General features: G+C 46.3%; 1 protein-coding gene across 1 annotated transcript; it reads right to left on the reverse strand.

Annotated features, from left to right (window-relative positions):
* Positions 1 to 1,876: 1,876 nt before the first annotated feature.
* LOC142579994 (uncharacterized) lies at positions 1,877 to 56,791 on the reverse strand. Its single transcript, XM_075690706.1, has 10 exons — positions 56,500 to 56,791; positions 56,047 to 56,109; positions 55,854 to 55,908; positions 51,048 to 51,112; positions 40,423 to 40,485; positions 34,934 to 35,015; positions 25,381 to 25,482; positions 14,237 to 14,327; positions 11,718 to 11,870; positions 1,877 to 2,655 (listed from the first exon to the last, which is right to left on the reverse strand). Exons 1-10 carry the CDS (start codon positions 56,641 to 56,643, stop codon positions 2,082 to 2,084), a joined length of 1,392 nt encoding a protein of 463 aa, XP_075546821.1. The 5' UTR covers positions 56,644 to 56,791; the 3' UTR covers positions 1,877 to 2,081.
* Between the last annotated feature and the right edge of the window lie 15,298 nt (positions 56,792 to 72,089).

A 72,089-nucleotide genomic window follows, 5' to 3' on the forward strand; every position in this document is an offset into this window, starting at 1 on the left:
CGCACGGGCAAATATCGGAGGCCACGGTTGAAACAATGCAACGAATAGTGAAACGAAGCGCACCCTGAACTCAATAATACAACACTGTTTCATATTATTTCCTGCCACCAACACTTGGAATAGAAAGAATGACCCAATACAGCTGTGCTTCTTTTTTTTTTTTGCCAACCGATATGTTGCCGTTGGGTGCTAGTTGGAATCTGTTGGTGCAGGACAGGGGTAATTGGAGATCGTGGGTGGAGGCCTTCACCCTGCAGTGGACATAAAATATGCTTATGATGACCATGCTGCCGAAAAAACACGACCTTTTGGCACCAGCGTTTAGTACATCACCAAACTGTGATCATATGATATGTCTTATGGCCGCTAGATCGCCTGTCAACTAGAAAAGGTGCAAGGCATGCACAATGAAGAAGAGTGGCAGCCCGGAGCAGCAGCTTTCCTGCAGTACTAGGCCACCCACGTCACCTGAACACACCATTGTGCACTCGGTTCCCTATTCTGGTACTAGCTTATCGCCTCACGGGTTGTCGAAAGCTGCATTTACAGCTGTAACCATCAACCCTATTGCAGTAAGCATCTTCACCTGCATGCATTGCGCAATTGGAAGCGTACTGCAGGCTTTTAATAGGCGATAACCCAAATGCGCCACCATTCCCAGCAGTAGGTGGTGTGACTTTAAAGTCATGTTTCTCTCTGGCAGCATCATATGCTGGTGAAGTTAACCGGCTTGATTTTATTTAGAAAAAAAAAAAAAAGAAAAAGCACACACATAAAAGCGCTTGTACACCAACATTTGCGGAGCCCTTCGCCTTGTAGATGCCAGCTACAGTTGAATCTATGAAAATTGTGTGCAACTTTAGATTTATGTCACGGATGTTAGTGTTCTTTAGTTTTTTTAATTGTAAGCACAATGTTTTACTGGTTACTCTAGAGTACTACTGGGTATATTATAGCTTCTACTGGTTATCGGTTGAGGGTGGGGTCCGTAGTCTGTGGCTGCAGTGGCCATGGTAAACACTGTTCTTGTCTGTACCGCTGTTCACACCATCACACGTGCAAGCTGCGTCGATTCAGCGTCTTTTCCGAGCAACCAAAAGCACTGTCAAATGCTGCCGGACTAGTTGCCGCATTTCAATATTTTTTGCATTCTTTCTTCTTTGTTTTTGTTTGTTGTTGGGGAGCATGCCGAATGGGACGGCTGGAGCAAAACACTCGAGCGCATGCAATCTCGGAGGCCGCGGTTCAACAGAGTAGCACCTGCACTGCACCATTCTGCCCATGCAGAGTCGTAGCCCTTCCACTGGCACTGTAAGCTTTGTAGACTTTGCTTTAGTGATGAAGAGCACTGCTGCAAAATATTTGGCACTCACAATTGCAGGAAGCAAAGTCGTAGGGCCACACACGACTGGCATAAACTTTTATTTACAACACAAAGAAAACTTCAGGAAAAATAAAGACAACACAGCTTGGAAGACGTATTGTCAATTTATTTGGGCTTCTCAATTACCAGTCACATCACCATGGTGTGCAAGAAACCACAGCCCAGCATGCTCCCTCAAGAATAAATTCAGTTCTACGAGCTCAGCTCGCAAATCTCCTGCAACGACACTTACCTCCAGAGAGGCTTCCTACTTACCAACGCGTCTTGCGAGATGACTATGACGAATGTGATTTGGAATCTACCCCTTTTTATCCAACAGCTCGCTTTCTCCTTAAACAAATACTGAACAGCATTAGTGATGCAGCATATTTCATCGTAAGTGGTCAGCTAGTCTGTTCAATGTGAAAATGTGCTGGTGCAAACAGCTCTTGTGAAATGCACTTGGGCAGCAGGAAGCCACATTGCAAAAAGAAAAATAATACAAAAGCATGCTTGCAATGATGGATGATAGCTGTAAAATGATGTCTGTCAAGGAAGGGAACAGAGTTCATGGTATACAAAGAAAAGGAAATCTTGAAAAGGAGCAAGCAGGCAGGCAACACACACGCTCCCTTCCAGAAGCCCATCTCCGCCGGAGACCTTGGTAATGTATCCCAAGACAAGACAAAACCTGTCCGTGCCACTGGCAGGCCGCAGCCTAGTTGTACTCTTCGGTCCTTTCCATCTTGAATGATGACTGGCTCTCGCTGTTGTAGCCACTCCCTCCGTCGGGGCCGCTGTTGTAGCCCTCGGCGTTGGTGGACTCGTAGTTGCCTCCTGGTCCACCAGCCGACCTGCTGTCTTCTGCAAAGCCGTCCTGCTGCTGCTGATCGCCGCCACCAGACGGTTCCTGCTTGATGCCGTCAATGCCTCGATCGGCGCCATTGCGCTCCCGCCGGCGTCTGTGCTCACGGCTGCGACTGCGGCTCCGCTTGCGTTTTCGCTCCCGGCTTCTGCTCCGGCGACGCTTCTCGCGCTCCCCAGGCACGTCGCCACCACCGCCGTCATCGGCACGGTCGGCACGGTCGCCACGATCCCGGCGGTCGCGGTCCCGGTCGCCCCGATCTCGCTCTGAACGGTCCCGCTCCGGCCTCTCTGGCCGCTCTCGATCAGGTCGTTCTCGATCAGGACGCTCTCTATCAGGCCGTTCCCGATCGGGCCGCTCTCGATCAGGCCGTTCCCGGTCAGGCCTATCTCGCCGCCGCTCGCGACGTTGTTCACGATCATCCTTGCTGCACAGAAAACGAGAAGCAATGCAAAATGTCACTAATGATGCCAAAAGCGAGAAGTGGCAAAGTCTGCTTCGAATGGAATGCAACCTAATTTGTCTTCCATGGAAGCAAATGGCCATTTAAGTCCCATCCTTTAGCACAGCTCACCTTAATTGCAGACAACACAACATACACACTCAGGGACAACTTTCAGTTTCTAAACTACAATTCACTGGCATTCTGTACTGAAAATAATAAGAGGGAATTTCTGGCACTAGTGCCTGCTGTGTGAAGCTAGTACAGCACTTCATCCAGCGTGGACCAACGATTTGCCTCAACCGCACCTTTCTAAATTTTTTTTAGTAGCTTAACCTAATCTGTCAAGCAATTCATTGCGAAGCAACTATTAGTCCCATTTAACATATACAGTTAAACCACGATATAATGAAGTGGGTAAAATCATCAATTTGATTTGTTATATTGAAATTTCATTGTATTGGAATTTGATCTCTTATGCAGGTACAGCTGCACATAAATTTTTCTTACGCAAAAAACTTTCCGTGCAATTGCAGAAAGCTAATTTGAATGAGAAAAAATATCGTTCTGTTGAATGTGAGAGCCGGCGACAAAACGTACGGTTTCATGTTGTGTTCGCGATTTTCAGATTGGTGGTACAAATCGAAGCCAGCTCACTGTTGCGTCCACTACGCCACAGCAGCTAATAGCTTTATAAGAGCGTTTACAAACAAATGTAAATGCGTCACATAGGTAAAGAAATAGTGTTGTCCTCACTGCACATGCTCAGAATCTTATTTGGTTTCTGTGGTCCACGTACGCTATGTTTAACATACTTTATTTGGCAAGTTTAACATATGTAATCTTTACGCACATTAAGAAACAGCGTTTTCAAACATGGTGGCACCTATGGCTTCCTATTCAGCGTGAATCCGGCCAGTGCTACTCCGACTCAGCCAAGCGGCCCGGCGAGTTTTATCATTGCCGATCTTCAATGTATGAGTGAAGTGCTCGGCATTCTCAAATGCTAATATTATGGCGGTGGCAACATCAGCATATACAAAAGTGAGAAAGAGTACAGCCTTGCCGTGAAACTGTGTGTAAGCTGTGCGAACAGCGGGGACATCGCGGAAGCATGGAGCACTCCGCGGGTGGATGGTGATCAAAAAGTGAATCTGTTTGCCGTGAACATCCTTGCCGCTCGAGCCATGTAGTCTATTGGAAATCGTCAGACGGCTCTGAACGAAAATTTTTCGACTATGAACATATCCCATCGCGTCCTCCACAAGAAAACGTGGCAAGGATATGTGAAATTAAAGTTGGCTCCTGCAGCAACTTGCACAACAAGAAAGGTACCAGCGAGTGCGCGAGGTCGATTTGGGAAACAGTGCTGACAACATTGCTGTTTCATTTGATGGCTTGCGGATGAAGTGCGGGCACTCGTCCCAGATAGGCGCGGGCGTGGTGATAGAACTCTTCATGGGCTTCAATGGGCAATGTGATGTTGAGCAATTCTGTCCCGTGTGTGAACGAGGGCGAAAGCAAAACGATCCTGCATATCAAACTTGGTGCGACAGCCACACGTGCCAGAAAAACACTACAAAGAAAGCTGGCAAAATTGAGGTGGAAGCAGTCGTGCCCCTTTTTAGCAAGTCTCTGAGAAAAAATGGCCTCAGATACATGACCATTCTTTTAGATAGTGACAGCCACACCTTCCTTGCTTTGCAAGAAGCAGATGTAGATGGCTTCATCAAAATCCAAGCGAGCATCATGTCAACCATGTACAGAAACGCATGAGCACTGCATTATGCAATCTGACTGCAAGGCACAAGGAAGGTGGCTCTGAAACCCTCGGAAGAAGGGGAAGGCTTACTGGCGACTTCATGCAACGTCAAATGACAATGTGTCAAATCATGCCTGTGCCCAGCAGGCTCAGCTTGGTGCCGCAAAATGCAGCAGCAGCGAAGGAGCACATGAGCACATGTAGGAAAGAAGGCTTCTAGAAAGGCACCAACAAGGTAAAACTTTAAACAGTAATGAAAGCCTTCATTCATTTATTTGGGTGTACTTCACTGTTTACAGTTGAAGCTGCCGTTGCCGACGCAGTTAAACTGTGGCAGTTTGAGAACCTCGTCGGATATCCTGGAGGAGCTCAATCTGAACCCCAGCCTCCTAACCATCAGGCGGATGACTGAGAAAGACAGGCACGAAGCGGCAGGGTCTATTCGCAAGTGTGCTTCAACCGACCTTGTCCAGCAGGCACTAAAGAAGCGCCACTACAATGCTAAGCAGCAGTCAGATTATATTCCTGGGGGATATTAGCACCTGCATTGCAAGATATGCACTATCTATTTGTCATTTTTAAAATAAAATGTGTGCTATCTCTTTTTCTTGCACTTTTCTCAAAAAGTAAATTTATGACTGTTCAATTCTGAGGCCTGGATATGTCAGCACCTAGGGCAGCTACAACAATAATTCATTTTGCAATGGAGATCTAAATGTGTCGAGAATCCAATTATGGGAGCAGATTGAGCACAAGCCTTTGTAATTAATAGTTAAAATTATAACTGCATGGCAGGTGCTTTTCGAAGTGTTGAGTTCGTTTTGCTGTAATATGACTAAGAATGGCCAAATAAAGAAAGTGCTTCCAATATTTCAACCTTTAGTTAATTTAGTTACTTTAAGGGTCTATTTACCATATCTTAAATAGCACTTTTAATAAAACACTTCGGTACAGGAGTTGCGATTACATATTTTTAGTTAGCAGAAAGCATTAAAATTAATGGATAAATCAAAAAACAAAATGTAAAAAATGAGTCTCCCCCCATGATAAAATGGCTTTCCCTGCATGTATATCCCACTATAAGGTTGTTTCTTTGATTCACACTTGCAACAGGTATGCGCATTCAGTGGGCTTTTAACGAGGAAAACTAGGGCTGTGCAACTATTCCGAAATTTCGAATACTATTGTTGCATTTTGAATATTTGCATTTGATTCAAAAACTGGGTATTTGAAAATTTTTGAATATTAGATTGGATTATAAACAAATATATTTCTGGCTGTGCAGGAGCACACACGGTTCTTAGGGTTTGTTTTTTTCTATCGAAGAATATGAGTTGGCTTTTAGTCTACTAGGTCACCCACTACGACACACACAACTAAACCGAAGTTAGAGAGACGATGTCTCAAGGTTCGTACGGAGGATCTGACTGAAAATTCAAGGATTTCGAGGGTCTGAAGGCCAAAAGTTGAAGGGGAAATAAATCTTAGTCATACACATACACTGAAAGACAGAAAAATCTCCTTAGCTGGACTATCTTTAGGGCTAAAGAAAATGGAGCCATGATGGGCTGCGGTATGAAACAACCAGCAAGACAACCTAGTGGTGGCACGGCTTGGTCCCTTGATCTGGCTTTGTCTAGCTCCACGGTGGCACTGGTGATTTTAATAGGCATGTTGTTCGCGGCTGCCGACACACCACATTGCAATCATTTAGTGATGCTCTCAAAAGAAAATACCTAGGATTGTTTCCCAATGAACAGTGTTCATGGCATAGCCTCCACACGGAGTTTGTTACATTGAATGTTGAAAAGTCGCCTTCAAAGTCACTTTTTAAGTAATTCAGGGAGCACATATATTTCGAAAAAAATTTATGGGTCCCTGAAACTTTTTTTTTTCAAATTCGAGGGTTTTCATGAAGTTATACAAACCCTTGTCCACAGGTTCCTTTTAATGTGCATGATTACTCTTGCATAACTTTGCCATGAAACATGTGAAAGATGATTAAATTATAAAATTACAATCATGGAATCTGCTTTTCCAATCGTGCAAGGTTGCAGAGAAAGTCCCCACTCATAATGTATTGCTCACCCCTGCCTAAACTCTGGCATTCAGACTGGTAGCATTTCGTTAAATAAGATAAATAAATAATAAGACAGCAGTTGAGCGTATGTTTTACAAGATAGTTTCTAACTCTTCCGGCATCGCATCTTTTTGGAGTCGAATTTTAAAAATTTTTACAGATTTGGATTCCCTAGAGTGCCTCATTTTGAGAAAGAACAAGCAAATAATTTTTCAGGTGAAATAAAGTTCCAATTAAAAAAAATTTGCTACTTTATATGTGGTTAATTGTTCAATACATGGATAAAATAGCATAAGCATATATATGTTTACAAATTCTATAATAAAACTCACTCAATTAATTTTCATGCCTTAAGGGGGGACCCTGCGCCTGAAAACTTGCAGAGTTTATGTATTTCAATGTGCTAGCTTTAGATATATATCCAGTTTTCATGTAGGGTAAATAACTTTCCAGAAATTGAAGAAATTCAGCTTTATTGCACAATTTGCTTGGAGGTGAGCTATCTACCAAACTACACATGGCATAATAAATATCGACATACGAAAATGATGTGAAACTAACAAAGAGTGCAAATAAGCAAGTATGGTGTTCTAAACCAATTTTATATCAAATGAGAACATTGCAAACTTCAGTGAAAGAAATCCATCGAACTGCTAAAAAAAAAAGAAAAAATATTTTCGAAGAAGCACAATGACGTTATTTCGTATATTTGCACTCTACACAGCTTTGTCCTTCTGGAAAAAAGAAAAGAATTACAGTGATAGCACAAGTAGAAGCAGAGATAATGCACCTACGATTCGGCATCATCATTAAAATTGTGGTTTTGAAAAAAAAAAAAAAAAAAACATGTCACAACTGATATGCTGAAAGAAAGTTTGACAAACCAGCACCAAAGGCCATCATTAGGCACTAGGCATAGAGTCGCTGATTCATTTTTCGGACTCCAAAAATTCGGACATGCTCGATTATTCGGTCTGCTTCGCGGCACCGCCCCCCATTGTCCCCATAGACCATAATGTATAACTGCCGAAAGTTCGGACACCTCGCACCCTCTCGTCTGATTTTTTGGACACTCCTTGAGCCAACTCGATCGAGAGCATCATGCACAGACTCTGACCGGTGCATGGTTCGACTTGCTGAACGCCATTTTTGTTTTGAACGGAGCCTCCTTGCTGCCTCATGAAGTGGCGCTACTGCAAATCCTGCTCATCATCATTGTTTCTGCCTGGTTCGATAGAGTGGCTACAGCAGTTCCGGTCTCAGCTTAGTAAGCCATGTCAAGACAATCCAGCAGCTTATTTGTTTCTTTCTTCATGCACGAAGCTGCGAGTAGGCCACGTGTGCAACTGGTGACGGCGTGGTGGTTGCTTTGTGTGCTGTGTCGAGGTTGCGGTGATCCAATGCGGCATATGGAACCATCGTATCAAGTGTCTAATGGCGCCGACAGTGCCCGCACAGACTGCGCTGGGGAATGCCCTCAAGCGGGTGCCGGAAAGCCTAGCATTGGTCGCCTTCCGATGTGCTCCTTACTGACGCTGAAAAGGTTTTGCCGAGACCTGTGCAGCTGTTGCATTGCGATTCCGGACACCGTCTCATTTGAACGTTTCACAGGTGCTGACACTGCTGTACTGACATGCGCAGAACTCGACAACGGCGAGATCATTCGACAGGTTTCTGCTGCACCGCTGGACGATGAATCCGAGTCGGAAGATGACGCACCATGTCGTACGCTGCCGTCGTATGCGGAGTGTATACAAGCATTGACTGTGCTTTCAGCTGCCTATAGTGACCGCACGACCCTCTCAGAGATTCAGGCTTATCTGACTGTGCGTACATGTAACAGCATGCAACGGCGCATTCACAATTTCTTCAAGCCTACTGCCGAGCCCAAATAAGTGCGTGGAAATAAAGGATTTCTTTCTCTTTTCTTCTCTTAATCTGCTTTTTCGGACACCTGTTTATTCGGACACTTCCGCAGTCCCCGTGAGGTCCGAATAAACGGTCGGCGACTGTACAGCCTTTTACTTCAAAATGTATATTTTGAATTTTTTTTATGTTGTCTTGGTGCAAAGCAGCACCAACGTCTTTAAGGAGCTTTCTTGTTTTTGTTACAAATTCTTTTATGAAGTAATTTTTTTCAAAGAATCGTTAATAAATGTTAGCTTGCAAATAATACCATTAGAAAGCACATTCCTTCTTCAACGAATTGATACTATATATTTTAACATCAAGCATTTGGTGTAGCAGCAAAAAAATTGTTTACTAGACCACTCGAAAACTGCTTATTTTCCCGCAGACAGGAAAGTGCTAAGTCTATCCTTCCATTTCAAGATTTTCTCTAGGTTAAAAAAAAAAAAAAGAAAAAGTCAACCACAGCCTCATCAACCTTTATAGGTAGGCATGAAGCTCCTTTTTGGGCGGCCAAGTTGGTGAGATGGCACGGGCAACCAACCCCTATCAAACCTGGTTGAGCCTCTCTCAATACAGTAGAAACAGTTTTTCTTGCCGATCATGATATTGGCATTGTCAAAACATATAGCCAACAGGTTTCTAACAGGTAAATTCCGAGACTTCATCTCGTCCAGAACCAGATTTGCAATCTTGTGACCCGTCGCTTCCTCTTGGATTGTACAGAAGCAAAGAAGGCGGCTTTTGTCTCTACTTGTTTCTTTAACGAAATATGTCACAACACTAGGGCAGAGCTGCGTATCCCTATTGTTACTGCCATCCAGCAAAGGAATCGCCACCTTGGCAGCCATTTCCCGAACAATTGAAGCCATCATTGTTTGTCCACAGGCATAGCGCTTCGTTTCTTCGCACTTGGGGAACAACTTACGGAAAAGCGGTCCGGTATGATCGCTGACACTCAGCGGGATGTTGTGTTCCAACTAATAACGCTGTAAAGAGGCATTCTGCACGAATCACACCGAGCTCGTTGTTGTTGCGTACAAAACTTGCAGGGCTTGGCTGGCTGTCCGCGGCTCGCACGTATCCCCGATGCTTTTTCGAAGAGAGGTGGACCTTGATGTCAGACTTGCCGCCATGCGACATGTTCACATCACAGGCGCGCGCACGTGGCACAGAATCCGAACTTCTCCTCTTGCTTCGACAGGACGAAGCACGGAAACTCTGCCATGTACGACTTCAAAAACACTTGGCAGTACTGTCGGGGCTTCGAGCCTGCCATTGCACTGTGAAGCCGCTACAGGCCAGAGTCACACTGCGTCCGACGCGGCAGCTAGTCACCCAAAAGGCGAGGCCAACACTGCAGTGACTGAAGCTGACTGAAGTCGAAACCCACGTGCAAACAAAGGCAACAGCATGGTAACAAGCTTGTGGAGGCGCCAGAGAAGAAATCGGCACTATGGAGCTTTGGATATGGATTTGTGACCCCACTAGTAGACGACAGAAGTCACTACAACCTTGCAGCTGCTGATGATGATACCATGCATACGTATTGACCTCTCGTGGCAGCGCAAGGTACCAGGGTGTAGTTTTACTACATTTTCATGTTTTTTCTTTCACAAATAAAATGTTTTCCGGAAAATTTCAAGCATGATTCGTAAAATCATACGACTGCTCGAGATTCAAACATTTTACGGAAAATTCGGAAGAGTTCGGAGGTATGATGCATGCAAAAATGTAGCTGGCTACGCTTAATTCGTACTGCCGAGAAGATACCGTCGATGTACGTTGCATGAAACTGTATCATTCGTCGCTGACTCCAAAACTTACCAAAATGAATTGTTTTTCAATTCAAATTTGCTTTCTTCGACTGCCCGGTAATTTGCAAAATTCCATGGCCCTTTTCCATGTAAAGAAAATCGATCGGCAACTGTATTTATTTGCATAAAAGTTCAAATTTCAGCAGAATGAAATTTCAATGTAACGAAGCAAATTGCCAATTCTACCGACCTCACTATATTTAGGTTTAACTCTATAAGCACCTGACAGACAAAAACATTGTTGCACGAATGCTTCCAAAGCTGTTCGAAAACACTTTAGCCATGCAGTCCCCCACAGGAACATCAGACAGACCTTCGCAACATTTCAACCTTTTTTCAGACTTCTTTTGGGTCTCATTATTTATCATAGGTGAGTTGCGAACCACAGTATAGACAAAGCTTGCGTTCTCAGCCTGCTCTTGTTATTCTGACATTGTGCCCACATATTCCCCCCGCCATGTTCCGCCAACTGCGGTGCCAGTCTTTTCAGCGTTGACTGTCCAATGACGTTTTCAGCGTTGACTGTCCAAACGTTGACGTTTGCGTCCAATGCAATTTCGTAATGACGAGATTTGATTGGATGCGCAGCATTTGTGCATCGCTAGCACAGCCAGAAATGGCACGAACACCAAAACAGCTGAGTGCACAGCTGCCATGATGAAACACGCGGAAAGACGGTCTGCGTAGATGGAATGTTGGAAGCCATGTGGCAGCAGACGCCGCATTCTGAAGAAATGGAGCTGGTTTCCCGTAGATTGTCACAAAAACAACCACACGCGCACACTGGGTAGATGTCAACGTGTGCACTCTGCTACTGTGCTCTGGAACAAAGTTCACGAATGCTGCTTTGCGTTGCCCGTGCTCTAATGCAGGCTCCTCCGGAAGAACCGGAATTGTTTTCGACCACTTTGAAGAAAGAGAAAAAGCAAATGTCTTAGTGCATGTTTCATTGTGCATGGTCTGCCAACCGCATTCGAGTGATGGACACGTTTGGTCCTACCCGCCATTTTTTTGGTGCTCACAAAGTCGTCATTGCAGCACAGCTCCTCGCAGACTGTGAGCAACGCATTCTACTGGTGCTCAGGCTAAAGATGAAACAAGTGAAAATGACTGATTTCTGGAAATAATCTGCAGAATGGGTGCAGGCATTCTTGTCCGTTCTCCTAATTTAATGACCAGCTGGTTATTTAACTGCACACCTTAGCGCGACTACTCGATGTTATAAAATAGGCGTTGGATTGTTTACTATTATATGTCAAAACGCCCTACTGTAAGGCCACAGATGCATTAGAAGGTATCAGTTATTGTGTTCGTGCGCCGTGAGGTAGCTGCTTTTTTCCTGCCCCCTTTTGCTGAACTGTCTGTCAGGCAGCTACTTAACACCTCTGCAAAGCCAGTTTGCCTTTAGTGCTACAGTTTTCCTTCCCAAAGGGACCCATGCCAGTGCAAAAGTCCCGGGTACCAGGAAGCATCAGCTCACCTGCTTCGATGCCTACGCTCCCGGTCTCGACTGCGGCTGCGTCTGCGTTCACGTTCCCGGTCACGTTCACCACCGCCGCCGCCTCCGCCTCCGCCGCCGCCACCACCACCACCACGTACCATTCGATCCTCACGATCTCGACCATCTCGATCCCTGCAAATTACACATATATGTAAAAGACATCACAAGCTGCTGGTAGTACAGGACATAAAAACAGACCAGTGGTCATACATCTGTACATTGACCTTGAAACTTCAAAATTTTCCGAAAAGAAACAACACACTTTTTCAATTCTAGAATTACAGCCAGACCTCAATACAGTCGATTTCTGTTAATCTGACTCTGACTGGACTGATTAAACTGACTGAATGATGCTGCGGGTCTAATTTGACAAAACAACGGGAAGAAAAAAAGAAAAAAAAAGAACTCCGCCAAGTTACTTGGCATTTAACATGCCTCCTAATCAAATGCGCACCAACTTCCTATGCGTCTGGTGTAGAAAACTAACATAGAAAAAGTGTACATGTAAGGAGCACCTTATTTTTTAAATGGAGGCTGGCTTCCTAAAGTCAGCTTTGCCACAACACAGCCATGTTAAGGTCCATCATGTTAGGGGCATGTCAACTCGCCGCATGCCACTTGCCATTCGAGGGCTGCTGTTCGACAGCAGTTTTGCTCGCGAACGGCGAGGTTTCCCTGCCATAAAGAGAATGGGACTGGGACCCGTTTGTGAGACAACTGTATAGCGACATCGTCGATCAGCAACCAAGGAGTCATCACTCTGGCACCGCCGATATCGTTGCTAGGCCTCCTCTAGGTCCATTCAAAGCTAAAGCTGACGGCACTTAAGAACGAATCTATGATGCTCACAAGCTGCAATGTTTCGTTACCGTTGTTGTTGCTCCTCGCAATAAATGCACCCCAAAATAGAAAATACGCCAATGGTAGCAGAGCCGTCGGGTGCGATGGGAGCACCGCTGCGCCGGTCGTGTGCTGTCAATAGCTGTCCACTGCAGGTGAATTTGACAAGTACGAGAACTCTCGTTCGTGTTTACTGTTTGACAGTGGATATCGTTTTTCACGAAATGTACAATTTACACATCACTTTATCTAGCGGAAATTGTTTTGCCTGGAATAGAAGCTGCAGTCAATGCCTGTGCCATCAGTGGCGGAAGCTCGCAGCTTCGTGGTCGTTGATTGGCCCGTCGGTTGTGTGCCGACTGGACTGCCATCTACTTTGGGCACGTCTCGTGCAGCGGACATTCTATGGCCCTGGAGGCCGGTTTTGGTTTGACATTCAACTGCACCGCACAGGCGACTTTCAGGCCAATTTCCTTGGAAAACAAAAGGCACTATTTAAAATCAGGTAAATACTGTAATCAGACATTGTGAGCTACCATCATTGCTTGAAAATCTTCCTAGAGCGGGCAAAAAATAGGTGTTTTTGATGAAGGATGACAAATCTTCCACACATTACCATTAATGGGGCCATTATTAGTCACCATATGGGTCAGGCATGTGTGTACAGGCTGTTCAAGTTTGAATTGTCTGGTTAATGCCAATTTTAGGATCGAAATAATGAACACTTGGACTCATGGGAATGTGTGGGCCGGGACCTTTGCTTTGGATCAATTTAATCAAAAGATTAAATTAACTGGAGTCGAATCAATGTAAGTCTACTGTACAATGAAGTTGCACTTGCAGAAAAGACTGCGTTAAATAGTAAATTCATAAAGTTGAGGCTTCTATGTTGTAGCAGTAAAAACTACTTCACAGGTTCCCAGTTTAGTCTTCCTGGATGGCGCCTTGTTGGCCACTATTAATGAACGGCATCTTGCAAGAAACTCGACCAATTATTATGGGATCAAAAGCACAGGTACATGTAGTGGAGACTGTGCCTAATGCTAGAAGCCCCCATCATATGGCATCGTGCTGCATGTCCGACGCTGTGTCGACATTTTGCTGTTCTGAATGGCTGCAAAGTTGAAGTGGTTGAAGGCTACCAAAGAGGGAGCAAAACGTGCCAGGCCAATGTTGCAGAAGCCTTACTTTGGGGGAAGCTATGGTCTATCCCAGATATCACCACCCCCCCTCCCAAAGTCTGTCCTCATCAGAACACACCCTGCGGCAGCAGTCATTGTCTGTGCGCCCTACTAAAGTTTGTTAGGCAGTCATTGCCTGCAATGCATTGAAGAAATGCAATCTCTCAAATGCAACCCATGACATTGATAGCGATGAGATGATACCTCTGACAGCGACTATGAGTAATGCCCACCCCACTGCAGCTTGATCTTTTATTTCAATTACAAGTGAGAACGAATTGCTGTTGGTCTCTTTTACAACAAAAATCTGGTAATAAGTGTTTAATATTCAAGGGCATGGCATTACTTCTTGAAATATGAAAGTCGGGGTGCGCGTTATAATCAAGGATGCGTTAGAACCGAGTAAAAATATGGCAACTACCGCCCGCTGCGGCGAGATCCTTTGGCAAGGTGGCCACATGGGAGAAGGGCACTTACATGTACCGTTCATCCATGCGAGAGTCCTCACGGCCAGAGTGCTTGGTGTTTACGTCAGGGCCACCACGACGTGTGCCACCCAAGCCACCTCCTGCAAGGTACGACATTTTATTAAAACATAAAATCACATGCAGTGTTATTTGTGGGCACGTCGACATGTGACGTGGCTTTAACAGCTTAATAAATACCACCTCGAGTGCACAAAACTGCTGAGCCTTTTTTGAAGCAGACAGTTGAAAACTTTTCTCACAAGTGCACCCCCCCGAGAAGCTGCAGGAGTTTTCCACAATCTGCACTGATAGCCAAACCACAGGTATTTCTGGCAATACATAAATTATTCCGTGCACTTACCTTAAGGTGTGCCTAGCCCTCACAGGCTTTCAGGATTATGCGATAATGTGTTTCAGTGCAACAGGCATTCTTGCTTTACACTGATTGTGCATAGCCCCACAACCAATACACAAGCAAGTGAATTAAACTTACACCGTGGAAAACAGTACTGTGAAAATGGCACAAGGCCTCTGCTTCCATTGCCTTTTCTTGGTATCATTCTGTTTTCTGCAGCAACGTTTTCAACGATGAAAAGTTACACATCCAGCTTCCTACTCTCGTGGTTTAATAATGTCACCTGCCAGTTCTCACATTTTTAAAAAGATCTTTTTAAATTTTCACATGATCCTTTTGCAACAACTTGCTTCACCACTCACTGCTGTTGATTAGTGCTTATGAGTACAATAAAACACTAAAAAAAATCATGCGCACACACGATCATGGGTCCTTTGTTTACAAGCCAAACCACATTTAAATCGTGCACTTATCACCAGCCTTTTTGCAATATTGTCTCTCGCATATTTGGTAATGGTTCACCCACATTTACTTTCCTTGTGCTGTATCACATCCCCCTGTTTATGCATTCATATGCTCAGTACCACACACTTCCAGAATTGACCTTTTATCCATGTGTTTTGCATGTTTTCTCTTTTACACAGTTATAAGCAACACCCCTCTTGATTTTATCTGTCATTCCATTAATACACCTACGAGCATGTGCAACAGCAGCACAGGCAGATGGCGATTCCATTGGGGCAAGATAACAGGAACCGTCCCAAAACCACTGTCCATGGAGCATGCAGCTCTGCCTTGAAATTCATGCTTCTCTTAAATAAACACTTTGAACACTGGTGTAAACCTTCTAAGCCATTGTCATTTGGGCCAATTAACTGTCAAAAAAAAGAAATCCTAAGCATGATGTACTGTTTATAAGCTTTACTACATTGTTTATAAAACAGCGCATGTGGAACTGTTCAACGCATAATCTAGTTAAAGCACCATGTAGGGCGATTATGAAACTACATAAACTCGAGGGGAGTTGTTTGTACAGGTTAAAGTTAGGACCACACATTTTAAACATGAGCATCATTTAGCACCCATTTGTCACATCCCGCTGTTCATAATAAATAGAGTGCTCAGAAAAAAAAAAAAAAAAATGCCCACACATGCTGAGCTGAACAATTATACAGCACTAGCAGAACGCTTGCTGCACCATCTCATGATCAAACTCATTCAACCATTCTGCGAACAAGTAGCAAGTCATTCCCGATTTCGCATCGTGCCTGTGGTGCATGGTACATAACTACAAAAGCACCGTAGCTTCTATGACTTGTAAATGACAAGAGGAATGCGACGATCATTGCCATTCATGTTTATACACAGAAAATATGCTCGCTTATACGACTGTGCTTGTCACCCGTACATTGGTTGCCTTTCATGGCATATTTCGTCTGGAATAATTTTATACATGCAATTTAACCAGCAGTTTCGTTTTATGTTAAGCGGTTTCATCTGAATTGTAGACATATTGATCCGATTAACTGGTGATGGTGGCTTTGTTCTTCAAATGCCATTTTGTAACAAGCATGTGACGGCCCCTTGGGCACAATCTTTGTTGGCCTGCCAGGCTTGGTGGGCAGCATTGGTCACCGCACCAATAAACACCGAAGAGCACAGGTGCTCGGCGGTCAGTCACTGTTCATCACCACCACGCTGTGGAGCGTCCGTCTTACGGAGGGTGCCTCGAGCCCCTCCCTTTTTCACAAATCCAGGCAGATCGTGACAGCCATGTGACATCACCCTCCTGCCCGTGCTGCTTTGCTAACGATCAATTTAAATTTATTTTCATGACAACATGAAACGATGGAGTCAGCCATTGCCTGGGCAAAAAATGAGGGCAATCGAGTAGAAAAGGCAAGTTATTTAGCTTTAGCAAGCGTCAGTGGCCCAATGATCAGAATGCGCATTGACAAATCATTTCAGAAATGTGTCCTCAACATCTGCACATATCCCTTCCACAGGTGTTCTCTCTTTGTTGAGCCAGCACTGGAGTTTGCAAATATGTCAACCTCACTGCTCAGTATTGTGGAGATCCTGAACTCAGACAAGCTGTACTTTTTTACCAGTTCAGTTTTTGACACTATGAGAAACTTGTTATATCCTGCACTTTTCTTTTTACGGTCAACGCATGCGTGAAGGACTTCTTGTCAATCATCTTGGACGAATCGTGAGCCCAATGGATTTCAACTGATACTAAGCCCACTAAACACAAGAATCTGGAAAGCAGAGGTAAGGAACTGCAACTGATGATGATGGTGCGTTGGCGGTGACAGTGCAGAGCTTTGATCAGCAAGAAGCCTGAGGATGTGTGATGAAGGCTCGTTACCCTTGCTACCACTGTCACAAAGACGTTGTGCACCACACAGCCCATACACACATGCACACCAACACTGGGTGCAAACAAATACTACCTGCTTGGGCAAGTGTTAATAAGTGATAAACAGTGGGACAGCTAGCAAGACCCTATCTTCATATTACAGCATCACCCGTCATGTTTTGCCAGATAAGGGCTGTACCTTCTAGCAGAACCACAGTTATACCAGCACCGCTGGGCAAGCGTTATCCCTCAATACCACCTTTATTGTAAACTACGCCAGAGTGCATGGCTGTGACAGAAGGTGAAATTAATGTGATACAGCGGCCATGCGTCCACAGTAACTGACAGGCCATGCTAAAGGTCATTTATTGTACTACAGTTGCCGGCCAGTTTTCCGAACCTCGTGGGGACCGAAAAATAAAGGGTTTGTCCGTAAAATAATGAGACTGGGTGTGGCCAAAAGAATTTAGTGATCCGATCGGTACATATTAAAATTCTTCAAAATAGTCTCTTTGGGCGTTGATACACCGATGCCAACAGGACTTCCAACGCTGCAAAGATTTCCCGGAAGTCAGCTGCCATATCCTTTCAGAGACCTGTGACAGCCCCATTGGATGGTGGGAACGTCATCTAAACGGTAACCTTTCAGGCTCACATCAGGCCTATACGGTGGCTGCGGCAAGGTTGCAACACCTATCCAGGCCAGGCAGACAGTCACAACGAAGGCGGTCTGGGATGGAGCGTTGTTGTGGTTGAGCTTCCAGTGATCTCCGGTCGTTTGCGTTTGACAGCTCGGTGAAGGCACTCAAGGACTTCTTTGTAGAACACGGCATTGACCGACTGTCCTGGAGGTACAAATTCTTTGTGGACCACCCTACACTAGTCAAAAAGACAATGAACATTGTCTTTACCTTGGACTTTGCCATTCTCGATTTCTTGGGGCACAGGGAGTTCACAGTGTGCCACTTCAAAGTTTGGCACTTGGATTCGGAATCATACTGGAACACCCATGATTCTCCGCCTGTTATTATGCCATCTAAAAAGTCCCGTTCACTTGCCAACTGCACCAACATCTTACATGAAACATCAACTTTTCGTTGTTTTTGTTCTTTACTCGACAGTTTTGGCACCAATTTCAAACAAACCTTCCACATGTTCAAATTTTCAGAAATAATTTTCTTGACTGTTTTGCGTATGTTGAGGTTTTCGGCGACTAATCTAATACTCAAACGACAGTCGAAGTCCAGGAGATGTTTTACTTTTGCCACATTTTAGTCCAAACCACTCGTTGAAGTGTGTCCAGATTGCTCCATGCCTTCAACGGTCACCCGTCTGTTCTTGAACTCACTGAACCACCGGAAAACTTGGTAAGCCTCCTTAACCAAGGCAAGTGTCTCGGAAGCGGTTTTGTTCAGGTGAAAGCAAAATTTAATTGCGTACCGCTGCTCCTGCGAATGCTCCATTTTTGACGTTTTCTGCCATGATAAAAACTCGAATTCGCACCACTTCAGATCCTTACTGCGTCAAAGTTCACATGCGACGACCGCCCGGTGCGTTAGTTGGCTTAGCTCTGCCACCACAAATCCCGCCTCCGGGAAGTGCACTACAGTCGACGACTGAATTTTCAGACACCCAAATTTTCGGACATGCCTGATATTTCACACGTCTTCGGGGCACCGCCACGAGCCCCATAGAATCAACGTATAAGGACACCTGAAGTTTCGGACGCTCGAACCACCCGCCGTCGAATTTTCCGGACTTTTTGACGCGACGGAAGGTCCTTTGGCTCCTCGCGCAGCGCCCTTGCAAAGGAAATCAACTTGCAGCCGAAGCATATCATCACCGCTCTGAACCACAACTAGCCGGATCTAGCCATCACACACCGATTTGGTCTGGCCACGCTGGCTATGTTCATTGCCGCACTTCCGCCTTCGGCGGAGTTTCTCGAGCGGCGTCATTTGTTTGTTTGCACAAGCCACGTTTTGGCTAGCGTGGTGTGTGGTTGCGCTGTTGTGTCAAGTGTGCTCTGTGACGCTAGGCCTAGATGCTTCGACGCTTTTCAGTGAACTCCACTGTTCGCAACTTGAGGATTTCGCTTGCCTTCGATGGCCCCCACTCTGTCTTCGTCGTCCTCGCTGATGGCATCGAAGCGCGAAAAGCAGTACCGTAGGACGACGTGATCAACGACCTCCGCTCTGCTGGGGTTTCCATACCCACGGAAATAACCTTTGAATAGCTTGTTGATGCTGACAACGAGCTCGCCTTCTGCGCAGAACTGACTGATAAGGAAATAGTCTGTCAGGTTGTGGGAGATTCAGAAGACTCCGACGTTGAAAATGAGGAGCCAATGCCTGCGCCACCTACAAGCGCCGAGTTGACGCAAGCACTGTTGACTCTTTCATCGGTGTACAGTGCTGACATGAACCTTGCTCAGATCAAGGCGAATATGATCGCATGCAATCGGAACGCCGTCCAAACAACAATCAAGAAGTTCTGCAAGCCACTGCAGCAATAACACCGGCTGCCCGACGATGCACATGTACATAATAAACCGGCAGTCGGCTGCATACAGAGTTTTTGAACGCCTCTTTTCATAGCCACTTCACTGATGCTGTGGCAGGGTTTTAGAAGCCTGCTGCTTCGCCCTTTACCTCTAGATCCGAGGAAAAAAAAAAGGAACAAAGGTGCGTTTTTTTGCATGCATTCATTTTTTTCGGACTGCCTGAATTTTCGGACGTTTTTACGTTCCCTAGAGGGTCCGAAAAATCGGTCGTTGACTGTACTGGCGACTGCGGCATTGCGCCACAGGCAGTTTTATTACTTTACGGACAAACTCTGCAGTCCTAAAGACTTGCTAAAAAAAAAAAAAATCTATTAGACTTAGAGTGGCTTAGAAATCTGTAATAATGCCCTGCCTCATGCTTCGCTTGGAGGTGATCAGATTTGCTTGGATTTGTGCAAGAGTGATGCCGTCTCCACACACAGCCTGACAAAAGCATCACCGCACTGGCGATCGAAGTTGCCGGAGATCGTCGTGAGTAGCGGAGATTGCCATGGAGATCGAAGAAACGATCCATGTTTGGTTGCACCATTTGGCTCTTGCAAAGGCACACAAGGTGGTGCTGATCACACAAATGTGAAGCTATATACACAAAGATGCGATGTCTCCAAGAGACACCTGTTCTGTAAACACACTGTGTATAAAATAAAAAAGAAGAAAGGAGATGAAGAAAAAAAGGGATCCCGCATTAAGTGATTATGACCGAAAAAAAGAAAAACAAGAAAAAGTGACGTTCCCTGGAGCGCTTGGACCGTCAAGCCAGAGCGGGCAGGGCCTCTGAGACGAGAGGATGTTGCACGTTCTCTATTGAAAATGTGCGCCTCCCCATCTTGGAAGCTATAGAGAGGGCCACTGAAAGCCAAGCCTGGCTAAGCCAGCGGGAAGTTGTCCTACGTGGCGGCCCCCAAGATTAGGTAACGTGGCTTGGACAACATGCGATTTAGTCTATAAAATCAAACTTTGGGGCCTAAATTTGTCCGTAAGATCAGTCGCAAAAATGCATTAGCTCTATGGGAACCCTGACAGTGCATTTATGAAGTCCGGAATATCCTTTAAATCAGAATTTCTGTAGTCCAAAAAATTTGTTGGCAACTGTATACATGCAATGAGGTGGCAATGCAATAATTCATATTTCGACATTCCCGCAAGTTTTGTTTGCAATAGACAGGCGTTTGGGTTAAGTGGGGCCATCACAAGTTGGCTTGATTGCATAAGGCAGCATGAAGTAGCCGATTTCACAGTGGAGCTGTGCTGACATGATGCAGGTACTGTTGCACAATGGCCATACACAGTCGATCCTAGACATATAGCACCTGGTCATACAGAATTATTGCTTATATTGAACCGCAATAACATCCCCTTGGAAGTTCCATGGAAAAGTAAAGCTCTGCACTACGCATATAGCCCTTCTTGCGGTGATCCCATGGGCACCGCCATGTTTGATCATGCGGTGACGCATCCCTTGCTTGCCTCAGCTGCCTGTTGCCTTTGTTTTTACAATGGATGTGCATGACACCAGTGGGGCTCAGCGAACTGCTGTTTCGGCAGATATTGTAGGTGGTGACTGAGTCGACACAGCTTCAGAAGGCATGAGAAGCATGTACAGTCCTTGTACTAAAAGCGACGCTGGAAGTGTATTCGAAGCAGTACAAAGTTTCTGCTTCTGAATTAAATCATTATCAGTGTGTTGCTTTTCGTCCTTTATTTTAAAGGCACTTTAAAGGAGCGGCTTGCCATGTTTCTTACTCGGTCCCTTGGCGTGGCCACAATCTGATTATTTTTCTGTCTATTAGCTCGCGGGTGGGCTCAGTTGCGATAGATTTGTTCTAGCTGTGCACAAGGCTTGGAATGTATGTCCTGTACTCTGTAACAACTTGAAGCAAAGATGTATTATCGCTGGTCACTCACTCTGTGGACTGTTGCGAAACGTTCAGCTTCAAACATTCATATTCTGTCGGTGAAATCACCATCATCCATGCTTCAAGTGTGTGCCCGTTCACTTATTCTTGATATGCTGGCGATAGAGTGGCCGTGAGCTTGTGTGTAAGCTGAGGTGGATGCGTGTAGATAACTTGCAAGAAACTTATTATGACAGAAAGCAGCGCTACTCCCTAGCTTTGCCACTGTGTAAGAGTGGTACTAACTCTTGCGGATGTTCCGGGGATGAAGTCTTTTGTTTTTGGAGGTTAGTAATAAAAATGCTTGCGGATGAGTGAATTTCTTATTCCCTGAGGAAATCGTGAAGGGCCGGCAACACAAGCAGTCCTTATGTAGAAGCGGTCCGCGAGCTTTGTCGCTCAGATTCATTCCATTCCTTAAATTCCAGTCCCTATTTTTGCAGCCAGCTACAGCCCAATTTTTCTCTCTACCGTCCCACATTCCTGCAGCATGAATGGAGCAGCGTGTGTTAGCGAATTCCCAGTTGAATTTCCAACAGGTGCTCAAACAGTAGCAGGGCAGAAGCGGTAATGGTATAGTATTCGTGCCCGTTCACTGAGGCAATGTGCAGTGTGCTGCCAAAAGTGCCATCTCGTTCCTCTAGAGCAAACTGCTCTGCGAAAAGGTTCTATACCAAACTCCCTTTCGTCACATTCAATACACTGAACGATGCGCTGCACTGTGCTCCTTCAAGTGCACTTCTAATGGAGAACCATCACTTCTAGCCTCATTGGAGATATTCATGCCAACTAAACGGCATTCTTTTGCTACTGTATTTACTCGAATCTAGGCCGGCCCCTATTCTAAGCCGATCCATGAATGCCCAGAGCCAGAAAAAATTTAAAAAACTTGCTTCGAATGTAGGCTGAACAAAATAGTGAGGACAGCAGTCACAAAATGAAAACAGCATTTATATAAAATGAACATGCTGTGCTCACTCTACGTCATCATCGCTGCTAGCCTCGTACGCTTGCAGACACGCTCAAGCTCGCATATGTGCGCCCATGCATGTGCACACAGTGCGGCACGTGTTGTACCTGTCCAAATGTGGTGCGATATCAGTGAAAAGTTCCTCTATTATCGCATGCTTATCTTCCTTATCGCCGTCATCTCATTACGGCACATGCAAAAAGCATCTCTTGTTGCACCCTTGAACTGGCTAGCACAACTTTTTGTTTGAAAGCGGCAGCATAGTGGCATCACCTGTTTGGTGCCATTACGATAACGCCATGCCGCACATCGATATGACACAGGTCAAAATGGCGATGTCGCTCACTTCAGTTAGCTATTGGCACAGCTAGTAGCGGCTACGATACTGACTTTTCTATTCGGTACTAGCTATGCACCATATTTATCATTTTCAATTACAAACTGGTGCATTTTTAAAAATCCTCGAATCTAAGCCAACCCTAGAGTTTGGTATACGAGTATTTGAAAAAAAAAAAAAAAGCATTATTAGTCTAGATTTGAATAGATACGGTATTAAACAAGGCACTGAATCTGAAGGGAAGTACATGACGTGGAGGAAAAATGAGGAAAGTGCGTGTCTCAAAATATTAATGGTTTGTGGAGGAAGGGCCTTATTTGTGTCTGTGGTGAAGTGCCAAGAGATACTCCAAAGACGACGACTATGTGGTGGCAAAACTACGCTAGCACGTGCACTAAGGCATGTGCACTGTCCACAACAAGGGCGACAGTTCATCGTATGTGTGCTCATGTGGCGGGAAAAGAATACACCAAGAAGAAAGCAACCAACTGAGAAGCGACCGTAGAGGAGTACACAGCAAATCTGCAGATAACACCAGCCGCTTACACAAGCAGCCTACAGAAGGAGAAGAGACCACATCAGCAGGGGCCGATAGAGCTGAGAAGCAGAGCATGGAAGATATGTTGGCTTGGCTTGAACATCAATGTTCGGGAGGCCAACAGCCGTCAGAGGGACTTGGTTGAGCGCCAACGCACGAGGGTACCTCAAAACGACACATTTTCTCTTCGACCAGCCAGCAGATGAACGAGCGTCTGTGAGAGCCCGCCTGACTTCTCCTTCTCTAGTGCAAGTCTTCCAGTGAGCTCGATGTTACAGCACGAATGCTTTACAGAGATGCTTATTTAATGTCCCCGTATGCCCAATGCTTTGCGTGCTTGCAATCATCCTTTTTAATGCTTGAATATGTGTTTGTGTGCACTGCTTGTCACCATTTCTTCCTTGCTGTCCTCAGAGGCATCTCCAACTCTCAAAACTATGCCTGCTCTCTGAATCGAATTGTAACAATGGCGTGTGTGACATAACTTTATCTCAGCTTTATTAAGGAGGTCAGAGCAGTGCCATCAGAGATTGCAACTGAGGGTTGCACTGAAAACAGAGAAATGAAAACTCTGACCCTCATCGAGGTCGTGAGAATCGGCTTGAAAGGCACGGAACTTAAAGCATTGGGCGTATGAGGAGAATAGATAAGCCTCTCTTTGGAGAGTTCGTGCTGCAACATAGAGCTCACAGTTTGGCGTTCTACGAAGCTGACATAACTGTGTCACTGAAACGCTGGCGCTTGAGGAGGAGACTTGAGGTGGGCTTTCGCGGACTCTTGTTCATCTGCTGTGCAACAGGAGATGGAGACAGGTCATTCAGAGGTCCAGTCGTGTGTTAGAACCCAACCGGGTCCCTCTGACAGCTGTTGGCTTCCTGAACGTTGAAGTCCGACTGAAGCAAATGCGCCTCCCTTGCTCCGCTTCTTAGGCCTGTCTGCCCCAGCCGGCGTGGTCTCTTCTCCTTCTGTAGATTGCTTGAGCCACGCGTTATCTGTGAATTTGCTGCGTACTATTCTATGGCACTTCTTGATGCATAGTTTTTTTTTGTCATGTATTCCTTCCCCAAGCCGCGAGTGCACATGCAACGAGGCATCGTCCTTGTTGTGGACAGTGCAGGTGCCTTGGTACACAAGCTTGCGTGGTTTTGCTGCCACATCATCGTCGCCTTTAAAGTGCCTCTTGGCAATTTAGAAACCTTGACCCCAACATAGCAATGTAATGCAGTGAAGCATACTGATAGCCAACTGAATTTACTGTTGCGCAGTAAAGCTCCTACCTGCAGCTGTTCGTTGTTGGAAAGAGAATCACTACACTGCTTCAGGAAAGAGAAAGGCCTCTTGTTCCAATATGAGCGTTCCACAAGAAAGTGTGAAAGCTACTTTCAAATCTAACAGAGTCTGCCTGGCTGACTCTTTGCTGAAGTATACGACCGGCCTTAAATGGTGCATTGTTATGGACGGGAACATTCATGCACGATTTGCAGTATAAGTGCACTGATGGTGGCATAGTGCATATCCAAACGGGCTGGTTTGCTTTTGTGCCGAGTCTACTACTACTCTATACGAAATAAAAATGTGCAACCAGCACTTCGGGATATGTGCAGCACTGCGGTCTAGCAGCTGAACAACCCAGGCTTTTAGGGTTAGCATTGCAATTAGTTTGTGAAAGACCGTTACACGTGAGTGACAGGAAAAAAGAGGGGGAACTTTGGGTGTCAATGTAGGAGTAGAGAAACAAATCAGTGAACTTTTCACGGTCTCTGGGGACTATAAGATATGCAAACTCTTTAAGTATGAGCTTCATATTTCGTATTATCAATATATCGGAGCATTTCGTGATCTCCTTCGAGTTTGATATATTCGACACAGAAAACAATTCTTACATGTAAAACTCATAAGGAATGTCTGTATGCAGCAATCTGGAAACATTAAAGCCAGTTCTACATTAAACATGCAGTGGCTACAACATTGGAGCTATTTATTGAGCAATGTGCAAATGTATTGAAGTATTTTAAGGTGCAAATTCAGGACAATCATAATATTTTGTTGCAGTGCCCGTGTTGAATCTCAGCATGCACAAGCAAAGCTGTGCCCAGCCCTGTAACTGGAGACCACAACATAATGCCACACTCACCTAGACGTCGTGGCAGCCAGCCCTTGACTGTTCGTCCCCGCTCCACGTCGACCAACACCCGGCGCCCGTCAATCTTCTTCCCGTCAGCATGCTTGTAGGCCGCTGATAAAACGTCACCATCACACCCACTCAACATATGCCCAACCATAGTGTCCAGAAAGGGCCAGCCACACTCGAGCAAGCAAATGAGGCCACCAGTGCACAGCAGCCAAAAGTGGCATATACATCGTCACCTATCTAGCTACAAGTAGGTATTTCACTCAGTCGGCCAAGCCCTCCCTCTACGCCTATAACTGCCGCTGGGCAGAGATGAGCTGAACCAACTCCAGCCATAAACTCACAGCAAAGAGAAAAAGTTCAATGCAATAGTCAGTGCCATCTTGGAACAACAAGAACTGGTGGCACAGCTTTTGGCAAGCTTTCAAGAGAATGGTTATCATTTTTTTACAAGTCTGATGGTCACCATTGCCTTGCTCGAGCATGTTCCCCAGTGAAGTTCACTTACCGGAGTACTTACCGGAAGCTCACTTGGAACTTACCGCCACTCCGGTTAGTGACAATTTCATGTTCCCCACACCCTAGCGTCCCACCCCCATCTCAGAGAACCAATCACAAGAAAAGCCTTACCAAATTGCATCCTTCAATAGCCTCACCTTTCTTTTCATCCAAAGTAAGACACAAAAGCAGCTCAACTGAACACGACCAGTACGCTGCATCACATGCCACGTCCTGCTTAACTGTCCCTTTCATACCGTACGTGTTGAAAACTGAAACCCTCACGCTCAGTCTTTACAAAGGTGTAGAGACATGCTGTGCTCTTTGCTTGGAGCTGCCAAAGCAATCAATGCTCTAAGTCTATAACATTTGATACCGCCAGTCTTGTATTTATCATTTGTGCCAAAAGGTATCCTGGGGGAGCGTTATTCTCGCCAAAAGTCCGCTACAAAGATGTCAACACTAAGCAACATCAGAATTCACAACATTCGTGCCCTTGACTATCCCACAGTAACCATGTGCTTTTGATAGCACTGCCGAGACATGTCAAGAAAATGAAAAACGAAAATGAGAAGCAAACAGAAAGAGAAGCCATGCATGGTAACAAAAAGCAACAATGGACACGCTTCACGCCATTAAATCTCAACCACACATTATACAATTTTACACTTTTAAAGTTTGCGATAAAGAAGAACCCCATTAAGAAAAGCCAAATGCTGCATGACTCCTATGTCCAATGATCCCATAAGAACGCATAGGAACTTTATTTGCAGGATCTCTGCAGGTTCATACGGGATTATTGGATACTGGGGTTGTAGGGCATATAGTACTTTTTTTCTTTCATTTTCTTTTTTCATTACGCTTCCTCTCTCTAGGGCATTGCAGATGGCACTTTTCTGTCAAAAACATGTAAACAGCACTGTAGACGTGAATATGACTTGTTTTATATAAGTTTTGAGAAGTCTAATGACCATAGAACATGACCTAGAAATGTCAGACTTGGACTGTCTCCTAGTAGAACTAATTCCACAAACCATAAACATACCTGCCACATTCACAGACATGAATATGACTTGTTTTATACATAGCAAGCAATTTCAAAGCACAATTTCAAATATATTGTACTGCTTGCATGATGAGAAGCTGTAAAATGCAATACTCCCATTATGAACACACCTGCGTAATTTTGTTGTCACCAATATTGCATGCATTTCTTTCGTATAGTGCTGTGCACTTTGCTGCTTCCCAATGTGGAATGCTAGCAGATGCCAAGATGTCCACTTCTCTTCCTCAGAGGAAAGTACCATGCCACAGAACAAGGAAACCTTACGCAATACAGATGAAAATTACACCAAAAGAATGAAATTTTTTTTCGAGTGCATGGGAACCAGTGAACACCTTAAAGGGCATAAACACCAACAGAATCTTGTACACGTCCTGGCCAGACACCTTTCATATTCCATACGCTTTGCCCTTTGACAGTGGCTCTCAATGGAGCCGTGCCTTGCCTGAAGTCGAGATCAGCCACTGGCTGGGGCTGACGTAGAAACAAACAGAATTGCCAGGAAAAAACAAATCTTACAAAATACAGCCCCGTGACAAGTTTACAATGCACAGCCAGACATGTAGCAATCAAAGGGACAAAACGCAAAATTTTGCTGACAGCACAAAGCAATGTAGACACTAGCAACTTAGTTGGGCCACTGTAATCTTTTTGCTGCTGTGTTTCTTCAGAGCCAGCTGACCATGTTTTCAGCTGGGTAGGTTAATCAATGTTCCCAACAAGAACACCCAGCTTTTCCATCCAACCTTGTCCATGTGTTGTCCACAGCCTTACAACCAAAATGGCCGGCTTATCAATATATCTCTACACCTTGCACCCTGTCCAGTCTTGATGCATTCCTCTTGCAGCAATGCACACGTGCTGCTTGCAAATCATTGCACGTAACTCAATGCATGCTACAAGGCATGTATGCACCACTCACCAGCATTGTACCACCGCACAATATGTACTGTAACTATTGTACCCGAGTGAAATCATGACAGGTCTATGTGTACAGGTACATCCAAACGGTCAGTGTAAATGCATGCACTACACACATTTTACATGGTGTATGTCATAAGAACAAGTATTCAGTATCCAGTTATCTACATCTATGAGGCCTTTTGCTATAGCAGGCCACCCCTAGCAACAAAACCATATGTCTATAAACCGTTCCTTATCTATAACATGTACAACACAATAAAGATTCTAAGCAATTGACATAAAAAAAAGCTGCTAAGCTCAAGTGTAAGCCAAACTTTATCCTCAGAATCTCTTGAAGTCTTGCAGCCACGTTTTATAAGGCAGTGGCATACACTTTGAAAGATGAAACCATGTAACTCAACAATGTCACCATGACGACGTCCAATGGCAAAGATCCCTGTCAGCTTAAACAGTTGCCTTTTTTCATCTCAAGGTTCTCTCCTTTGTACCAAGCAGTGGGTTTCAAACAACACCTTGAGAAAGTTGGCTAATGAGTCGAGTAACAGTGCTATTAAAAAGGCCCAGTTGAAGAACATTTATGAAGACGGTACAAAAAATAGCATTGCAGACTCTCCCAAAATCTGAACAATTTATGGACTGGTTCTTCACGCCAGAGCACCACCACCCATCTATTTACCTGGTAGTCACAAAGCACCTTCTTCCACATATCACTGCAACGTGATCGAAAACGGATACCCGTTGTCTTGGTGCAGCCATTTTTTTATTCTCATGTTGCCAACAGCCTCTTCCACCTTCATAGCAGATCCTTGTTGAATTTTGCTTACATTAGTCCATTGGAGGACAAGGCAAATGCTTGTACAGGGTACATTTGCTCACAACGTCAGCTGTACATTCTCGTCTCATGCACAAGTTCAGTTTATTCCATCCACAGAAATTTCCGTTGGTACATTTTTACAACAATGCAACTTTACACACTTCCTCCACAGTTACTGGAAGGTACCAGAAACACTGCACATAAGTGGCATGTATAAAAATGAAAAGTTTGAATGTTTCATCTAACGGAGGCATGATTGTGCAGCTTACAGGATTTACATGTAGCCAATGTGCAATGCAGCATCTGAGGTGCTGGCTGCTTCAGTTACATACCGGAAAACCCCATAACTTAACGTTACACGCTTCCCCAACTTCCTTTCCCAAAACACCGCTTCAGTCCCAGCGCTGATCAAGCCGAGACTCACATTCCCTGTCATTGTGTGCCCCTAGTCACGAAGTATGCAGCGAAGACATCAAAAGGTGCCACCAATGGTACGAGGCAGCTGTTTTAATTCATGGCTGGAGTTAACGAGGCATGCATTTTAATGTAGAGGCTTAGATCAAGTTCGATCAATTATGGATGTGTATGCAGAATCCACCACAATTCTGCAGGCAAAGAGAAGAAAAGTAGCAGGGAAGAGTGGAGCTGACCTACCAACAGCCCAGCAAAGGAAACCTGATCTAATCTAAACAGTTAATTTTCACACCTTTCAAAATCCGTGGAGCCACGTGAGCACCTCAAGCAGCTGAGTGCTTGGGAAATAGTGACATAAGCAGCTTCGCTAGGAAATCATATTAGGGTTCAATAGCTAAGATGTTTAAAGATACAGCTATGTGTTATGCTACTGGAACAAAGCATGGATCACTGCGGTGTACCTGCACTTCAAGATGGACGATGCTGAATCACCTAATCACAGTGTACTGCAGCTCATTATTTAACAGATGCAGAAACTTTGTTGTGCTGAATATAACGCAACAGTTCCTAAACATTTATGCACAGCCAGCTGAAATGAGCTATAAATTCTTATGGCTATTACAACAGAGGGATTGCCGCTATGTACATATTTATGCTTGTTCGAAGCTTATCACGTGATACTAGCAGCAGGAGGAATTTTAAAAAGCAGAAAGCAGCAAATACTCGCCACGCCTAATGATGGTAGTGCTTGTGTGGAACTGATATTTAAAGTGCAAAAGATACGCTGAATGCTAGCAAGGATAGGATAAGGGACAGGCTGCGCTGACTGTGGCTTCTACAGTTTACATGTGTGAGATTACACTTAAGCTGAGTCTTTCTCCGAGGGTGAGGGAGACAGCAAAGGGCCTTACCCATACACGCCTTACCACAGATACAAACCAAAGCGAGCTCCGTTTAGCGAGACACTATAGCAGACCCCCGAGCACGACATAGTAGTGAGAGTAGGCGCCCATCAGGCATCGCCAAGTCTGTGGTGAGACAAGACACAGGACGCCAAGTCACCACACTGGCACAGCCTCAGCCTCAATCCCGCAAACCGCACCAAGGCGTGGAACAGCTTGCCGCAGCACCTACGCAATAGCTGCACGCAATTTCTCAGTGCCCAAACATGCTCTGTGCATCACCCTGTGGGGTGGTGGCAGGACTAGCTTGGAATTAATTTCAGCTAATTAATTAACTCAGCTGTGCTATTAAGCTGACAGGACGCAAGCTGATTTGGCTCAGACCAACACGAAATCAATGCAGTCAAAGGTCAGTAACCTCTTTACCTTATTCCAAACCCAACATGAAGGATGGTCCAATGGCCCAGGCTTGGCCAGCGTCCAGAGTAGAATACAAGCTTCTGGACATGTGCAGAAGTGTTCATGTAATATAACAGCGGGCTCCGCGCAATGGCCTTGCATGTATGCCAGGCCATGGCTAGAAAACTAGTGTTAACAAGCTGACCTTGCACGACCATCGTTACTGCTCACATTTATTTGCAATTTTTTCGCCTTTTTCTTCACGATATGTGAGAAGGGAAAAATCATCCTGAGCAATCGCACGTCCACATTGTCACAGGCACATGACCTTGCCTTTTCTAATGCAGAAAACAAATCCACAAGACAGGCCTTTCTGCATGCAGAGTAGAGAATGACGAAGGGTTCGCGGGACATTTCTATGGCCACGGCAATGGTGACACTGTAACATGCACTTTCAGAGCGTCCATGATGGCTAAGTGATACAGGCTACAGGTGTTTTCATTAAACGGTTACAAAATAGTTTACCTGCTGTTGATGCAATCCCTCCCTGATGGAACGTGTTAATACCACAGGTTGAATGTTTTAATTATTTGACATCACTATATTTATAATGGCTGTTAAAAGCTGGCTCTCATCATAGCAAAGAACTCATGGCAGTGCCCTACTTGTAAAATTTTATTGTACCATAAGCAAAATACGAAGAAAAAAAACCTCGTTTGTTAGTCATTCATAGATCGTTGACACAGTGTGTGTGTGTGTGTGTGCAGCACTTATGGCCCAAACTAGGAGAATACCTTCACCAATCTAGCTTTTCCTTTTGTCTGCAGTGATGCCCAACCCAGCAGAATGCCCACCATGCCATTTAAGCGCTTTCAAACATGCAGTACGCGACACAAAACACAGAGGCTCGGTGCAGCTATTGGTGGCACTGCGGCAGGCTGAACCACTGAACCAAACAGCAAACCTACTAGCCGCACGTGACAATGTAGCACGAAATGCCAACACAAAGTGTAGGTGGGGAAGCAAAGGTCACATTAGTGGGTTTCCCTACTACGAAAAACACAGCAGTACACAATACACTGTACTGTTTTATGCATGCTTGCAATGAAGTTACACACAGCAATCTACTCTCAATATACCACGAGAAACCTAACTCTGCATCTTTCACGATAATGGCTGCTAAGCTCAGACTACTGTGGATGTGCACAAACATTTGAATGCACAGTAACTGAAACACACCAGCTTATCCTCCTACAGAATGGGAAGACGATACGTCGATGAGTGGTGCATCTGCAAACAGACCTTTTCTGCAAGGATTTTAGCATTGTTGCATGCCAATTCCGTGGGTTGTACGAGCAGATTTTTCTTTTATTTTTAGGCTGTTGTAATTTGAGGTGCGGGTTATATGCGGGAAAATATACTATTTCAGTGCAGTGCTGTAAACAACAAAAACGGTGCGGCAGCAACGATGCACAGAGGTGAGAAACCTGCATTAAGTGCGAAACGAGGAAGCGGGGCAAGAACGCTGCTCAAGAGCATACAAAAGCTAGAAGAGAAGCGTTTGTGATCAGAGGCCAGCAGTACACCCCCCTACCAGAGGTGAAAGAACAGCCAGAGCCCCTACCGTGTTTTGTTGTAGCAATTTTTTTTTATGACTGTCTCCTTGCATTAATATAACATGTACAGCGAACAAAAATAAAATTATATATTAACTTCTCACATTTTTGCTGAAGCACAGTGGCTACCTGCAACTTTATTTTTAGCGAATCACGGAGGAGCGACTTGGGACGTCAATGTTGCTTCTGCTGAGCGCCACTAGGCAATGATGCAGTCGGCAGTGATGTAGTGAATTGTTTATATGAATAAAATCCTAAATATTTCAACATTGGTGCTTTGACCTTCACTAAAAGCCACTCTAACCGTCAGTCTACACAACCTGCACCGGAAAGATGGTGGCTAGAAATGTGTTTGAGGGCCCCTTTAATTACATGTAGCTGTTTGGTGCAACCGGCAGCAAGAATACGGAATTTGCTTTAACACACGCTCCAAGACAAATGCACTGTGCCAGCGACGTTTCACTGGTGCTTGCCAAAGCTAATCCGGCCAAAGATGTCCTGGCGCAGCGAGGCAAAACTTTGGCCATTTTTCCACTTTCGGAGTATGAAAATGGTGCAATTGGCGCAGGTTTTCCACCCTTGAATGTTGCAGCACCAGGATTGCAAAATTGTAAATATACTCAAAATCATGCAACAACAAGATTCTCGTGACAACGAAATGTTTTCGTATCCCTGGTGACCGCTCATTGATTCGATGCATTTCATACGTCTCGACAACGAAATGTCACTGTACTACAATCCTGCATCAACGAAATTTGCCGGAACATAACTCCGCATATTATACCTACTTACGCAAGGCTAACAGGCTCCTAAATGTGCTCAAGTGTGATTGCTTTGCCCAAAAATTGTGTAGAATAGCACCGCATTACACTTGTGTGGGCACCGCCATTTTTGTTTACAAAAACAACTAAGTACTGGAAGTGATTGTGTATGCTGGAAACACATCATGACTGCTATCTTGTTTGTTGATCACTCGTTTGAATCGGTACGCATGTTGCTACCGACATATGATGACGGTTGTTGCAACCTAGTGCAGCGCGTAATGTGTGCCTTGGTGAGAAAAATACAGCAAAAACAAGGAAATCCACGTCACAGCATGGAGCGTCACGCATCAGGCTGTGATTAAGCAACTGTTCGGGAATATGCATCCCTTGCTTCAAGAATGCTGGTTTTGGTGCCACCTGACAGGCATTGCGTGGGTATTGGGCACTGGATGTAGATTTGCATGAAGGGGCCGTAATCTCGAACAACTGTCTACGGGTATACGGGATACGATCCCTTTCATGTTCGGCACCGGAGGCGCATGTGCCTATGGGCGACAGAGGGCGCTGGAGAAATGCTGCAGTGTACGTGGAGTGCTGTTGCTCTGCATCCGGTGCCGAGTTACGCAAAATCTCGCAAAAGCGATTGTGTCTCGGAAAGCAATTGAGCGAGAATACTGCTCCAAGGCAGTGCTGCCACTGCTGATCGACGAACGCAGTACACTTTCCACTGTCGGCAATGCAGTTCTATATCCCCGAGCAAGCTTGCCAAAGTCGGCTAAGGGTAGTTTGACATAAAGTTTCGTTCTGCGATGCATTACCTATCTCCGCTGGCTCATATTGCAACAACATTCTCGCGAAAGCAAAGTTTTTCGCTTTCCCCAGCGATTTCATTGTTGCGAGGCTCACCTGTACTTTGACGGCAAGCAAGGTGGTTCAAGGCAAAGACAAGAGAGTGCAGAAAAGAACAAAAAAATGTCGGACATATTGTGAAATGAAACACTAGATAGAGGAAGGGCACAACACTCTTGTGCATTGTGCCTTTCCTACGTCTGGCTAGCAACCAACTATGATAACCTTACACTGCATTAAAGAAGGGCATAAAATTCTACTGCTGCACTGACAGCTCGCCGAGACATTTTCTTTTTTCTGCTGATGGCAATATAAATGCATAAGTGCGCAGAAATCACAGTTCCTGAACTCCCATGTGACCTTTGCTGCCCCTCACAATAAATCCAATGGGTCTCGTAAAAGTAAAATAGAAGCAAAACGTAGGTGGAAAGCAGAGAAAGAAAAGTGCACACTGGTCGTGTTCGGACCGTGCACAAGACCTCAAGTGATGGCTCCAGCCTGACCGACCGCGGTAGCAGCAGAAGTGTCCTCCGATGTCCGCCGGCGAGTCACACACATCCTCGGAGCTGGGTCTTGACAGCTCTCTCTCGCCCCCTTCTTACCATAAAGATGGAGGGGGGACGTTTCGTTGCACCACAAGAACCCAAAGAAAGCACTTGGCACACAGATACAATGGAAACAACTGTCCCGCTCTACTCTGGCACACAAGTTTCAAAGGCGGTATGGTTCACAGAACCAAGGCACCACTCTCAAAATACCATTATCAAATCCGTTTGTAGAGGCATCAAGCAATAAAAATAGGTTGGGGAAAAAAAAAAAAAGAAAGCTTCAAGAACCCTGTTGTGTAAACAGAAATTCTACTTTACATTTATGCATGTCACTATACATTGTCTCACCAACTTTCTGCAATGTAGCGATAGCTACGGGTCTTGTCAACTAACCGGAATGAAGAACCAGAGGGGCATCCCCATTGCCTGCCTCCCATCGCCCTCTACGCTATGCCTACAAAATGGAAGCTTCACGGAAGGATCAGCAGCGCACAATGGGCAAGCTCCCTTTCCTGGTCGGAACACAGCCTTTGTTACCTATTGGACGACACAAGCCCTAGCCTTCGCTGCACCACACAGGGTTGGTGAGAGAGTACGCAGACTGTGAAGTTCCTATCTAAAGAAGTGAGATAAATAAATAATAATCATAATCATAATAATAAAAAAACCTGCTAGCAAGCAGCACCATTTTTGCGCACTACCATTAGCAACAGCACACTAAACAAATGGAAATCAGAAACGGCAGCATGGCCTGGCGGTACTCACAGTGCATGTCCCGCTCGTGTTCATACTCGACGAAGGCGTAGCCCCGGGGCTTGCCGGTTATCTTGTTGTGCACGATGACAATCTGCGAGAACACCATTTAGTGTGAATGCAGGCCATGTACTACTGTAGTGCAAGTGGCAGCATGCTTTATCGTTATAGCTTCAGGCTGCGTCTTACTTTAAAAGGCCCCTCACCATGTCTGGCCATTGTGAGCTGAGAAGCACAGGGCATACAATGTGCATTGACAACCGTGTCTGCTAAGTATTACATCACTACGCACCGCGGAAAGAGCTCAAATTTCAAACCGAACGCCGTTAACCCTTCTCATCATGGACGCCGCTCTCCCAGCAGGAGAGTCAACGCATATCGTGCTAGTGTGATTACGGACATGTGTTTGTGTGGTGACGTCGATTATAGTGACATGTGACTTTGAGAATTGTTCAAAACAACATCTGTTATTTGTATAATCTGTTGGTTCAATAGACGAATTAATGCTTAGAGAAATAACAAAACACGCAAACCGTATGTCTGCATGTTTTTGTTTTACTTTGCACCGCAGCGTGGGACATTATGTCTGTTTTGTCTGCTCGTTCCCATGTCGTGCACTGGCGCGTGCAGGCGCCGAAACTATGCCAATTTCTACCGTGTTCTGGAGCGCGATCATGCTCTGTGATCAGACTATGTCTGCCTATGTATTTGTGTAGCACTGACTTATACCGCCAGTCAGGTGTTCGCGTGCACAGCGTGCAAAATCGTGTGCTGTGTGAAACAAGACAATCACAACAGCTTGCATGCGAAGTGCGCTGCCCCACAAAATAGCAAGAAAGTAGCAGGCTGATAGCAGGGAGGTAGCAGGCTGACGCCTGCTACCTCCCTGAGGGGTGAGGATTACTAAGGCGGAGTGGCCGTAATTGCTAACAGCGGTGAATTGTTTTAAGGAAAAACATGGCACCGACCAGCACGAAGCTTGGTGGCGAATATCAAAGTAGCTAGGGCTAGCGTTGCTGCAGTGACAGAGGATCTGCATGCGAGAGCGCCGGCTCAATAACGAAAATGCTGGTAGTGGTGGCTTTGATTATTACCGTGTTGGACCTGCGGTCATGGCAAAGATCTGGAGAATAGGATGACGAAGGTTTTCTGCGTCCGAAATTTCAGACGTTCTTACACATTCACTCTACAGGGAACATGATGGTGCCGTGAAGGCGTCCGAATTATAGGGCACGTACAAAAAATTGGGGGTCCATAAAATCAGTCGTTGACTGTACAGGACGTCTGTCACCATTACAAGCAATCGGTGTGGCGTGCCTGCACACGCCTGTGCACAAATTTCTGCCACATTTCCTTTTTTTTTTCGCAGACAGCATTGACGGGTCTCTCCTAAGCTTTTCCTCTATGGTGGGGTCAGAGGAGTGCTGGTCGGAGGAGCTACCGCATGATTTGGTGCGCTGCTGAGAGCACTGTCGGAGCGCAGTATTAACCGTCACAAATGCTTGTGCATTCGAATTACAGTAAAACCTCGTTAAACCGTACCCGCTTAAACAATAGTTTTGGTTTAAAAGTAGTAAAGTCAATTCTCCGACTCAGCGGCCATTGAACATAGTGTATTTTGTATCCGCATAAACCGTACCAGCTTATTGCGTACGCATCGGTTAAAATGTAGCGTTTCCACTTTTCGTCACGCAAACACGGCGGTGAGTCGTCTCCACTGGGCGGCCCGGCAGAACAACAAGCCTCAGAGATCGGTACAACGGCCTCCAAGCGCCATGTGCGTTTGCATGTGAAGCCGCATCAACATCATTTCGATGCCGTGCCAGGGAGCGTTGCGGCGTCGTGCAAGCGAGGCATGGAGGAAGCGAGGACTCGCGTCATGCCGAAGCTCGGATAAAAAAGATGCCGGGTGCTCAGCATAGAAGAAAAATTAGACACCGTCCGTGCTATCGAACATGACACGAAGAAGTCGGCGCTGGCCCGCGGCATGGATCTGCTGTTGACTACAGTGTGTGGCATTTGGAATTCGAAGTTGCTCGGCAGCGCTGCTGCAACCGCGAAGAGATGTCGGCTACGAGGTTTGACTTTTCGTCATCGTTGCCTCTGTTGTTGCCGAAGTGTCGACTAGCGACAGTGATGAGGACGACACCGAAAGCGACAGCACAGGCGATTCAGGCACGACAGTGGCAGAAGCTGCGCATTACGTTAGCCTCATGAATGCAACCGTTGCAACGAGAACAGGGGCGCGATAATGCAACTATTCCAAACGAAAAGCTTTCCGAACTCCGGCACCCGGCAATGAAAAAGGCGCCCCGGGACTTATGCAGCACTACTGCGCGCGTGCACAGAGAATACGTAACGTCAACGAGGAATCTGCCGTGCGAGTGTTTGCCGAGAGGAGGGGGGCTGGCTGAGAAGCTGGCACACAGCTTCAGTAAGCTTGAGGCTGCTGTCGTCATGCTAGGCCACCACGGCATCAAACGAAAATAACACTTATGTCGCGCGAAGTGAATAAATACTGCATGTTTTTTCCCCTTACATCGCACTCTCTATGAGTTCCGTTTTCAACAGGTAAGTGGGCGATCTCATGCTATTTCGGTTAAACAGTACTACCGTTTAGTACGTACATTTTCCGAGCTCCGGCTGACTACGGTTTAACGAGGTTTCACTGTACCGGGCATTTTAGCCTGTTGGAATACACATAACTTTGACAAAGTTCGAATAAACCGAAAGTTCAAATTAAGCGGTGTTTGAATGAACGATATTTAACTGTATGTGGTATCGTTATGAGTGGAATGCGATGCACGACTCTCACCGAGTGGGGACGTCAAAACTTCCCATCAAAATGCCTCACCCAAAGAAGCTGCTGACCCAGGCTGAAATCGAGGAGTGCAAAAGGTAAGCTTGCCAAAGCTGCAGAAAATGACAATGTGCACCTCAGGCTCTGTGCGCGTCACACATACTCTATCTCAAAAATTCCTTGCAGCACTGTGGAAGCTGCGGGACTGCTTAGCCAATAGGATGGCCAGGTGCCCGTCTAGATTTGTTTGTCCGTGTTGCGTTGTATCTATAGAGTCTGCTGGCAATCCTGTCGATGCTCCACGGTTGGTGGATTGATGCAACAAATGTTTTAGGTTTGTAACGGTACATTGAGTTTACAAGAATGTGACAGGACACTTTGCTACATCTATATGCTTTCTCAGCAGTTCTTTTACAGCCTCTTTAGCGAGTAGTAAGGGCGAATGCCCTACAAATGTTCACCCATGCCGTATCGTCTGCTGGGCGACTATTTAGTGTTTACTTGCCACCGTAATCAAGTACCATACATTAGCGGGGTGGTAAATCAACGATGCAGTGAACAATTGGGCCTTCATAGCATATTGCATTGTCAATGCATCATCAGCACTAATGCTGTGGCACAATCTGCTAAGTGAAAAGCGAACCACATTTGCTGCTCGGAGATGCTCCTGTAGTCCTAGCAGAGTCCAAACAAACAGCTGATCTCAATGATCAGGACAAAATATACCTGATGTTTTGCCCCGAGTGTGAGATTAGACTTGAGTGTACTAGATAGGGGAAGTGTGTCCAATGCGGGCAGCCCGCTTAGCCTTCAGCTGGATGAACGGGCCCCGCACGCCGGCCGGACACTTGTTGTGTCAGAGACCCTACTGCAGCTGCGTGAAGCTTTGACAGGCGTTTCACTCTGCTGCAGCTAGTTTTGATACTCGGTGGCAGAAACATTGATGTATTTTATTCCCCACCGACCTGCAGTCAATAAAATGCAGAAAGAGCGACAGAAAAAATGTAAACGACGCAACAACGACGGTGCGTCAAGCAGATGCTTCCACGCTTAGTGGCTACGGGTGCTTTACAGGCAACATTTCGCTAGCAGCACGAAATCATAGCAAAATTCAGCACAACATCAGCCCACTATTCTTAGACAGAAACAAATGCTAAGAACCATGTTTGCTCCCGCACAGCCAGCAATATATTCGAGTTGATTCGAATATTCGTATCCAACCGAATATTCGAACATTTTTGAATATCTATTTCACGCATCAAACACGAATAAAAATATATTTGACAATATTTGAACTTTTCAAATATTTGCACGCCCTGACCGGTAAGCCAATGTAAATTGTGGTATTTGGTGAGCATGCACAAAGGTCCCAACACATATGTCCATTCTGAGTATATTGTGTTATGTACCAAGCAAAAATAAATCTCTCTAATCCTGGCATTACCATAATTAAGACTGTTATACCCAGAACTATATTTTGCTGCTCAAGGACATTGCCTGGCTATGCCTCATACCTTAGGCAGCGCTGCAAGTTACTTGTGAGACTGAGTATAGATGCCAAATATTTAGCACATAGGATTGTTTGTTTTCCCAGTTCTACTTTTTCTTGCATTTTTTTTTCCAGATGTATGAATTAGGTTCTAATGTAGTCCCCAGCACAAGCAGCGGAGTGCAAGGAAGTGAACACCATGGGACCAGAGTGTGCGCGGATCGAGGAAGGTTGAGCTACAGGGAAGTGAAGAAGAGGGCAACGAAAGTGGCCAAGTGTAAAGGGAGCAGTCAAGCGAGCAAAATGCATGCATACAGTGTGGCAGCCTGAAAGAATTGAGTGGAACATCAGTGTTACCCTGTGAAGCATGGCAGCAGAAAGCGGGCAGCAGAATGACAACGGGTGGTGGCCATTGGCAGTGAGGAATGCAATGATCACAGGTGTCAAAGCACGAGGGATGAAGTTTCTCGTTATGTCTCATATGTTCTGATGCACGCACCGCTTCTCACCACTATGCCAAGTAAACAACAGCATCAATAAGAAGAGAGGCCCAATTTCATTCAATCTATTGCCTGAGGTCGTGACACACCTGTGGAACTGTGCGAGAAATTGCTCAGTTGCTCAGATGAAGTTGCACTCCCGATTACAAACACACTGTGTCTCATGAATCATGGAAGTTATTTGCGGCGCCCAACAAACCAGGCACATGCGACCTACCTAACAAATTTAATGCACGTCCATGTCATAGTGATACGGATGCTGCCACTACACAAACACATCTGCATCCTGTGTTACATTTGTATGATTACATTTGCATAAACACTTCACTGCATCATTAGTGTTGCCTTAGCCTAACATTTGTTTTAACATTTCTGTAAACATCAAAGAGAGCTTGGTCTATCACTGATTACTGTGTGTGTGTGTCGTGTGGGGTGGAGAGAGTTCTGCCAATGATTAATTTGCTTTTTTTATCTTGCCATCACAAGAATCCCAGAAGAAACGGAACCACCTTTCTGACGATAGAAAATAATGTCAAAGTTGCCCTTTAATAATTGAAAACGGCTGTTGTTAAACACTTTGCATATTTCCAGCCACGCAAAAGTACTACTCGGTGCCTGTGGCTTGGTCCCAAAGGGTGCACGGGAAACCTTCCAATAAACTTATATGCCACATGCAACCACACCAGGAGAACAAACCATGCCAACCGCTTACCTTTTTGATTGGGCCAAACACCTCAAACTCTCGGCGCAGCTTTGACTCTGAAGTGTCGTAGTTCTGAAATGCACAAAGACAAAAACAACACAGATATTCAACCTGCTCACCAGCAACACACATGCATGCATGAAACTACAGGCAGCATCACCTACTACCCTTGAACAGAACTGAGAATCGATGCTAACTAAAGGAAGCACTGTATGTTGCTTCCCAAGATATGTACACAAAGAAACAGAAAATTGGTTGACTTATTGCCAATTCATGATTACGGGCCGTACACGACACGAACCAAAGAGGATTGCAACCATGACTGCTGAACTTATGCTAATGCAAAACAATATCTGCTTGGATTCTTCATTCACATTGAATTCACCCAACTGACATGTGGTCTGATGAGCAATCTGACTATAGTTGAACCCATTTATAACGAGCTCGATAGTTCCGCAAAAAATGGTCATTATATCCGTAATTCGTTATAAAGTGAAATCTCGTTAACTGCAGTTGGCCAGAGCTCAAAAAAGGTACATACTAAAGGGTAGTACTGCTTAACCGAAATAGCATGACATCACCCACTTGCCTGTCAAAAACAGAACTCAGAGAGAGTGCGATGAAAGGGCTAGAACATGCAGTATTTATTCCCCTTGCATGATAAAAATCTGTTACGGGCAATAAAAACAGCGCTAAACGACGAGACGAGCGAAGGGACACAGACACAGTCTGTGTCCCTTCGCTCGTCCCGTCGTTTAGCACTGTTTTTATTGCTCGTAATCATGAACCAACCAGCCCAAATGCGTACTCTTTTGCAAAAATCTGTTAATTTCATTTCATGCCGCGGTGGCCTAGCAGCGACGACAGCGGCCTCAAATTTACTGAAGCTGCGAGCCAGCTTTTCAGCCTGCCCCCTCTTCTCGGCAAACACTTGCATGGCAGATTCCTTGTTGCCGTTGCATATTCTACGTGCATGGGCACGATAGCGCTGCAGAAGTTGCGGGGCGCCTTTTTCATTGCTGGGTGTTGCTCTCGTCATGACGATTGCATTCATGAGGCTGACGTAACGTGCAGCTTATGCCACTGTTGGGCCTGAATCGCCCATGGTGTCGCTTTCCATGTCCTCATCATCAGTGTCGTTAGGCGACACTTCGGCAACAACAGATGGTAAGTTCGGCTGGCGGCGCCCGGTGCGATCTCGTCCAGGAGAGTGCGCCAGCAGATGACGGAGAGCAGGCAGTTCCATTCAGGCGTTATTTCGTAGCAGGCAGTAAGGATGGAAGCAGTGTCTCTGCGTGTCTCGCACAAAACTACTTTTGCTGTTTGAATTCAGAAGCTCGTTGGTCAGTGAAGACCATGCACTTGATCATCACGGCTAACCAGGAGCCCCGACGAACGCAACCGTCGAAGACCAATTTCATCACCGATGTAGCGGTGTCATACGATGGTGAGGTATGAAGTTGCAGCGTTGATTTGTGCGTTTCATGTTCTTTCGTATCTGTTCAGTTTTTGAAATGCTTCAGGCTATGTCGGAGTATATGCAAGGTGCTGACAGCACAGTTCGTACAGCCACATTCCAGTACCCAAAGAATCGTTCTAAAAAAGGTATTGTCTGCTGAACTTGGAATTCGGCATGCATCTCGGAGAGGGCGCTAAATTCCAAACTCCCGTTTTGTGGTTAGCATGTTCGCCTGGCACGCAGTGAAACATGAAACTCGTGCGGTGTTAGGCATAATTTCCACTGCACTGCCATGGTGCCTCAACCGAAGGTACCAAGAGCCAACGATGGCGATAAGTCAGACCTCGTAGCAGACATCTTTTCGCGGTCGCAGCAGCGCTGCCGAGGAACTTCGCATTCCAAATGTCGCACACCGTAGTCAACGGTAGATCCATGCCGCGGGCCAGCGCCGACTTCTTCGTGCCATGTTCGATAGCACGGACGGTGTCTAATTTTTCTTCTATGCTGAGCACCCTATGTTTTTTATCCGAACTTTGGAATGACGCCATAATGCTCTCTGGCACGGTGCCGAAATGAAGTTGATGTTGATGTGGCTTCATGCGCAAACGTACAGGGTGCTTGGAGGCCATTGTTCTCATCTCTGAGGCTTGTTGTTCTGCTGGGCCACCTTATGGGGACGACGCACCACCGTGATTGTGCAATGAAAAGTGGAAACACTACGTGTTAACTGATACATGCACAATAAGCTAGTACGGTTTATGTAGATACAAAACGCATTATGTACAATGGCTGCCGAGTTCAGGATTTGGCTTCACTGCTTAAAACGAAATCATAGTGAAAGAAATTATATAAGAGGGGACACTCGGTGAAAACTGGCAACAGGAAATATGCCACGCTGGTATTAACGCCGACTGTTTGCTCCCGTGAGCACCGAAAAGCAAAAGAGAATGTGAAACGAAGTTAACAGACGTTGTTTCATATTTTTTATTGTTTCCCAGCAAAACTAAAAACATCTGCACATAAATTAAAGTGTACTTTGCAGCTTACATTTTCTTCCGTTGTCTAGCGACAGGCAAATGACGCGCCAGATGCATGCGTCATTCAGCAGACACGCCGCCGAACCGAGCGAGACTGGCTGAGCATCTCAGCGTTGGCCTGTTCGACGACCCGTCTGCCTGTTTTGCTATTTTTGGATTTAGCTTGGTTTGTTGGGCTCCCGGCGAATTCCTGCATTCCTTCTGTACTTTGACACGGTACCACTGCACTATTCGACTATGGCAAGGTGAGAAATTTTGTTCGACAGTCTGCGACGCATTTCATGCAATTAGGCTTACGGCACGGAACCTAGACTTGCGACACAGTTAGCGAAATACAACTCAGCTGTTGTGGCACAGTTAAGTTGAATTAATGACTCGTACTGGGAGATGTTTGTGACGCTTTCTATGAGCCCAAAATTACTTTAACTTATTTCAGTAGTTTTTGGGTACGTTGCTCGCAGAGGGCGCTGTGACGCAGTTTCGCGTGTACTGAATCTTACTGCGACAAGTTTTGGCGCTTTCTCTAACCCCCAATATTATTGTAACTAATTTCGTTACTTTTTGGAGTACTTTTCAAGTGCAGTGACCGTGCCTGGCATTGTGACACGGTTAGTGAAAAGCAGCTAGGCCCTAGTACGCAGTTAAGTTTCGCGATTTAATGCACTGACAAGTTTGTGGCGCTTTCTCTGACACTCAACATTGTTGAAAATTAATTTCAGTACTCTTTTGTTACTTATGAGGCACGCTCACCGTGCCTGGCCTTGTGACGCAGTTAGCGAAAAGCAGATCGGCTGTGTGGCGCAGTTTTTTTCACGTCTGCTGATTCTTACTGCGACAAGTTGGTGACGCTTTCTCTGACCCCCAACATGATAGTAATTCATTTCGAGGTGCTTTGGGGTAATTTTGAGGTAAACTCGCCGTGCCTGTCATGACACTGCGAAAAGCAGCTCGGCCATGGTGACAAAGTTAGTTTAGCATGTACTGAATCTTACTGCGACGAGCTTGTGACAATTTTTATGGCCTCGCAACAACTTAATCCTTCTTTTGGTACTCACGCTTGTCAAAAACGCAACGAGCGATTGCCAAGAGTGATAACACGGGAGTGTGTTGCTTGCGCCGACAGAACGCGCAAACGATAACGCCAAGGAGTTCAAACACTAGGAACTTGTAACTCTAAAATTCTGTCTTCCACACGACTGAAGACAGGCTTTGCACCAACGCATTTGTCTTGAGTGCGAGCGTCCAGCATGGTCTGGTTGAGGGCCTGTGTTGTGGTCACCTATGTGTATTCGTAGCGTACTATCGCGTTGATTGTAGCCGAGTTCTTTTGGAAACGCACAGTATCCAGTGTATTCGTGCTCTTAAAGTGCAGGAAGTAAGTCCCGAGGAGAGGGGAATGCTTGAAAGTAGGATGTTTTCATGGTATGTACGGTATTGCTCAGTATGAGGCGAGTATTTTTTACGCCATGTATGTAAAAGCGAACTGCTTTTGTTGGTAATGCCGCCCATTCACCACTTTTGTCTCTACACGCACTATTCGTCTGTGTTAACCCTTTGAAGGTTTTCGCCGTACATGTACGGCGGCAGTTTTCTGTCCCGCAAGGTCTTTGGCGTACGGGTACGGTTCCGACCCTCCGTTTGAAATTTCGCGCCATAATGACGATGCGGGCTCACCGAGAGGTGCTGCCACCTCTTAGCACTTACAAGAAGCGTTCGAAATTTGGGCTACCTTCTTGGGGAGATAAACAGAACTGATTGCTAGCTTCAGCGCGTCGCTCAGACTGCGGCAACGCCCCTTTGGCGGTTTCGGCTTCGCCGCGTGATCGCAACGGAGGCGCGCGAAATGTCATTTTCTTTGTCGGCACTCTCTTGCAGGGCGGTGGAAGTTGATTTCTATCTTGATTGGCGCTGCTCTTAGCTTGTTTAGCAGAGACGTTCGCGATCGCGAGGTATTCTCGCTCTCAATGGCAACGCGCTTTCGTGGTTTCGGTTCCGCCGCGTGATCGCAACGGAGGCGCGCGAAACGTGGTTTTTCTCTTTTGTCGGCACGCTCTCGCAGGGGCGGCAGAGGTTGATTTCTATCTTGATTGGCACTGCTCTTAACTTGTTTATCACTGCTGCTCACAAGGTATTCTCGCTCTCCGCGGCAACGCGCTTACGCGAGAGGGTGCATCAGACCTCAGCCCAAGGCAGCCGCACGCAGAGATGTCACGTGTGCACCAACACAACTCCTCGCTCCAAGAGAACAGACACGCATTTTAGGTGTACAGACTGCGATAAGGCGCTGTGCGTAGACCCGTGTTTCAAGGAGTACCACGCTCGGTATACTATTGACCATTTTGCAGTTCTGAGTGATGCCGACACTAAAATACTGTTCTTAATTATTTTTTGGTATTTATTCCCAACTTTATACATTTTGTACATTCAAGATCCGCAATAAAGTAATTTGACCACCTGGGAAAGTTTTTTTCAAAATAATTCGACCCTCAAAGGGTTAATAGCAAAATGACACATGCTTGTAATTAACTTTTTTGAGGTGACGTTGTCCGGTGGAGCTTTGTACGGGAAGTACTGCTGCTCACCTGGTGCCACAATGTTGGATGAATGCAGAAAAAGCCCGCAAAGAGCATTTATATAGAATAAAATACCCATTTCCTAATTTCACAAGGCGTCTGGCGTCTTTATGAAATTGCACGTGGCACAACATTCAATGCAGACTTGTAAAGATTATTCGCAATAATTTTTATTTAATAATAAAATGATCTAGCATGAAAAGCACGTGCGGCTGAGCTGTACAAGCAAAAAGAAGAAGAAAAAAAAAATGCAGCATCAGCGCAGTCGGCATAAAGCGTACCAGCTAGCGGTCCGGAATTGTGGTTCAGGTATTAATGCCAGCGGCTTGGTGCGCTACAGTCAATTGGGCCGCTGAGCTCTATAGGAGTGTCCGCTCTTGTATACCGTATTTACTCGCATAATGATCGCACCCCTTAATTTTGTCGTCAAAATTCGATTTTTTTTATTTCCCTCGTAATGATCGCACCCTGAACTTGTCCCAGCGATATGTCGTCTGCCAAATCTAGCTAATGATGATCGCGCTCACCATCTGTCGAATGCTGCGCAAACGACTCTTCAAATGTTACCGAGCGGACTGCACGCACCAAATAGATTCTTAAGCAGATGCCCCATTTCATTCCCTGCATCACTTTCTGCACTTCAAGAATAAAAAAAGATCGACAACTAAACTTGCCTTGGCTTTATTATTTGTTCGCTTCAAAATCTTTGCCAATTTAATGATCTTATTCATTACTGATACAGAAAAAGCTGTTTCAATGCACGTTATGTACTCACGCGAAAAAAAAAAAAAAAAAATTGCGTTCAGCTTGCTCCGTCAGTCGCCATTTTTGTTTTGATGTCCCGCACTGTTACAGCGGCAGCCGCCTGTTGGTTGACGTGTTGTCATCTCGCAGCAAACGTGTTCCGACACATTTTGACGGACACTGCGTTTACTGCATTTTGCAAGGCGGCCGTGGGCTTTGTGTTTGGTTTTTCTGTGTTGGTGCCGTTTCACCATGGGACGCTATGCGAGTTTTACGGCCGCGTTTAAGCTTAAAGCTGTTCACTACGCGCTGGAGCACGGCAACCGTGCTGCTGGCAGGCATTTCGGCGTCAACGAAATCAGAATACGCTATTGGAAAAAACAGCGTGAGCAGCTGATGGCTACTGATAGGATGCGCCGGGCTTTCCGCGGACCCAAAACCGGCAAGTTCCCTCACGCTGAGGAGGTGGTCCTTAAATACGTGAAGGACCTTCGCAAAGATGGTTGCAGGCGCGTGCTGTTGCGAGGAAGCAGGGAATCGTCGCAAAGAATTTTAGCACTAGCTCCGGCTGGACGACTCGCTTCATGCGACGAAATGGACTTTCACTGAGGTGGCGGACGTCGTTGTGCCAGCAGCTCCCATCCGTGTATGAAGAAAAGGTGGTCGACTTCCATCACTTCGTTACGAGGATCCGCGAGAAGAATGGCTTCCTCTTATTGCAAATAGGGAACGCTGACCGAACTCCGTTGACCTTTGACATGTCCCGAAACACGACAGTCAAAGAGATGTGTGCTAGGAGCGTCCTCGTAAGGACATCGGGCGCTGAGAAACTGTGATGTACTGTAATGCTTGCAGTGACGGCAGACGGGTGGAGGCTTCCACCATACGTCATTTTCAGACGGAAGACTATTCCGAAGGGAAACTTTCCCCGTGGCATCCACATCCGCGCTCAAGTTAAAGGATGGATGACAGCGGAACTTACGGTCGACTGGATTAAGACTGTTCGGGGACAAAGACCAGGAGCGCTTCTGCTTCTTTCGCTTCTTGTGCCGGACAGCTTCCGAGGCCATCTTGTGGACAGCGTTCGAGCCAAGCTGAAGGAGCGATGCACGGACATTGCAGTCATCCCTGGAGGTCTCAGGTCGCTGCTACAGCCTCTGGATATGTCCCTGAACAAACCGTTCAAGGACAACGTTCGACGATTGTATGCAGAGTGGATGGCGGCAGGCGAACATGATTTCACGCCGAGCGGCAAAATCAGAAGACCGTCTTTGGAGGTGCTTTGCTCCTGGATTGTCGAAGCGTGGAGTGGTGTCTCCGACGAGGTAGTGGCGAAGAGCTTTAAGAAGACCGGCATATCTAACGCACTGGACGGGACAGAAGATGACTTTCTGTGGGGCTCCGAAGATGCCCCCAGCGACGACACTGCCGGTTCTGACACTGAAGCTTACAGCGATAACTGTGAAGATTCAGACTCTGAATAAAGTGAGGCGCCCTTTATTCAATTAGAAAAATAAAAGGGCAATGTGCAATTCATGTAGTGCCTATGTAATGTGTGCGTTTATTACAAAGGTAAGCCTTACTCAACTTTTATGTTTGGCTATGTTTACCATAGCCATCGTAAGAATTCTCACTCGAAACTTGCCCTTTTGCGTCTTCGGTGCTAAAAATTTTTTTTCGAAAATTTTAACCTGCGTAATGATCGCACCCCCGAGTATGCGTAAATTTTTTTGACAAAAAAAGTGCGATCATTATGCGAGTAAATACGGTAATTTCTTTCTCTATGACGAAACTACTGTTTAAGCGGAGACGGTTTAATTAGGTTTTACTGTATATGGACTTGCCCTTAAAAACGCTCATAAACCAACTGCATTAAAGCTGGCGTCAGCAGTTACAGTTCGGGAAGACTTAGGTCCAACAACCCCAATTTCAGTGTCATTTTTGTTCTCTGTGCGTTCCTGCACCCAGGTGCAAACTTGCGCTAGAAACATGTATCTAAAGAGCGAAATGTGGCATTGTACATTTCAAAAATGCAAGTGCAGCCGCCATTTTTATTTCAGAGCTTGTGACATACAGTCACCGACCGTTTATTCGGACCTCACGGGGACAGCGGAAATGTCTGAATAAACAGGTGTCCGAAAAAGCAGATGAAAAAAAAAAAAAAATCTTATTCTTATTCGTGCTCGGCAGTAGGCTCGAAGAAATCGTGAATAGGCCATTGCAGGTTGTTCCGTTTACGCACAATCAGATAAGCCTGAATCTCGGAGAGGGTCGTACGGTCACTATAGGCGGCTGAAAGCACAGTCAATGCTTGTACACACTCCGCATACGACGGCAGCGTACGACATGGTGCGTCATCTTCCGACTCGGATTCGTCGTCAAGTTCTGCGCATGTCAGTACAGCAGTGTCAGCACCTGTGAAACGTTCAAATGAGACGGTGTCCGGAATCGCAATGCAACAGCTGCACAGGTCTCGGCAAAACTTTTTCAGCGTCAGTAGGGAGCACATCGGAAGGCGACCAATGCTAGGCTTTCCGGCACCCGCTTGAGGGCATTCCCCAGCGCAGTCTGTGCGGGCACTGTCGGCGCCATTAGACACTTGCCACAATGTTTCCGTGTGCCGCGTTGGATCACCGCAACCTCGACACAGCACACAAAGCAACCACCATGCCTTCACCAGTTGCACAAAAGAAAAACGTGGCCTACTCGCAGCGTCGTGCATGAAGAAAGAAACAAATAAGCTGCTGGATTGTCTTGACATGGCTTACTAAGCTGCGACCGGAACTGCTGTAGCCACTCTATCGAACCAGGCAGAAACGATGATGATGAGCGGGGATTTGCAGTAGCACCACTTCGTGAGGCGGCAAGGAGGCTCCGTTCAAAACAAAAATGGCATTCAGCAAGTCGAACCATGCACCGGTCAGAGTCGGTGCATGGTGCTCTCGATCGAGTTGGATCAAGGAGTGTCCAAAAAATCAGACGAGAGGTTGCAAGGTGTCCGAACTTTGGACAGTTGTTATACATTATGGTTGATGGGGAGAATGGCGGTGCTGCGAAGCAGACAGAATAATCGAGCATGTCCGAATTTTTGGAGTCTGAAAAATCGGTGACTTTATTTTGCTACCAGCGGGACATCACTGTTCTGCACAAAAGAGCAAAGCGTTCTTGTTGGCCAGGGGCATAAACTTCGGAAACTGCTGCAGCATTCCTCTATTATCCAAAGATCTTGGCATTATGACTGTGTGCCAGAGCCGAAAAATTGTCATCTATGTCTCTTCGGGCAAAAAGAATGCAATATTTGAAAGTCAGAACTTCACCACAAACGGTTATCAGCAATCGACAATGCGCGTACAAAATGCTGTTGAACCGTGATCTTCTGATAAGGGCGTAGTAACCATGAGCTTTTACAACACTGCGTCATGATAGCGCGTGGTGCAGTGTTCCCGCCAGGTCGACAGGAACGCTTGGGCGGCCATTGTTCTTATGACGGAACGACATAGATGGCCATTCGAAATTGCTGAAACAGGCGTAATGCACGTGGTGCCACATGGACAATTGTGCAAACAACGAGTCAGGCTGCCATCAATTTGTTGCATAAAAAAAAGAGAGAACTAAAATCTAGCAACCGTAGGAAGAACATTTGTCTTTAAGGTGCCTTTTTCCTTTTACGTAGCTATTAAAAGAACAATATCATAATTCTGCAATCTGCATTTACTACAACATCTAAAGTGAACAAATTTATATTGCACACAGCTATGAAACATGGCAATCTGTGAGTAGGACTTTTGCAGAGCTCGTGCAAAAAATGTTAACAATTTTACGAGCGCTTAGGGTAGCACCTGACTGGTTTCAATATTTTTTTTTTCTCTTTTTCTGCAAGCTGCCAACTGCCAGTTTCACCCCGACACCAGCACGCCATTTTCCGGTTCTCCCTAAATCAGCACATTAAAAGCTGCACTGCAAGCAGTCTGACGGGCATTCACACATAGCAGACAAGTGAATTGTCACAAATGAAATCATTCCCAATTCCTTAGTTCTGCAAGCATGAACAACTTTGTTGTCCTCTAGAGTGTGATGTATAGTTGTGTTGTTCAATGTGCCTTACAAATGAATTGGTTGCCCGAAGACATTAAAATTGTCCCAAATGTTATACAAATCTTTTCAACAAATTTCAATCATGCAAGTTCTTACTCGGTGTATAACCACATTTTTGGATTACTCGGCAAAGGTGCTAACCGTATGTAAGCAGTAATGTAATGCATATCTGTCCACTTTAGACATTATATTAGATAATATTGTTTAAGATATTGTCTCTAGTACATAATACAGTAAACCCTCGTTAAACCGTACCCGCTTAAACAGTAGTTTCATTTTGAAAGCAGTAAAGTCAAATCCCCGACTCAGCAGCCACTGAACAAAATGTGTTTTGTATCCGCATAAACCGTACCAGCTTATTGCGTATGTGTCGGTTAGCACGTAGTGCTTTCCACTTTTCGTCGCACTAACACAGGGGTGTGTCGTCTCCATCGGGTGGCCCAGCAGAACAAGCCTCAGAGGTCGGAAGAACATGAGTTCTGACTTCTTCCCTTCTTTTTATTCTAAATGCGGAACCATTAGGTATGCTGCCATTGAAATCCCAATTCTACGCCTGCCTTACAGTATGCATAAAATGGCAAATAAACCAGCATGCTAACTGCAACAAATAACGCCAGCGGTAAACAATGTGTCAATACCATTCAAATTTCCTGACCAGTCAAGCCCCGTCTCAAACAGAAACAACAGACTCCTATACAACCATAAATATCTCAAATAAACACTCACAATCCGGGCCACGAATAGAGTCTTGAAGGGGTCTAAGGTGCCTGAACTGTTGTTGTAAGGGTCCCCTGTAAAACAAAGAAAGGAGTCATCAAAAAAATAGTTAACACTTCTCTCCAACTACAAATGTGATATGAGGAGTGGATTTATTGATTTCAGGTTATTTGGAATGCCTCTACAATGAAATCATCTCTATAATGAAGGATTAATTATGCTCCGGATGAATTCCAATCCTTCATGTGTACTGCGAGCAACGGTTAAGGCGCCCCGACAGCAAATTTTTTCTTTTACAGTAACACCTCATTAATTTGAGTCTCATTAATTCAGATAATCCGGACCCGCCCTTTGCTCCTGGCAGGCGTACCCATATTTTAATGCACCGAAGCTCTTGTTAATTTGGACGCATTTGGCTGCACATCGGTTAATTTGGTCAACTCTTGGAGCACGTCGAATGCTGCAAATGTGCGACGCAAAAGAGCAAACATGGCATTAGCGTCCAGTGAAACAAAGCAGCAAAGACTGCGTCATTATAGTCATCAGTGGAAATCGTATGCGAATGACAGCAACGTCAGAATGCTTTGTGCCTCTCAAGCTTTCATCCTTGCGTTTACCGCCGCGCATAGCCCCGCATGCCTTCGTGACTGCATACTTGCCACAGATGATCGCATTGCAGGTGTTTGTGGCAAACGGCAGTTTCATTTTGACTCGGTATGTGCGTCAGCCATGCGCCTTCAGAACCGTGAGATCACCATCCCACGAGCGCGTCGAAAGCGGCCGTGGTTGCATCTGCAGTTTTGTTTTGACAAGCTTTCGAGGACGAAGAGCACTGGCTACAACGTAATAGACGCTGACCAGCTCACTGGCGAAAAAGATAATCGGGATGTGCGTGCGCTAGTAAAAAAAACCTGTCTCAGATGAAGACTCGCGTTGTGGCCGCGCTGTGAAGAAAGTCGTGAGGCTTTTGCCGATGCGAGTGCTAATCAGCCACGAGATGACAAGAACTGTGGTTTCTGCATGGATTTCGTGCAAAATAGACACATGATTGGCTCATTCATTCAGTAAATAAAAGCGTGTTGACGTAGTAAGCCTTTGTTGTTTTCTTCATACCCTTGATAATTCGACCTTTGGTTAATTTGGACATTTATTTTCGGTCCTGCGAAATCCAAATTAACGAGGAGTTACTGTATAACAAACCCGATGCAGTGATGCCACTCTGTCCACCACAGACGCCACGTAGTTGCGCTCTGCGCTAATGTCAGCGCAAGCGACACACTTGACGAATGTGCCAATGTCTGCGAGTGCTAATCCTGCTGCTGCATGAGGAATCGCTCAACTCGTACACTGTTTGTAACACAGCAGTACTGTGTTACAGTGGATTCAGCGGCTGATGAATATGTTGCAGTTGATGTGGGGATGTCATTGTAAATGACTATCGATGACATCTTCAAATCCTTCTAGAACAAAAGTATGTGAATGTCTATGAAAGCAACACTGAAGAAAAGCATGTAAACGAAATAATTTTGACGGCAAGTGAGGCAATAGCTGAATTTGACCATCTGCAGCTTTATCTGGCGCCTCTCCTATGTTTCGCTATGGAGTACGCCATGAGCCTTGGTGTAAATGAAGTCGGCTGGAGTAGCACATTGCAGCCAGACGAAGTGTGCTAAAAATAGAGACTTATTTCACAAAATGTCTCTTGAATGGCTGTTGAGCTTTTGTCGAATGTGTTCGGCATGCTTTGTTGCAAGTGGTACAGAGATGCCCTATGGAGGTCTGAAACACTTATAAGGACATTCGACTATATTATTATTCAATATTCCAATGAACAAAGAGGAAACTATGAAGGGAGCAGGCTCCACTGCAAGGGGCAAAATTCATGAGGTTGAATTCGCCAAACCAACAAATGGGTATAGTGAGCTGCCAAGTGGACGGCTGCAGAGCAATTTTGACCGCTTGAGATTCATACACGCAGGGCTTGGTTACAAAGCTGTGTTTGCACTTTGCTCTGACCAGAATGCAGGGAGGCGATGGATGAGAATCAAACCCTTGACCAAGTTCTCAGCAGCAATAGACTAATAGCCAATGAACTGCTGGGGCGGGTCGCTGAGTAGTTGCAGAATGTCTCAAACGTAAATGTAACAATTATCCGGGCTTCATCTAGACAAACTTCCACCATGCTTGTGAACAGTATACTTCGGTGTTCTTGAACATGGATGGACAGGAATACAGCATTTCCATTCAGTCATTACCTATACTGCCTATCACCAAGCTGGAGGCACGAGTATTGGTACAATAATGCCATGCTAAAGTGCTACGATATCAAAATGCTACTAACATATTAAAAAGAGGTGGGGAAGCTATAAAAAAAGCACATTCTTACATACAATGCACCCAAAGTAAGCTAGGTTCAACAGTAACTCCGGTGACAATTTCCCCCCCCTTCATGTTAGGAAAGAAGTTACTTCTCATTTCACTGCACCGTCTGCCAGGAGCAAGATAGTTCAAGCAGTGTACGTAGAAAGGAGTAATACTAATTGAAGTGACAAAAGTAAAATCAAAGAACACTAAACAGAAACTGCAGCAAGGAGCAACCCAGTTGCACCTCATAAGGTCAGTGCCGATGATACAAGAGGCACGCGGTGGGACTGAGTGTGTTGGAACCATAGAAATGCTTGGAAGTCAACGCCTGGCCTAAGTCATTTGTTTCTTTTTGTTTTGTCCATTTGCACTGCACAAAACTTGTTTTTCAAGAAGAATGTATTAACTAGCTTTTGAACAAATTCTTTTGACTGAAAATACAAGTAGTTTAGAATTAGGTTATTTCATAGCAGCAAGACTTTTTGCAGGCATGGCAGCTGCTTAAGCAGAACTGCAATGGGAAGCACATCGGGGCACATTAAATGTTTCAGACTGTCAATGTGGTGCCAACAATAAAGAGTGCTTTCTCGTCATAAACAAAATCGAGACATGCAAAGTGGGGCATTATGACACCAAAGCTACTGAAGAAGGACAGAGAGAAGCTCAGCCAAATGCATATCTGGCAACCTGTGAACATTAAAATGAGCAAAAATTCTGCTGACACATACAAAGGAGTGATAGTAAGCATTTCTTTAAACTTTGTCCGAAGTACACACCTTTTGTGGTGTACATACACACTTTATTACCGATGATTTGCCTTCAGATGCGAGCACACAAGTAGCAGGTAACTTAATCGGAACAACGGAGACTAAGAAGCAACAAACAGTTACTCAATCACAGTGACCTTTTCAGCAACTTCAAAGCAATATTGCTGTTCCGCTTATGATTGGGAATGTTGTCTACAAACATTTCCTCGCACCTGTTGCGTTCCTGTCCCTAGTATAATTATGTCCAATGCCTCTTTGCCTCCGAACAACATTAAACTGGCAGGACTAAAGATCCTTTTCCAAGTCAGAGATACCCTGACCACGGCCATGTCAGTCGCTGGGGCAAAAAGATATTCCCGCCCTAGCGCAGTTCTTGAAGTGCACCGGTCTGAGTGGCCATTTATAGTCTTCCTGAGCGTCCTACCACATTGCCTACAGTGCTCCGTCTTTCTATTTCCCTTTCCCAGTGTAGGGTAGCAAACCAGATGCTTGTCCAGTTGACCTCCCTGCCTTTCCTCACTATTTTTTGACGTTGCGAATTTGGCCTGCTTCACAGACTTGTCGAAGAACATTTCTTGTAAGCCAAGTGCAGTCAAAAGCTTTATGACAGTAAACACGGAAGGGCGTGCGACACAGTAGAAGCCGAGTGCTCTAGCGAAAGGCTGGCGTATGCTTGGTAGTTTGTATGCCTTTTGCTAGAGAGCTCTGCCCGTACTATGCGGCCCACCCTTCCGCGTTTACTGTCATAAAGCTTTTGAGTGTACAGCTGTGTCATATGACAACTTGTGCTGCCACAAGTGGGCAAGAGGTAATATCACAATTTTCTTTTCTGTATGCACACTGTGCAATCTTGCCTTGTTCCAACACATTTACAAGTTCTTCAAGAAGAAAATTAATTTTAGAATTACAGTACAAGTACAATAAAATTGTCAAATAAGCCTGAATTCATAAGCTTTGCAAAAAAACTCACGAGTTGGCAGCTTTGGAAACAGAAAAATCCAATGAGAAAAACCGTTCTATTTTCAAAGGCCTGATTGAATTCACCCTGAACAATACAAGTGTGTAGAAAATTTGAAAATGTGTGTGTGTGTGTGTGTATATATATATATATATAAAGAAGAAAAAAGGGGGTTAACTGGGGGGCCCATGTTTATTAGTCATATCATGTGTTTGTTGGCTTCTTATGATATGACTATATATATATATATATATATATATATATATATATAGAGAGAGAGAGAGAGAGAGAGAGAGAGAGAGAGACCCCCCTATACAGTGTACTCAATTTTGCATCAGCAGTACCAAGCATTGACCTTGCTGGATGGAAGTTATTTATTCAAATGCCTACATATCACCCTGGTGGGAATTACAGTAGGGGGTCGAGACAAAATAAAGGAACACTTGATTCAAGCCCAAATGCATAATCAGAAGTGCACAATGGTTCTGTGTGCTGTTTATCTGTTTATTTATGACCTAGCATTCACAGCTCAAACAATGGTCACACAACTACAGTGCCATGAAGCAAGCAGTGCAATCGGAAAACTTTTACTGGCTTCCTGTCCTTAGAAAGCATGACTGGCCGCTGATACCTCATCACTTAGTAACCGCTGAACACTTAATAATCGCTTGTGAAAAAGGCATGCACACAACCACTTCTGCAGGAGATGAAAGCGAAGATACTCACAGAGCGCGATGTCCTGCTCTAGTTTGTAGGCCACTTGCTCAGCCTTCTCTCTCCTCTGAAAAGCAACAACACTCGTTACACCTTCGCATCCAGTCCGGCAAACATTGACGCGTCGTCGGGAGCTAAATACTGAAACTTGTAAGCAGGGAGGTCGAGCGTACCGGTCACTTGCTGCGTGCCACACAGCGCTTACCTTTCGCTCGATGCGTTCTTCTCGCGTCTCAACGCGCGTCGGAGGTGGTGTGTCTTTCGGGTCCTGGAACACAAACGCAGCACGATCAATGCGGGAGCCAAATAGTCGCCGGGGCCATGCCGCCCAGGCATGCAGTACACATCTCTGCGGAACTTTGGCCACGGAGTTGCACTCTGCGAAGCGCCAGCATAGCTAACGGTTCTATCACTACCGCTGCTCCACAAGCAGCAGGAGAAGTTCCCTAGGTTTCCATAAAAATGAACTCAAGCAGCGGAAAATCAGAATGCACACTGCAACGGTAGGCTTAGCAGCCGCGCACCTACGGCGCAGAATGCGACAGGTAGATCGCGAAATTAGCATTTCGAACGCCGAACATGACGACAGTGAAACAGCAGATGCATCGAAACACAAAAATGACAGCATGCGCCGCCCGAGGACACTGTAGGCTCTCACCTCGAATAAGTTCAAGTACTTCGATACGCCGGTATACGTCCCCTGGGTTTTTTCATGGGGCAGTTTGTCCGTCGGCGGCAAGTACGGGATGGGGTCTCGAGGAGCGAAGAGCGCCAAGAGATTCGGCGGGAGGTACTGGGTCATTTTGGCAGCAGCGCGGTAGGTCTCCGCGACAATCCACGATGATTTTTTCTTTTCTTCACGGCCGCTGATCGCGACTCATCACGCAAACGACACTCGAAGCACAGTCGTGCGCTGAAAGTAGTGCGGCAAACACATTCGCCGCGTGTCACTGCGTGGAACCCACTTAGGTCTCCGCCTCAGCAAATAGTACAAAAAGAATCATCAACCTGTCTTTTAAGATTTAATAAGAACACGTGGTATTTAGCAATGAATGTTTGGAATAAGAGATTAATTTATTTGCAACTGTTCCGAAAAAATCGAACAATCAACCACAGGACGCTTTGATGATGATAATATGACGTGTTTTCACCGTTTTCACTTCCCAAAATCACTTTCATCGCATTCGACCAGCAAAAGCGTGGCCTTTAAATTCGGTATTTAAAATACAGAACGTGCCACTCTATAAAGCGCGGATTTAGACTATTTAGACCAAGGAGGTTATATCATGGAGGAAAGAAACAAAATAGTGAGAAGCCCTGACCGGCCCTGACATTCCTTCCTCCATGCTGCTCCATGCTATCCATGCCTGACACATGTTTTTGAAGCCGGAAGTGCGGCCATGTTGGTGTGCCATCGCGCTTTGCGCCTTGGAGGCGCGAGCTTTGAAATTGCATTGCTACGAGCGGCCGCAAGTGTGTGCTGCTGACGCATTCCAGAACAAGTCTATTAAACATCTATAAAGTCCACACTAGTACCTGTGCTAGTACGCTCTAGCCCACAACACACGTATGCTTGCGGACGCGCTCAAGCTCGCCTCCGCGCGCCCACGCAGGCGCAGACAGTGCGGCACGGCTCCTACGCGTTGAAACGCGGCGCGCTCTCGGTGAAGAGCTGCTCTCTGTTTTGAATCCGAGACCGCACGTACGTTGGGGACGTGCGCAAGCTCATGTACGCGCGCCTAGCGCCTGCCGCAAGGTAAATATACCTGATAGCGAGGCTTCCTTAGAAACCAATACGTTCAAAACATGGCTAGGGTGGCTAGAATGGGGAGGTGTGAAGACCGGCCTCCGGAAGCTTGCCCCAAAACGCGTTCCTGCCGCGTGACGGCGCTGCCGGCCGGGGCGCCGTAGTTTGTCGCGGCGTCTGCATACCTCCGGGCGGGAAAATGATTTGGTAGCGCTTAGTTTTAGCGTTTGAATGCGTTAGAATCTGACCAGACTTCTTTCTCTACATTGTAGATGCAGAGAGAATTTAATGTTTCGCTGCTGTCATTCCACATTGAAACAGCGAGCACCGACTGCGCAGCCGACACAGCAACGTTTTTGCGACCACCTCTCGCCGAGATTAGCGCGCTTATTCCTTGCCGAAAGTATAGTTCATAGGAATCGCCGCGCAAGGCCAGCGCATTGGAATAACCTTGAATGTGTCGCCCGCACATAAGTCACATATCTGGGATTGTAACATTACTTTAAATGGAGGAAGTTCATGCAATATATCAGCATTGTGGTGAAGAAATTCTAGAAAGTACAAAGCGCTTGCGATTTAATACATGTTTATTGGAAATAACACAGTTATTGCATAACATAACATTTTTACAAAATACAGGGCTTAACCTTCTTAGCTTTGTCGTGGATGACACACTGATTTAAACCTTTGAGGAGAAAGTGAATACGTGTTATACAATAAAACCTACACACCGATCCTGTTAGATCAGCGGAATATGCTTCCTGCAGCCAATCTGTGGCACATTGGCTGCTAGAAGCAAGAAATTCTTGACAACTTTTGCGTGCACTCGCGTAGTGCTAAATGCACGAGTGAACCTGTCCTCGAGTGTCTGAATGACGTTGTATAGACAGACTGAGGGATACAGGAGCCCCCCCGCCCGCCCCCCATGTACCCCCAGACTGAAATGCATAAGCTTGCATACTTCATTATAATTATGAACTGCGCAGGAGTGGGGTGATCATTGGCTCCGCTGGACTGTCTCACAATACCAAATGAACGCTCCAAGCAGTCCTGACTGAGGCGGGAAGTCATTAAAAACCTGAACCCAACCTTCTCAGTTAGATACGTCAAGAGGTCTTTAGTGGAATGTATGGTCACACGCAGACCTTCTGATGTGCCCTTGCTTAACCCTTTGTAGGTTCATGTGTATTTTTCACACGATAATATAAAAAACGGCTGTGGTATATGCATATAAACCGCAAAGAAATACTATAAAACAAATTTCATCAAAATCAAGCCAATGGTTTATTCAAGAAAAGTGGGACACATATGTCCCGCTGACCCATGAGCGATTTTTCAAAAGTGGGAAAACACTGTCCCACTGACTCTTGATGGCACCATCTTGCGATTACTTGGCTGTGTTTTTTGCATGAAATGGCCCAAAACATGTGGTGCAGAGGGGTACTTCACAAGTTGTGCAGAGGAACTTTGTGCGCACCTCATTCCCAGCAGTAGAACACCACCTACACCGGCGCCTCTTGGGAACCTCCATAGGGTTGTGGTCTGTTCCCGCAAACCTCACCTCGTCGCATACACCAACCATCTTCTGGCCATTTTTTTGTCCTTTCTTTTGCTGTCGATAGGGTCGAGTACTGCTGTTGTCCCTGAATTTCTGCCCATTTATCAAGAGACGGCCGAGAACGAGGCGGAAATACATGTAGGAAATTTCATTGCTTGCTGCTAGTTGAATAAATGCATTTACAACTGCTGCATCAAAAAGAAAATAGAAAATCCTATACCATGATTTCTTTGAGCGTCTGTCCGTGCGGTAGGAATTTCTCTTTTGGTCAAACTTGTCCACAGCATTCATCCAGCAGTTATAATCAGCAATTGCCTTTGGGCATGTGACACCGATGGATGATCCATTGGACAGTTTGCGTGACACCACCTCATTGTCTTCCGGATGATGAAAATTCGACAGCACATGGACGTTTTTTGTGTCACGCCACTGATAAGCTGTAACTGGGCCCTTCGATCTCCATATGTAGTCGCCCTTCTTCAGTTTGTTGTCTTTCTTGATTTCTTCGGGGAGATCTTTCCTATTTACCCGCACAGTCCCCACCGCAAGTATGTTCTTCCTTGCAAGGTCTTCCATCAGTCTTGCAGACGTGAAATAATTATCAAAATAAAGTTGACTTCCAGGCTGTATGTTGCTGGAAAGCGAGAGGACTACGTGTTCACCTAGACCCAGATCCGATGGCCGATTTGCGTTTTTTCCTTCGTAAACTTGAAATTCTAACAGGTACCCGGTCTTCGAATCTGCCCTACACCACACCTTGTAGCCCCTTTTTATGGGCTTGAGTGGCAAATATTGCTTCATGGTGGACCTGCCTTTGAAAGGAATCATGCTTTCATCTATAGCTTGGTGGGGAGAGGGAGTATATTCAGCTTGAAAAGATTTGTTGAGGGCGTCGATGAGCGGACGTACCTTGACAAGCCTATCATAGCCTTCATCCCCTCGTTTCTTTTCCTTGCTCCTGTCATTCATGTGCAGGCTGTTCATGATTGTCTGAAAACGCCTGAATGTCATCACTCGCGATATTTCGGGGCTATGGAACAAGCCGTCACGGCTCCAGTAATGGTAGAGATGGTGCCTTGGAGAGACACTCATCAGTAAAAGCATACCAAAGTATGCTTTTAGTTCCTCCATGCTCAGAACTGACCACTTGCGTCCGTACTTTTGGGCACCCTCGCGATTCGTGTGCTCCATTATGACATCGAGAAGGTCATCGGTGAAATAGAGCGCAAATGCTTCAGCTGCATTTGTTGGCGCTTTTGAGGAAAATTGGTGATCCCATAACTTGGGGCTTCTAACAATGTTCAAAGGCTCCGAAGTACTCCATAAATTAGGCTCAACTTCCTCTGCTTCGGACATGTCGCTAACTCCATCCCTCAGCTCCGAGGTGTCAGCTGGTCTCTTAGATGTTCTTTTTTTTCTCTGCAACCTTTTCCGCTTCCTGGCTGGCGGAGTGTCGATGTTGTCGCTCTCCTGGCTGCTTTCCGCCGGCGCAATCTCGGGCACGAAATCAGAGTCGCTACTTTCGGCCTCATCGCCACTGGACTCAGAGTCACCGGGAAGACTAAAGAACAATTCCAAGGCCTCTTCGGGTGTAAGCGAGGTCCCTGCAATGCAGTAAAGCATACGAAATCAAGAAAAAATATTTCTTTGCACCATATACAACAAGTAGGCTTAGCGAAAAACTTGGCAATTCTGCCTATGACTGTGCTTCGATGCGTTTACAGCTCGAGTTACGGCACAAATTTATGCAAAAGCATTATGATTGGAATCTAGAGAGATCACTCTAAGAAACCACACAAATAGAAACTTACCTGGCATCTTGAACGGCAGCTTTCTTGCACTGAACGAGAGGAAAATTCAGAAGCTTTCCTAACAAACAATACAAATTTCAACTGATTGATGCACTGCTGCCACCTGTCGAAGTCGAAGCAAAACAATTTGTCTTGAACTTAGAAAGACTCACGTTAGATGGCAGCACATTATCGTTGAGCTGCCTGCAACGGGTGTTTGTAGATAAACTTTTTTCTGCACGAGGAAAAGTGGGACGTATGTGTCCCACTGACGCACAAAGGGTTAAGAAGCCGAGCCCTTTTACATGGGCCTCGATCCCACTGATCCAGAAATCCTAGCATGCTGTTAAGTGCAGTTTCTTGAGCACTGCCACGTCTGAAACACGAAAAGCATTTACCACCGGCACACAAAAATGAGCACAGTTGCTGTGGGCATACCTCAAAGCTTCAGCTGGAAACCGTGATGTCATGGCTTCAATTGCTTGAACCATCACGTCAATGAACACCCTTGTTGGCTCCAGATTTGAGTACTGTTGCTCAAATTTTTCTTTGTGTAAGTCCATGGCGTGCACAACTGCACTGTTGAAAATATTGAAGGCCAGATTTACCAGCATCTTTTCAAATCCACTAGAATATATATGTCAACTTGGTGCAACTTTCAATGTCAAAAAGGCACTGCTGTCGACCTTCCATGTCGTTGTCACAGGTTCACAGGGTGTCAAGGGATACCGACAGCAGCTCACACCACCTACTTTGAAGAAAAACTTAGGAAACGCGAGAAAAATGCAGCTGCACTACACCGACCACGAGAGTTACTTTGCACTGCACTGTGGCCTACGAGACTGACAAGCTCACGGCGCCCCGCGCTAGCCACCCTACCCGCGCCCCCGACGGAAGCGCCAAATGTTCCCCCAGTGGGAGGAACGCACAGCGGGGCCTCCCTAGGCAATGGCGGCGGCGCCGCGGTCTTCACACCTCCCAATTCTAGCCACCCTAACATGGCGGTACAGTGGCTAGAATAGGGAAGTGTGGCGACCAGCACGGAGCGCCTACGAGACGCAGTGAAGCCGCCCACAGGGTAGCCGCGAGGGGGCGCGCGCTGACGTTTACACGTCGCCCGGTGCGAGTTGCGCCGGCTCTGCTGCTTCAGCAACGCCACGCGCCCTGACCTCTGGGAAGTAGTGCTCGTTTCTTTTTCTGCTGCAGCAATTTAAAAACGTAGAAGAGGGCACGCACAAGCCACTTGCCGGCTTAAAGCCTAGCTGTCACTTTACACTCAAACTATTGAGAAACTGAAGAGACAAAAATGCAGAACTTGAAAAGGGCGTCCTCGCAGACCGGTTACACGCCCTTCCACCGAAACAAAGACTTGCTGTTATGCAATGCTTTCAAGCTGCTCGTCAAAAATCAACGAAAGGTATGTAGTACAATCTGGACTGGTTGCTGGATTGCGTGATAATGCTAATGAAAAACTGGAGGCTCGACGAGCATGTCGGGCGGGAAGGCATACTCATCCATCCAAGCGGAAGCTGTTTGAAGGTGCACATGCGGAAATACAAGGATGGGTTTGACCTCAACCCTGCTATTAATACAGGCATTGAAAGAAAAATCAAATCTATGGAGGAATTCAAGTGCCATGATGGCCTGATTGTGGACGAAATGAAGCTGTCAGAGTTCTTGAATGTTGGCGCAGGAGGGAAAGTAGAAGGAGTGGTGGACTTGGGGAAAATTCACATTGGAAAATGACAAACATCTTCCCTGCAATCACGGTCTTGTGATCATGTTTCAACCTTTCACTGGTTCCTAGCTGGCACCAGATATTCGGCGTTTTCGCTTCCAGGGGAGATGTGAAGGCTGCTTTTGTGCAAGATCTTAACAGAAGCCGTGTAGCTCGCAGAAAAGGCTGGACTGAAAGTAGATTATATCACAGCGGACGGAGCTTATTGGAACCGTTCAATGTGGCGGCTTTTTGTGATTTCTGGCTCCTCGACGTCCATAAAACCATCTGCACCATATCCTGTTGACACTGGAAGACGCATCTTCATTTCGGATTTTCCGAGCCGGATAACATGCGTTCGAAATGGCCTTCTTAAAGCAAGGTGCAAAAGGCCTGAAGGGTCTGTTTATACTGAGCACATCAGAGCAGCACACATAGAGGATAAGTGTCCACTTACCCTTAAAGTGATGCCGAAGATCACTCTTGCTCACGTGAGACCTAACAACTTTGAAAAGATGAAGGTAAACCTGGACTGCACCTTTTCATTCCCCAGGTGCTTCGGGGCCTGTTTTTCTACAAGAAGCAATTAAAGGAGCACTGGGGTGACCCCGCACCAACTCAAGCCTTTGTTCTGCTAATGTGGAAGCTAGTAAAGGCAATGACAGCACGGATTCCACCTGAGGGATTGAAACCTGACTCTGAACATGAAAGGCACGTCAAGGATGTATGAGACTGCTTAAACCGATGGGAGGCTCACGCGGGAACGTCACCAGCAGGATTTCTTTCAGCAAGCACTGCCAAGGGACTAAGGGTCACCCTTCAGACCACGCTTGATCTAATAAAGTACCTTCGTGAGAAACTTGGCTTTAAGTAGCTGCTGACGCGCCGGCTGAGGCAAGACTGCCTAGAGAAATTGTTTGGTATCATTAGACGATTTTCTGGTGGCAACGACCATCCCTCTTCTGCCCAATTCTTGCTCGTTGTGAACTGTTTGAGTTTTTACGAATTGGTCAAAGCGCCCAGGAGTGGCAACTGTGAAGAGGGCGATCTGACCTTTCTCCTCAGTGGTTAGGATGCAAGCCATAGCGGGAAGGTAGAAGCTTCTCACGTGATAAAGAAGTCTGCAATGCTTCCATACCATGAGTACCTTGAAAAGATGAGCGATCCGCAGCTAGTCTTCTACATGGCAGGGCATGTTGTACACGAAACAATCCTGAGGACTGCGTGCAAGGAATGCTTTGACGAGCTCCTTGTTTTCGCCGACGAAGCCAAAGAATAGCTGGCGATGTTCATCAAGTTCTGCGGGACCTCATATACCCTTCTGAGAAGCTCTTCTCATATGTAGACACCCTTGAAACTACTTTTTTCGGTGTGGTTCAGTTACAACGAGCTGCACAGTGACTTCTTGGAAAAGCTTGTCTTCTGCCTGCAAAAAAAAAAAAAAAATGACGCCATGCTAGGCTGTGCACAGTATGGCCCCAAATTCACCAACCAGGTTACAAAATTTATTTTGGTCACCCGTTTGCACATTTCTACACAAAGGCACTCAACAAAGAGAGCGCGTTTTCCTGTGAAAAGAAGCACCTGAAGCTCAGGCGCGTCACTTAGCAGAGGCTGACAACGTTCTGTTTGAACTGTTTGTAAACTATTTAAACAAAATGTTTTTTTTTGTTGTTGTTCTCGTGAAAAAAGAGCACTAGCTCTGGCGTGTCGAGCATCAAAATATCGTCGATGACTGAGGATGGTTTGCTTTCTACAGATTCTAAGCAATTGTTCAAAATATGAGTTGTTTGTGCAAGCAATGTGTTGAAAATAAGATGTTTGCTTCCGAGTTACCACTGGGAATTTTCTTGCTTTGCGTTCGATAACCAGATAAAACAAGGTGCATTCTACCATCGATGTGCGCTCAATCGGATTGTTACGTTGGCGCCCTGTGATTCGTAAGGAGCTATGCTACTATATAGCAATTTGTAGCCATGAACGAGCGAGCATACACGTAGTGTGAAGCTCTCTTATTTGTTATTGCATTCCTGACCGCGCGTGGATGATCGCATACCGCGCAGGGCCTCTGCACTGCGGCTGCTAGCCGCCGTCGCTGCCGACGTGTATGCGTGTGGCAGCGCCCCCTGGAAGTTTCCTTCCAAAGCGCCACGCGCGAGCTGGCGCGTTCATCACACTTCCCTATCTAGCCACTGTAATGGCGGTTCATCGGCGGATGGATGTACGGATGGATAGATGTTATGAGCGCCCCCTTTGGAACGGGGAGGTGGGTTGCGCCACCAAGCCCTTGCTATTGACACGTGTACTTCTTGACCTTTATCGGGTGACACACTTTTCACCGCCTAATAAATGTTATCGCACAGCGCAGGACGCGCCTGCATGTATATGAAGTTTCTGGAATGTTATTGATGGTTACATCACCTGTCTGTGACCGAACCTTGTGTAATCTGATTGCGTCTATGCGCGACGCGAATAATGTAGAACTTTGTGGAAGACACGCGGGTCCCAGTGATTGCTCTGGAACGTTCGACGACTGATGTATAAAAGCTGACGCACTTGACTAGCTGATCAGATTTTCGACAATCGCCGACTGTTCGCCGCTGTCGCCGTCCTTTGGGTATAGCATGTTTTTTTTTTTTAGGGCACAAGTTCGCCCAATAAAACGCTAGTTTCGTCATTCCCAGTATTGCTGTTTACCTCACCGTCACTACTACGTGACATCTGGTTGCTAGTGCGTTCATGTCCCGGACGCCCCCGCAAAGCCCCGATCCAAGCCTGAAGCCTGAGGACAATACCAACGTCGCCAAGGACCAGCGAGCTAGCCGTAGGCAGCAAGGCCTGCTACCGGAATACGGACCTCTTCCCGAGAAGACCAGAGGGATCAAGTACAAGTCAGCAACCCCAATGGCTGCCCCAGCGACCCCCATTCAACTACCTCGGGAACCACCAATCTTCCATGGATCATTCGCCGCCAGGACGTGGATCGAGAATAGAGAAGCCGCCTTAACGACGTGGGACCTGTTCCGAAGAGGCTTCCTGCAGACATTCTCAAGCGTCGTACGCAGAGAACGAGCCCAAGCTCTGCTAGATAGCCTAGTGCAGCTACCTAATGAGAACGTTGCCATCTTTACGGAAGAAATGAGCTGTCTGTTCCGCCACGCCGACCCGGAAATGCCCGAGGAGAAGAAAGTCCGCCCGCTCATGCGTGGTGTGAAGGAAGAACTCTTCGGCGGAATGATACGAAGCCCACCGAAGACCGTCGACGAGTTTCTTCGGGAGGCCACCAGCATCGAGAAGAAATGCGGAACCGGCAATTCACCCGCCGCACGAACTCAACAAACTACGCCGGAGTTCAATCACTGGCCACCGACGACCTGCGCGAGACTATCAGAGTGGTCGTGCAGGAGGAGCTTCAGACGCTGTTCCCTTCGTCGCAGACTCAAGTGGCTTCGATTGCCGACGTCGTACGCGAGGAGCTCCAACAATCACTCGGAGTAGCCCCTGAATAACCGCAGAGTCAGCTGCAAGCGATGAGGTACGCCGCTGTAGGCTGCCGTTACGTTCCCCTTCCCCGCCCGCGACAGGGCCCAGTGACGCCTCAGTTCCGTCGTCCACCACCATCGTCGCCAGCACGCCAACGCATCGCCCCAGGCAGCATTCCAAGGAAGACAGACGTCTGGCGCGCTCCTAACCACCGCCCGCTCTGTTACCACTGCGAAGAAGCGGGTCACGTCTACCGACGATGCCCATACCGGGAGATGGGACTACGAGGGTTCGCCGCTAACGCGCCGCGACCACAGCTTGGGAACGACCTCGCGATATCGTCGATTACCTCGCCGCCACTCAGTGGAGCCCACGACGACCATCCCGTTCGCCGTCACCAGGCCGCTACCTGTCGCCGCAGCGCCGTCCATACACTGGCCCAGCCCGTGGCCGGTCTGTCAGCCCATATCCGGAAAACTAAAGGCTGCAACCGATGGAGGTGCGGTTGTTTGTCGAATTGACGAAGATCCTCCACCGCCGACGAAGACGCCGAAAAGACGATCTCGACGACATAACAACGACACGCCGCCGTCTCGACGAAGTCTGGAAGCAAAGAATACGCCAACAAAGGGCGGCCTGACTACGCCACGTACACCAGCCACAGGTCAGCGCGACGCAGCCGTGATCTGACGCCAAGACCTAACTAACGCAAGACAAAGAACCATCGACCTCGACGTGCTTCTCGACGGCCACGCAGTCACCGCCTCAGCGGACACAGGGGCCGATTACTCCGCCATGAGTGGACACATCGCTGCCCAGTTAAAGAAAATTAAGGCTGCTAAAGCCTTAACTTTCTAAAGCTAAAGCGTTACCGTCGGAGAGCTCTCGTAGTCACGACGCCTTGAGTGTGCTCGAAGATCAAGTGAACGTACCGCCGCGCACCAGTATTATTATTTACGTCGGCACCGAAACACCCGTTGACGTAGAAGGTGTCATCGAGGGTGACCAACGTCTACTGCTCGACCTTGAAATTTGCGTCGCAAGAGGGATCACTCGACTCCAGGGAGGGAAAGCGGAAGTGATGCTAACCAACTTCAGCCAGGAGTTCAAGCACATCAACAAGGACACGACGATTGGGTACATCGAGGAAATTATGGAAACCAGCAATGTATTTGTCCTCTGGGATTCTGCCGCATCTACATTGACGGCCATAGTTCCGGAACCAGACTTCGACATCAATCCAAGTCTCCCCATGAGCAAGCAGCAACAGCTCAGAACTCTTCTCCGAAGATCCAAAGAGTGCTTTTCGAGTTTAGCAAAGCATCGAATAATAACCGAAGAGTGCGCTCGACCACTCCGCTAGAGTGCTTACCGAGTTTCGACGCGAGAACATGAAGCTATTAGGCAACAAGTCGACGAAATGGTGCGCGACGACATCATCCAACCTTCGAAAAGCCGGTGGGCATCTCGTGTAGCCTTGATGAGGAAAAAGGACGGAACCCTACGTTTCTGCGTCGATTATCGTCGACTGAACAAGGTCACGAAGAAAAACGTATACCCCCTTCCACGGATAGACGACGCATTGTATCGACTCTGCAACAATAAATACTTCTCGTCGATGGACCTCAAGTCTGGATATTGGCAAGTAGAAGTCGACGAAAGAGATCGCGAAAAGACCGCCTTCATCACGCCAGACGGCCTCTACGAGTGCAAGGCTATGCCATTTGGACTGTGCTTGGCGCCTGAAACTTTCAAGCGCGCGATGGACACGGTTTTAGCAGGATTGAAGTAACGTAGCTAGACCTGCCTCGTTTACATGGATGACGCATCGTCTTCGCCGGAAATCTCGACATCGCCTTAGGCGGCTTGCGACATTACTGGATGTCATCAAGTCATCAGGACTCACTCTGAAGCCAGAAAAGTGCCGCTTCGCTTACGATGAGCTTCTGTTCCTAGGCCACGTAATCAGCAAATCTGCTGTCCGCCTCGACGCGCAGAAGACAGCTGCCATCGCAAAGTTCCCGCAGCCCATCGACAAGGAGGCAGTGCGTAGATTCCTTGGCAAGTGTGCCTACTACAGGCGCTTTGTCAAGGACTTCTCACGCATCGCTGACCCGCTGACACATCTAACCACATGGGATGTCGAGTTCAAGTGGGAAACGCCGCAGGCCGACGCATTTGAAGAACTCAAACGACGTATGCAGTCACCGCCGGTACTTGCGCACTTCGACGAGTACGCCGATACCGAAATCCACACTGACGCCAGTAGCCTAGGCCTCGGTGCCGTCGTAGTCCAGAGGAAAGACGGACTTGAACGGGTGATAGTTTACGCTAGCCGGTCGCTGTCTAAAGCGGAAGGCAGTTATTCTACGACTGAGAAGGAATGCCTCGCCATCATTCGGGCTACATCAAAATTCTGCCCTTACCTATATGGGAGGCCATTCAAAGTCGTCAGCGACCATCGTGCGTTGTGTTGACTAGATAATTTAAAGGACCTTTCAGGACGGCTGGCGCGGTGGAGCCTCAGACTGCAAGAATATGACGTCACGGTAATACACAAGTCCGGAAGAAAACATTCTGACGCCGACTGCATGCCTATCACGCGCCCCCATTGACCCGCCGCCGCAAGAGGACGAGGATGACGACGCCTTCCATGGAATAATAGTAAGCGCAGAAGACTTCGTTGAACAGCAACGAGCAGACCCGGCGCTAAAAGGCCTCGTCGAGTATTTGGAAGGGAATACCGACGTTGTCCCTAGGTCGTTTAAGCGCGGATTGTCTTCGTTCACGCTTCAAAACAACCTACTCGTGAAGATTTTCTCACCAGTCCGCACCAATTACCTTCTTGTTATTCCATCGGTGATTCGTCCCGAAGTACTGCACGCCCTACATGACGATTCGACCACTGGGCACCTCGGTTTCTCCCGGACGCTATCGAGGATACAAAAAAAGGTACTACTTGCCGCGCCTAAGCGCCGACGTCGCCCGTTACGTCAAGACATGCCAAGAGTGTCAGCGACGCAAGACCCCACCGACAAGGCCATTGGGATTACTACAGCGGATCAAACCTCCTTGCCGACCTTTTCAGCAGATCGGGACGGACTTGTTGGGACCGTTTCCGACGTCAACATCCGGAAATAAGTGCATCGTCGTGCCGACGAACTGCCTCACCCGCTTCGCTGAAACTAAAGCTCTGCTGAAAGGTAGCGCAGCCGAAGGGGCAAAATTTTTCGTCGAGAGCATCTTGCTGCGACATGGTGCCCCAGAAGTCCTCATCACCGACAGGGGAACGGCCCAGAGCTAACCCAAGCCAATCTGCAATACAACCAGACTAGCCACAGGAGGACAAGTGCCTACCACCCGCAGACGAATGGTCTCACGGAGAGTTTAAACAAGACCCTCGCCGACATGCTAGCACTGTACGTCGACGTCGAACACAAGACGTGGGATGCCACAACAACACGGCGGTGTTGATACAACACGGCGGTGCAAGAAACAACACAGATCACCCCGTTCAAGCTGGTTTACAGCAGGAACCCGACGACGACTCTCGATGCCATGCTGCCGCACGTCACCGACGAAGAGAATCTTGACGTCGCCACCTATCTCCAGCGCGCCGAAGAAGCGCGACAGCTCGCGCGCCTGCGGATCAAGAACCAGGCTATGAGGTCGTGCCATACGGAATTTCACTATCACAGCGCCGCCGCTCACGACCTAAAATAGTCCACGTTGAGCGACTCAAGCCGTACTACCAGCGATTATGAACTTTGAGACTTCGCGTAACTGACCTTTGGACTTTGTTTCTTTTCCTTGTTTTGTTACTTTTGTTTAATAAGTGTCCTTTTGTGTTTCGCTCTCTTATAGTTGTAGTATCGGGACGATGCCTTTTCTTTAAGAGGGGGGTAATGACACGTGCACTTTATCTTTATCGGGCTACCACGTTTCACCGCCTAATAAATGTTATCGCACAGCGCGGGACGCGCCTGAATGTATAGGGAGTTTCTGGAATGTTATCGATGGTTCCATCCGCTGTCTGTGACCGAACCTTGTGTAATCTGATTGCATGTATGCGACCCCCTCCAGAGTTTCAGCAAGGGGGAGGGTGGCTGAGCCCCTCCCCCCTCCTCAACCAAGCACACACCTAAAATGTCGTTACCAGAGCTTTGTCACCCACATCATTTGAGGTTTCCTTCGACTCGCCCAGACCTTCTCACTTAAAATTTTATTGGGGCTAATAGCTTACTGCATCATTGTTGGCACGGACGTACACGGCTTTTAATTTATACTTCCGCTTTATTTCTGCAAATCCTGACAATAGGAAGACAAGCGCATTAGAAGCACTAACGGCGGCTGCCTCATCTGTATTTTCTCACTTCAACATTGTTTTAAATTTACACCGTAAACACAATGCTCCATACGCAATATATGTAAATATATTGCATAGGAAAGGCACTGAAGATGCGATGAAGCGGACACGGGACTGGGTAGCTGCAGAAGGAGCCCTATTCGAACACGTCCTCTAGGCGGCAGTTGGTGTTCAACGGGGCTTAGGATTTCGCATCATTCCGGCCATTGCATAAAGGAGTTTTTCTACATTTATACATGTAAAAAATATCTTTACTTGGTTACTGCATGGTGCTGTTTCTTCGAAGCACTCATATAAAATATGAATGCAACTGACACCGATAGCTGCACTGAACCATAAAACAGTTTCGACGTGCAGGTTAAAAAATAACCCTTTTTTTTCGGAACTAATTGTGCATCCGAGCAATGCCTGACTTTCTATTAATCGCCAGTTCGCTCATTCAACTTGGTGATGATGAGTTAACAAATTAAGGAGGTTCGTTTTATATCGCATCATAGCATGTCTCAGCTGAAAAAAAAAATTTCACCTGCTGCACAAAAAAAAGTATGCCGATTCTTTTTTTTTCTTTAGGTAAAAAGGACGTTATCAGAAAAGTTACATAAGCAAGAGATGATTAATATTCAGAACAAGTGATTTCACTTGTAGTTCAGTAGAGAAGGTGCGTAATAACATCTGCTGATTGATTGACAGCTTATGCGCTGAACCCAGCAAAAGTTGGTCATAGAAGTCTGTTTTTTTTTCTCACGTAAATCATTTTGTATAAACACAATCTCATTCAGAACAAGTGGAAGCAAGGTTAACATATCTACACTCTTAAACAAAACTACACCCTTTGGGTCGTATCTTGCCACACAACGATAATCGTCATCTGTCTTGCCCGCACTTCCTTTCTTTAACGCTGCGAGCCTGGTACTTCCAAGTCACGAGTGGCATGCACGTTATCAGCACGACAGAGCATATACTCGACAGGAATGTTGCGAGCGCAGCGTTTTCAAGAAAGGAAGCGCAAGCAAGACAGATGACGATTATCGTTGTGTGGCAAGATACGACCCAATGGGTGTACGTTTGTTTAAGGGTGTAGAGACTGTCACGGGGGTCGGTGCTGGCTTGGCAATTTTAGACGAATTCACTTGCTCAATGGAAAAATATCTCGTATTAACCGAGACACAGCAAAAAAGAAAATAATTTCGACTGCGACGCAAAACCAAGGCTCTGCATATTCGTGGCGAAAGGAATATACAAACTCAACGTAGACGCTTTTAGATATGTGCCCAATTTTTAAAAAAAATATGCCAGCTGAAAAGCAGAAAACTCATAAAACATTTGGTATTTCTCTTCCCTTCATCACCTCTGTATTCGCTTCTCTCAACCCTTAGTATGAAAAGGCGAGAATTTTTAACCATTTTACAAAGAAGGATGTAGGGAAACGGCTTTTTAAATTTGTGGTTTCGATTTCCACGCCGCCGCCAACAAAAAAATGGCCGTGCGCCGACGCCGTCGGCTAGAAACGACCGCCACGCCGCCGCCAGTCGAAACCGACATGGCGCACACCTCTTGAGTGCATAGAGTCATAGAGTTTCCTACAAA

This window comes from Dermacentor variabilis, chromosome 4 (genome assembly GCF_050947875.1).
Source record: "Dermacentor variabilis isolate Ectoservices chromosome 4, ASM5094787v1, whole genome shotgun sequence".
NCBI lineage: Eukaryota > Metazoa > Arthropoda > Arachnida > Ixodida > Ixodidae > Dermacentor > Dermacentor variabilis.

Bases quoted from the DNA above. Each gene is read 5' to 3' on its own strand.
- LOC142579994 (XM_075690706.1), bottom strand. From the start codon at position 56,643: ATGACCCAGTACCTCCCGCCGAATCTCTTGGCGCTCTTCGCTCCTCGA. The intron at 56,110-56,499 runs GTGAGAGCCTAC...TTTGTGTTCCAG, and splicing joins AGTACTTGAACTTATTCGAG to GACCCGAAAGACACACCACC. The intron at 25,483-34,933 runs GTGAGTACCGCC...ACGTTTTATCAG, and splicing joins ACACGAGCGGGACATGCACT to CGGCCTACAAGCATGCTGAC.